The sequence below is a fragment of the Cyprinodon tularosa genome, unplaced genomic scaffold (assembly GCF_016077235.1).
Source record: "Cyprinodon tularosa strain WSP-4 unplaced genomic scaffold, ASM1607723v1 ctg743, whole genome shotgun sequence".
Classification (NCBI taxonomy): domain Eukaryota; kingdom Metazoa; phylum Chordata; class Actinopteri; order Cyprinodontiformes; family Cyprinodontidae; genus Cyprinodon; species Cyprinodon tularosa.
In genome coordinates this window covers 115743-185558 of record NW_024039500.1, presented here as the reverse complement: position 1 = coordinate 185558, position 69816 = coordinate 115743, and the positions used below count along the sequence as shown (strand labels likewise).

At 40.1% G+C, this 69816-nt stretch overlaps 2 protein-coding genes across 3 annotated transcripts; both read left to right on the top strand.

The window, feature by feature from the left end:
- Positions 1-35188: 35188 nt before the first annotated feature.
- Positions 35189-47067, top strand: vcpip1 (valosin containing protein (p97)/p47 complex interacting protein 1). Its single transcript, XM_038269924.1, has 3 exons — positions 35189-38004; positions 41484-41570; positions 42657-47067. The coding sequence occupies exons 1-3, from the start codon at positions 35355-35357 to the stop codon at positions 43427-43429; spliced, it is 3510 nt and encodes a 1169-aa protein (XP_038125852.1). The 5' UTR covers positions 35189-35354; the 3' UTR covers positions 43430-47067.
- Positions 47068-48923: 1856 nt separating this feature from the next.
- dusp28 (dual specificity phosphatase 28) lies at positions 48924-64758 on the top strand. Of its 2 annotated transcripts, none has more exons than XM_038269921.1 (3): positions 48924-49090; positions 51746-52147; positions 63723-64758. In XM_038269921.1, exons 1-3 carry the CDS (start codon positions 48944-48946, stop codon positions 63822-63824), a joined length of 651 nt encoding a protein of 216 aa, XP_038125849.1. In that variant the 5' UTR covers positions 48924-48943; the 3' UTR covers positions 63825-64758. The 2 variants fall into 2 exon arrangements, with proteins under 2 accessions (XP_038125849.1, XP_038125850.1); XM_038269922.1 differs by having other exon boundaries at positions 48960-49090; positions 51742-52147.
- Positions 64759-69816: the final 5058 nt, after the last annotated feature.

The following is a 69816-nucleotide window of genomic DNA, read 5'->3' as shown; positions in this document are numbered from 1 at the left end:
TGCATCCACTGGATGAGACGGGATCTGACAGAAGATGGGACATAAGTCCTGTTTGGAGGTCCATTTCCTGGGTCAGGTTCAGAGGGAAAAAACCTGGATTCAGAGGAAAACCTAGCCTCCGCCCATTCAAGAGCTCGACCAGTAATTTGAGAAAGGATGAAGGCTATCTTTCTTTTTTCATTGGAAAAACTGGCGGGTGAATGTTCAAAAATTAACCGGCACTGGAACAAAAATCCTTTACATTTGCTTTGCATACCTGAAAATCTTTCAGGAAGACACGGACGGAATTCAGGAAGTGACGTGACAGGTTCTGACCTTGGAGGCGGACGTGGCTCCGGAACCGGAAGTTCGGCAGGCGCTGCGTTAGCGTTTCTCACATAGCCTGCAAATTCCTGTAGAACTTGATTCTGATGTTCAACACGGGTGTTTAACTCACGGAGGGTTAATGCGTGTCCTTGGATTTGAGCAGCTTGCTCCTCAATCAACCTCCGGAGGTGGTCTGCTGAGGTTGTTTGTTGCCGGAGTGTTCTGTCATGATGGGTCTCTGTGATTAAACCCACATGCAGAACACCACAGGAGACTGAATAAGTTCAACAGTTTATTTTGATAAGCACACACAGAGTAAATATTTGCACTGGTTCTGGTACAGGTCCGGGACTGGATTCACAGAGTAATCTGCAGAGAGGGGTTGTTTGGTTAGCCAGGTAGCAATGATATCTTGACAGAGTTTGATTCTGAGTTGTACCTGGTGAGGTTCAGACTGATCGGTGGAGAGAGGGAACCCGTTGGGTCCAGAGACTGAGGATTCAGCAGAGAGTTTAGCAGCGGCAGAGCTTAGCTTCAGGCTAGCGAGGTTCAGACCTTGATTAGTTCACCAAGTTCTCTCCTGAGAACTAGCAGGGACATTCAGACTGAGGATCTTCAGGTTTGCCTTCTTAGGACAGGCAGGCAGGTTTCCAAACATGAGCTCCAGAGCTACAGACTTCGATCAGGTTTCCTATGAGGCAGAGAGACAGAGGCAGGTTAGAATCGGGGTTACTCTCCAGAGAAGACAGAGATTCTAAGTTCAGGCTGAGGCTCAGGTTCTGCTAACCAAAACTGGTCAACACTCCGGCGCTGAAGGGAAGTCAAGCCGCTGCTTAAGTCGCTGGTCTCCTGATGAGATGAATCAGCCTCAGGTGTGCAGGTGGCTTCAGCTCAGGAGACCCAGGGCGCTCTCTGCTAGCGAAAGGTGGCAGATCTCCAGATCCCAACACTCAAGAGATGACATGTTTCCTGATTGGGAAATATTAGATATTCTTGTGCTGGTCTTCCAAGTCAAAAAGACTCTCACAAAACAGTGATGTATATGTCTATGTTATTAAAGGGTAAGCTGTGGCACACTTTATTTCACAACAGCATTAAATTAGGCTATAGTGTGTCAGAAAACCTGCTGTAAATATTTAATACGTTATGTTTTCAGCAGGTGTTAACGTCCTCACTGTGAGCGAAAGTCTAGTGGACTTGAATTTGAGCCGTTTTTAGAATTATCTACAGTCTTTATGACAAAGGCAAAGGCAAATGTATTTGTATAGCACAATTCAGTACAAAGACAATGCAAAGTGCTTTACATGATTCAAATTCAGGAAGATAAAACAGAATCTAAGCAAGTAGGAAAAAAACATAAAATAAAACTAAATGCTGCTTCTCCATGTTTAGTTATGGTTCTAGGTATGCAGAGCAGGCTGGATCCAGAAGACCTGAGTAGTCTGGAGGGTTGATACACTGATAGCAAGTCTGTGATGTATTTAGGTGCTAAGCCATTCAGAGATGTATAAACTAACAAAAGTATTTTAAAGTCTATCTTAGTCTTAGTGAGAACACGGGCAGCAGTGTTCTGGATCAGCTGCAGCTGTCTGATCCACTTTTTAGGCAGACCTGTGAAAACACTGTTGCAGTAATCAATTCGACTAAAAATAAACGCATGGATTAGTTTTTCCAGATCGTGCTGAGACATTAGTCCTTTAATCCTGATAATGTTCTTCAGGTGATAGAAAGCCAACCTTGTAATTGTCTTTAAATGCTTTTAAAGGTTCAAGTCTGAATCCAGTACTATACCTTCGGGCCTGATCAGTGGTTACTAGCTGAAGTGACGGAAGCTGTGTGCTAACTTTAGATCTCTCCTCTATTGGTCCAAAGATTATTACTTCAGTTTTGTTTTTTTTTCAGTTGAAGAAAATGATGGCACATCCAGGCATTGATTTCTTCTAAGCATTTCCTCAGTGCTTGAATTGGTTCATAGTCACCTGGTGACATGTTGATGTAAAGCTGTGTGTCGTCAGCATAGTTATGGTAGCTAATGTTGTTTTTTTTATTAACTGAGCGAGAGGGAGCATGTAGATATTAAAAAGGAGGGGACCCAGGATGGACCCTTGGGGAACCCCACATGTGATTTTTGTCATCTCTGATGTAAAGTTGCCTACTGACACAAAAAAGTCCCTGTCCTTTAAGTAGGATTTAAACCAGTTGAGAGCTGTACCAGAGAGGTCGACCCAGTTTTCCAGGCGTTCTAACAGGATGGAGTGATCGACAGTATCGAATGCTGCTCTGAGGTCCAATAGTACCAGCACTGTGGTTCTTCCGCAAGTCTTTATTTATACAGATGTCATTAAACACCTTGATAAGGGCAGTCTCTTTACTGTGGTGAGCACGGAAACCTGACTGGAAAAAGTCAAAGCGGCTGGTCATACCTAAGAAAGTGTTTAATTGTTGAAACACTGCTTTTTCAATAATCTTATTGATAAAGGGGATGTTTGATATGGGCCTGTAGTTTTGGAGTAATAGTTTGTCTAAACTGTTCTTTTTCAGCAGTGGTTTGATATTTGCTGTTTTTAGGGACTGCGGGAAAACACCTGACAGAAGGGACATGTTTGTTATCTGAGTCAAATCAGACGCTATGACAGACAAAACTTTCTTAAAGAAAGCTGTGGGTAGAACATCAAGGCAGCAGGAGGAGGAACTTAGCTGCTGAATGATTTCCTCTAAGCTTTTGGATTTATGGATTGAAAAGTTTTATTTTAGTAACTTTACTCATTAAATGAAACACAATATATATTAATTCCACGCAAAGAGATGTTTTCAAACCTTTATTTCTGTTAATTATGACAATTTACTCCTTACAACTAATGAAAAAACACAACATTTGATATTGTAAAATTCTACAGCAAAATGTTGTTATTCAATGGTAACGACACTCATCAAAACCCATAATCAAAGTTAAAGACTATGACTCTAAATTTCAGTGGGAGATTAGTCATCAACACCAGTAAGAAAAACTTGTTTATCTTCTAAACTTAAAATGTTGTGGTTAATTAATGGCGGAGGTTAAACCACAAATCTTTGGTTGTGGTTTGCTGCTCTGACATGTGTTGATCTGCAGGTTTTTGTTTAGGCTTCTGGGATCAGTTCTCACTGTGGGAGGCCTTCCAGCAGACACAGAAATAGGTGCCTTCATGTTCCACTTTAACTTCCTTGATCACCAAAGTACAGCCATACTTTTCTTTTGTAGCTGTAAAATCATCTTTGTTAGGATGACTGTAACGATTATAAACATTTCCATCAGTCAAATCAATACGCAGAACAGCTCGAAATGGATCTTTCTCTGTCTTTTGGTACCAGTAAACCTGCTTCTTTTCACAGTTGTCTGTTCCTGAGCACTTCAAAGAGACCGTAGTTTTAGCTTTAGTAACAACCGATAACCTATCTTGGACCAGCTCTGTTGCCATGGCTACCAGCCCTGTAAAGACAAAGAGGCAGATTGTGGTTGATGGAATAACATTTGATCCAGGTGAATTTTGTTGGCTCCTGACTAACTGGAAACACTCACCTGAATACAGGCAGCACAGAGCAGCAGCTGGGAGGAAAAGCATTATGTTCATTGGTGTTTCCTCTGGTTAACCTGGAGAGAAGTGGCGCTCTGATGCAGCCGAGACCAAAAAAAGACAAGCTGCTAGATCAGACGAGGGTCACGTGTTTTTTAAGAGGTCCATCAAACCTCCCACAATCCCCTGCTGTGGACTTCTGTTGTAAAAAAGATCCGCAGATTCTTTCTTTACCTAAACTCTGACTACTTTTAGTTTGCATTTGTTCTCATCTTCTGTGACTATAAGCAATGGTGGAAAGAAACAAACTTGATTACTGTACTTAAGTAATTTTTGAGTATCTTTAATTGAGTAATGTTTTGGGGGGCTCATATAACTTTCCCTCCACTACATTTCAAAGTCAAATATTGTGCTTTCTACTCCACTCCATTTCGAGGAAGCTGATAGTGACTTGTTACTTGTGAAATGCAATTTCAAAATGGCAGATTCAAAATGGCAGATTAATGATGTTCCACAAATGTCAGAAACTCTGGGCAGATATTATTTGTAGTATATAAATTTTATTAAGGTTTTATTTGTTGTAACAGTTGTTCAGTAGGAGGAGTTCTCAAATCAGAGTTGTAGTTTATTTCTAGTAATAGATTCAACCTTAAACCTCTATTCCATAGTGAAAGCGTGAGGAGAATAAAGACCCTCCTGTTTTCTCTTTGGTTAGTTTTTATATACGAAATTATATTCAAAATAGGGCTCCTCCTTTTTTGTGGCATTTCTATGCTGAAGTTTTTTTACAGGTGGTGTAGCAGTTGTAGCAGAGTGGTTCTACGCATCAATACATCAAGGTGGTTTCTGAAAGTTACAATCTTCTTTAAAATTACTCTCATAATTATACAGAAATGTTAGCCTGGGTACCATTCCGAACTTAGTCCCGCCCACAACGTTTGAGGTCGGGAAGTTTGATCTGGCATTGCTTAATAGTAGTGCGAGTATGCTCGCACAATATCTGGTGGGCCAATCAAATTGTCAGGGCGGGCTTTATATGATGGACAGATGATCAACAGTAACGTAATCAACCACATCACCAAAGCACAACAACAATGGCTGCCGCTGGAGAGTTGAGGTGTGTAGATTCTGCTATTAGGTCTGTTCTAGAAGATATCGACAGCAAATTAATTTTAAAAGAGGAAAAGAGAAACGCGATCAAGGCTCATCTTCTTATTCTAGGCGTGCAACTGCACGCTTTGATTTTTGTTAACAACAACTATGCGTTACTTAACATACGTCACACACTCCGTTGCTCTTATTGGTTGTATGCAATGCATACAGCAACTTCTAAACAAAGCGTACAAGAGGAGAAATTGACCCATGCATGCTCTCACACATGTCTGATAGGCGTTCCGTCTCTGGAGTGGGTACAGTTTTGTCCATGTGCATTTTTATTTAAAGTGGAGAGGAAGGGTCTTTTCAAAAATTTGTGAAAAATCCTCCACTCTACCTTTATAGCAAATTACAAAGTTGTTGCCAATGTATCAATGCCCCAGAGCTCTCAGTTATTCTGATTCGGATCTACTCTGCATACACCAGGGCCGATTAGACCCTATCCTCCCAGAACCAAACATGGAGAATCAGCTTTTAGTTCTTATGCTGCATTAACCAGGAAAAAACTCCCAGAAAACAGTAAAGAGCTAAAACCCTAAAGCCCCGTTTACAATAGCTTTTTGAAACTGTGCCAAGAATGGTCCAAGCTCAGTAACCGAGATAGCTGTAGATGCGACGCAACTGAACTGGACCGTGCCAGACTCAACCAAACTGCGCTAAATCTTGCACTAGTTCAACAGCAGGGCTCGGCACGGTTCAGTTTTGGCTCAGTTCTTTGATAGCAAAAAAATGCATGAGAAGACTGCGTCATCTCCTTTATACAGTCAGCTGACTAATTTCATGGGTTTTCTGGCGTGTCCAGCTTTGCAACTCAAAGATTTCTTCACCTTTTCAAAACACAAACTTATTCTCAGCGTATTAACAATAAATTACATCAAAAGAGCGCGGTGCAGCCTGGGATGCTTCAGAGACCGAGGCTCTCATTGAAATTTGGGCTTAGAAGGCTATCCAGATACATTCGTTCCTGAATGTTATGGGCACCACCATTTTTGTTTGCCTAATTCCTGTCTTGAGAGGTGTAGTATCGTTAACCAACGATAGGCGACGAGGAATCGTGCTAGCGTGATGTGCAGATGGTCCTAAAGAACCAAGCCCGACACAGTTAACTGATCCACGCTCGGTCCGAACTCAGCACGGATCGGTTTGAGAGGGTTAGTGTAAATGGAGCAAAAGTCCCTTTAAATCAGAATTAAAAACATGTTTCTTTGGAGTGACTTTGACTGTGATATTAAAGTTTTAATGAATACGTTTACAGTCAAACTTTTCTTTCATTTTCTCAACAATAATTTTAACATTGATGTGTTTATAATTATATAATTTAGATTAGTCATTATTATTATCTTTCAGTTTTCATGTCAACCATTTAATTACATTAATTTCACTTCAATATACCTTTCCTAGTGTTAGCTTATTTTTTTATGTAGTGTTTTGTCTTGCTACTGAAATGTACTCTAGAAAATAACTTCCCTTGCCCTACATTCATTTATAGTGATTACAATTTAAATAATAAAGAAACCATAAATAACACGAAGCACAATTGTTTCTATTGTATTCATCTGTGATGTTTGCTGAACTGTCTCTGCCTCTTTTATAGATTTCAGGGCTGATTTGTCTCTGTGGGGAACAAACTTCTGACAGTAGTAGGTGGTAGAGGTGGGCGATACCGGGATTTTTTAATCGATCCGATACCAAGTAAATACTGGGTCAGTATCGCCGATATCGATACCGATACTTTTTACATTTAAGCTGCACTTGCCTGTTGCTTTTTTTCTATAAAGTTCTCAATCGTGGAATAAATAAGAGATTATCTAATGTTAGCTTATTTTAGCTAACAATTTTTAATGGGATAAATGTACTGGGTTTTTTCAAGGTCTTAACTACACTTTCTGAGTAATATATGATGTATAATGAAGTGCTGCAGACGATGACCACTGTTATCTACCTGGATATTCTCTGGAGGACTGAAACGCTTGGGTCAAAGATGTCTGTCTGAGGCTGGAGGCGGGTCTTTGGTCTCTCTCTCCATCCAAGTCTGAGTGAGCACTCACCCAGCAACCGGCAGCGCGGTTGTCTGTGTGACGTAGTGCTGAGTGGGCAGGCCAAGCTAAGCCTGCGCGCTGATTGGCTGGCGCCGCTGAGCCATGTGACTGTAGGAGAGGGGAGGGGGAGCAAAGTGCTGTTACACATATGGGGAAACTGGTGACTCCGCAGCAGTCAGCGCGCGCGAGAGAGGATAAAAAGTATCGATCTTGTTAAACGAATATTGTTCAATATAAATACCAGCGTTGGTATCGATAGTATCGATCCTGGGATCGATCCGCCCACCTCTAGTAGGTGGCTGAATGATCCTTGGTTGTACCTGTGATCATGGGCGTAGGTTTGCATAGGGACCATAGGGACATGTCCCTACCAACATTTTGAACCGACCTAATTGTCCCTACCAATAATTGGATGTGAGCAACATGTTTATAATTTCCAGCAGTAGTTATTGCAGCAGTGGCTTCTTTTCCTCTCGCAGCTCCTCTGCCTGGTCTCTCCTCTCCCTTTCATGCAGCAGCGCATGGAACTGTGCTGCGTTGTTTAACTCCACTCTCATTGGTTGTTCTGCCTTAGGTTCCGCCTTCTCTCTCTCTGATTGGCTGTTTTCTAGTCCGTCCGTGCTTGGAGCACAAAATTGAAAATTGATTCACACTAGAATGCTGCGGTTACTACAATAAATATTAGGCTACAAAACTAGTCCCAATTAAAAAAAAATGAATATCATGTACATTAAAAAACAAAAACCTTTTTTTTATTTTATAAAGCAAAATATTCTGAGTCAGCCAGGAGTTCTGAAGACACAAAATGGGCAAATAAAGGCTGTAAGCCATCAACATTTCTGATTCTTATCCACAGCCAACTAAAAAAGAAAAAGTGAGTGTTTCCTTTTTACCAATATTTAGTTGCTATTACTGTTTTCATTTTTTGATGACTCTTTAAGAGAGTTCAGGTATAATTATTAGCAGGTGTTATTTCTCTTATAGAGTACAACAACAAGAAATTGAGCCTAAACATCTGCTGTTTTTCGTTTAAAAAGCATAATTAGGGTTCCACATAATAATAGTTCTATTTTATTGACTATTTATACTTCTAGAAATAGGATAAAGACAAGAACAAACAAAGGAAGAATATAAACATTGATTTTATCTTACATAGATTTCCACACAGTCTATAAGTAAATTAGTACAAACATTAATGTCTGGTAAAAATGCTTGAATCTGGCTGTTTATTTTGGATAATGTTAAATTACAGATAAGATAGTGTTACATTGTCTTTTATAATTGTTAAAAATTATTTTATATTTGAATGCACTTAGGCTCATTCTTAGTGTTGTGTTTGTCGATGATGCCACTAAAAAAGAAAATACAGTAAGGAGCTATTTAAACAGTCAGACAGTAAGCAATATAGGACAATGATAAAAGGTTGTGTTACATTTAATCCTTTACTATTAAAAACACAGTTATACATTATATGATTATAGGAAACACAGATATCCAGTAATAATGATGCAGGGCAGCTTGTAGGTGAAGCAGCTGGCCCTTCAGTGCTTCAGGTGATGTCTAAATAAACCAGGTGAAACTAAAATATTTCCACATGGATGGAGAATATTGACAGACAAAACATTTTTTTTTAATCTTATATATTATATATATATATATATATATATATATATATATATATATATATATATATATATATATATATATATATATATATATATATATATATATATATATATATATATATATATATATATATATATATATATATATTGTATTTTACAATTTTGGTATAATTACTGATCTAAGTGGATTGCTCTGTAGGGGAAAGGGACATTTTACATTTATATTATGTTTTATAGTCTCCATTCTCCGGTTAATGATTATTCACATACTAAATCAGTTGCGATTATTGAAATAATCAATTAATACGATTAATTTTTTCAGCCCTAGATGAAATAGATGAAATGGGCTATACAGAGTAACTACAGCCCAGATGTTCAACTTTTATAGTGAAGTTAATATTTTAATGAATGTATTATTTTGCTTGATACAGAGAGAGCATAGTGGGTAAAATATAAGAGTGGGGTTTACCTCTGCACAATTCTATATCTTCAAAAGAAAATACTGTATTTACCTTCTCTATTAGTCATGCAAATGAAACCCTTTTCAAAGTGGAAAATAGTCCTAATTCCACATTGATCAGAGCCGGTGATACTTCAAACATTGATAAACAGCATCTAATGAGTGTAGTGCTTATAACATTTTTATTAATGTAGCAAAATGTTGCTTTTCTCTTTTAACAATGAATACGTCTTATCAGTACGGATGCTCACATCGAGCATAAAAAAGGGCACGCATATTGCAGCACCAATGACACCAGACCAATAGTGTCCCCACCAAAGTTCAAATCAAACCTACGCCCTTGCCTGTGATTAACAGACTTTGAGTATTCATTAGTTGAAATGTATCCTTTTGAGGGTAATTAAAGATTATTAGAGATCCTGTATTGCTTCGATTAACTTTAAGAATCGGTACAAAAGTTCCTGGGGTTTTTTTTTTTCTGGTACCATTATACAATATCTGTATCACATATTTCATAACCATTGCACTCAATAGTGACTGGTTGACTCTTCTTCCCAGTCAGTGTCAGATCTTTCTGAATGAGCTGTGCTGCCATGGGAGTCTGTAGAGACACAGGCAGATGAAGGTTAGTCGGACAGATTTTGTTCCAGGTGAAATTTGTTGACTGTTGATCAACCTGAACACAGGCAGCACAGAGCAGCAGGTGGGAATAAAAACATTCTGTTCAGTGGTGTTTCCTCTGGTGAACCTGGAGAGAAGTGGCGCTCTGATTCAGCCGAGACCAAACAAAGACGAGCTGCTAGATCAGACGAGGGCCACGTGGTTTTTAAACAGGCCCCTCAAAGCTCCTGTCATCCCCTGGCTTTGGACACAAATGTCGGTTATTAAAAAAAATATCAAGTCCAAAGTTTTGTAAAATCTGTTTATATACAGTGTTACTTATTATCTATTTTTAGTGAACATGTAAGACGTGTTAACTCGGTGCATGCCTGGTACCACCTTTGATACTTTCGCTTTCTTTCGCATTGTAATATTTATTTTTCCTGCTCTTATTGCCTGTATGTTTTATAACTTAATACAACAGAAAAATAATGTTTAGTATTTTAGTTGTTTTGTTGCACTGTGTGGTTAACAGAGCAGAAGAAGAGGCAGTAGCAAGCTGAAGCATATGTCATGCTAATTTCCTCTTTTGAGGAGAAAAAAAAACAAGTTATATGGTGTGATTATTTCCAGCAATGGCTGATGGACGATAGTACAATAATATGTTACCTGCAGTTACACCAGTTTCTTGCTTTGATTTTATTCAGTTGATTTTTGAAAAGACCCCAATCGATGTTAGATATTGGCGGTGTTGGAACATCTGCCCTAACCCCTAAAACCCTCAATCACTATATAGAGCAGGGTCTATATAGTGGACTTTATAGTGAAATCAGTTAACTGACTGTTCGGACAGATGATCAGTACTTTTTGCTCCCCAGTTTTAAGCAACTCTGCCTCCCTGCAAGGTGCTTGCACCATCTTTGTTACCGTATTTTCACGACTATAAGGCGCACATAAACGTCTTTTTTTCCCCTTAAAATGTGCGATGCGCCCTATGGTGCGGTGCGCCCTATGTGTGTTGCAACTGCGACTTTTGAGACCACCTCATTGAGGAGATGATAAAAGAGTGGCTGAATGTAAGGAGACCAGGTGTTTTTTTTTTCCACTCATCACCACACCATCGCTGTTAATCTGACTCCATGCGTGCCCATCTCACAGCTGATGTGAAAAACATGGTGAAACAAATTAATGCTGTGCTCGCTGTGAACCGGACGCAGCAGGTGCAGCAGAAGCAGCGAGTTTACATGCAAAGTCAACGGTTGACGAGCGTATAGACGCAGCAAAAGGTCCCGCAGCTGCTGCTCGAGATGGAAAAAATTGAAGTTTTGCTGCTGGAAGCGCCGCATCAACGAATCAGAGAAGCTGATTGGGGAGCTGACAGCGAGACAGACACATCGCTCTGATGACATATGATTTTAAAGCAAATGAAAGGGCTGGATGGATGAGGAGATGATGAAAGCGTGGCTGAGGGAGGTGTAGGCTATGTGAGGAGACCAGGTGGTTTTTTTTCCACGCATCACCATCGCTTTTAATATGTGACTCCATGCTTGCCCATCTCACAGCTGATGTGAAAAACATGGTGAAAAAAAATAAACGCTGTGCTCGCCGTTATCTCGGGGGTCTGACAAAGGAACTTCCACCGCTCGACATCGGTGTGAAGCGGCCGTTCAAAGTAAGGCTGCGAGCGGCGTGGGAGCGATGGATGACAGACGGAGACCACAGTTTCAGGATAAGTGGAAGGCAGCGCCGGGCAAGTTACGCCACCGTTTGCGGATGGATTGTAGATGCTTGGACTAACGTGTCTGCTGGCTCTGTTGTTCAAGCTTTCGCAAAAGCCGGCATTATTTCTGAGGAGCTGCCCGGCACGGAAAGTGACTGACAGCGAAGAAGGGGAAACTGGCATGTCTGATTTAGTGCAGCTGTTTAATTCAGAAACAGAGGATGATGACTTTGATGGGTTTGATTAATACTTTGTAATAAATACATTAATAAAGCACAAACATACTCAGTTTTGCTCCCGCTCTATTTTTCTACCTGAAAACTTAATTCAACAGCAGCCTCTGGGCGGGTCTCCTCCTCTTCACCGCGGTGGCTGGCAGGTGTTTTTTCATCTAAATAATCTAAATCTTGCAGCTATATTTGCTGTGATCAGTGGGAATAAAGTAGTTTTAATATGTTTTTAAGTGAGAAAATACACCTGAAAACTTCATAATTGCAGTCAGTTCATCCAGATTATCTATTTCTGTCGGAGGCGCTCAGACCCCCACATACCAGCGGTGCACCGACAGCAGAAATCCATTTATCAGCAGCCTCTAGGCTGGGCAGCCTCCAGGTTCACCGGCGGCTGCTGGCAGGTGTTTTTCATCTAAATAATTTTAGCTGCAGGCACCACGATACCGGTAATAAAAGCGAACAAATTCCGTCGGCAGGTTTCAGGATTTTAAGTTAATTTAGGAGTGATCACAGCGCACTGTCATCTGCGATGTGTCTGTCTCATGGCCAGCACCCAGGTTTGATTAATAGTTTGTAATAAATACATGAATAAAGCACAGTCATACTCAGTTTTGCCCCCGCTGTATTTTTAAATACGCAGTAGAGGTATTTAAAGGTAGTAGAGGACATGTACCGGTATATAAAAAACGCGCCCTATAGTCCGGTGCGCCTTATGTGTGTGTTAAATACAGAAATGGGACACATAACTGAGAGTGCACCTTTTAGTACGGTGCGCCTTATGGTCGTGAAAATACGGTATTTGTCACTGCTACAGCAAATCCCATGACACTTTGCAAGGAGAGCTCTCGAAAAGCAATCTGGGATATATCTGCTCATCTAGTGACCATGTATGATCACTACTTTTTAAGGTGCATTGTGGGAAATTTTGAGTCCACTACTTTTTCATCCACTAAACATTCAGACACTGTGGTTAGGGTGGACATTTTTCTGTTGTAATTAACTTCCTTTGTCCTAAATTAATATGTTTTAATTACATCAAGTTTAAGATTGATTAATATGATAGCGAAACTATGAAAAACAAGAAACAGATTTGTTTCAGTTGTATTGGTTCGAGATGTTTCCTGAATTGTCTCTGCCTCATTTATCACCTGCTGTGATCCGGTGGTTTTTGTTCAGGTTTCAGGGCTGATTTCTCTCTGTGGGAAACAGACTTCTGACAGACACAGTAGTAGGTGGCTGAATGAGCTGTGATCGTATCAGTGATCATCAGATTGCCACTTCTCTGTACTTTAAACGTATCTTTTAGAGGGTGAATAAAGGTTGGAGGGGTTTTTTCACCGGATCGATCAGCTCGGGCAATCACTACAAAAGCTTCTTTATCCTTTTTCTGGTACCAGTACACATAGTTTGTATCACATACTTCAAAACCATTGCACTCAATAGTGACTGGTTCACTCTCTTTCCTAGTCAATGTCACATCTTTCTGAATCAGTTCTGCTGCCATGGCGGCCAACGCTGTAAACAAACAGACAGATGAAGATTTTTTTTTTTTTTTTGTTCCAGGTAAACCTTGGTTGCTCCTGACTTACTGGAAACACTCACCTGAACACAGGCAGCACAGAGCAGCAGCTGGGAGGAAAAGCATTCTGTTCTGTTTCCTCTGGTGAACCTGGAGAGAAGTGGCGCTCTGATGCAGCCAAGACCAAACAAAGGCGAGCTGCTAGATCAGATGAGGGTCACATGTTTTATTTTTTTAGGAGGCCCCTGAAACCTCCCACAAACTCCTAGTAACTAAAGTTGGTTACTTGTTTTGAAGTAACTCTCCCAACACTGCTGTTGTGCCTTGACTTTGATAACATAGTGTTGATTTATGTTGATTTAGTGCAGGTTTTTATTATCAAATGTTTAAAATGACTTTGTAGAGTTAATTTTTTAGATTTAAACTCATTTAGTGTTTTTAATTTCTATCTGTCTTGCTGATATTGATATTTCCCTCTTGGCTGGATCAAAGTTTTACCAAAAATGTATTTTCTTGTTCTTTTTTTTCTATTTTGTTTTTATCCTTTGGATGAATCCTCGCCTGCAATGCTTTAAAAATGTAATAAAACATTTCATTACCTCGTATACTGTATATATTCATATAAAAGGGGATTTACACCGAATCTTATCAGTGCTAAATACTGGATAATATCCGACAATGTTAAATAATTCATGTAGTTAGGTGAATTTGTGCAAGTGTCTTTTACACCCTAAAACGTTGTTAATCTAGTTTAAGTATATTTTAGCCTGCCACGGTCAGCTTAAATCATATCGAACATAATTTTCTAACAACAAAATTGTGGCTAGTGAAAACACTGAGTGGCTTGTAACTTTGGAAAACCACTAACCACAGAGAACAGTCAACAAAAAAGTTAATGTCAAGCCCTGGTTAGAGGTGTTTAGAACTGTTTTTCCTTAATCCAAGACTCTACATTTCCCTCTAAGTTCTGTAACTGTAAGCAGTGGTGTCAAAAGTACACACATTTGTTACTTAAGTAGAAGTATAGATACTGCATTTTTAAACCACTCTGGTAAAAGTTGAAGTATCAACTTGACCTTTTTACTCAAGTAAAAGTGAAAAAGTGTTTGTTCCAAAAACTACTTCAAGTATAAAAGTATAAAGTAACCTTTTAAAAAAAAACAGCCAGATGCCACTATATGAATTGAAAGCTCAATTTTTTTTAACTATTTCGAAATTCTAAAAATTCTTTGAGATGAGGATGAGGGAGGTCTTGTTGGTCTCCGTCTCCATCTCTCGATATTCTCTCACTTGTGTCGGACCTTTCAGACATTTCAACATCTTTTTCTGAATCTGATATTGTAGCATGGCATAGACAATTCACGTTTGCAGTTTGAAAAACACCTGCTGGCTTCTGATGATTTCCTTTAGCTAACCAATGAGTGATTGCGTTATATGACTCATCCAATTACACTAGTTTTCACTTGATGTGGATGGTGCCAATGATCTGCATTTGATGGCACACATCACATGAAATAAAAAGTTATAAACATTAAACTAGGGGTAACCAATTAAAAATCAGCGGGGTCCGAATAAAGAAAATCCTCAACCAGTAAAGGTCCGGAGACATTTCTAATGATGATGACTTTAAACAGAATTTAACATTGATATAAAATTAGGTTTTTATGCATCCGATTTATACGTTGAATGAAAAAAAAGAAAAAAAAATTGCCAAAAAAATCTCAGAGGAGTTGACACTTTTATGACTGTATTTCTGTATATCCATTAATAGTTAAAAGACAAGGGTCAGCAAATGCAAATTCTGCCCTGTAAAACAAGGATAGCACAATTGTTGCTGTATGATCTGAAGCCTCGTTTGGAGCTTTTAAAAAGGCTTTTGAAAAACTTTGAGAATTTGCTGTTGTAATATTATAGATTTTTACAATAAAAAGCTAGCAGATGTGAATAATAACAAAATAACAGAAATACAATTAGAGAGCATTCAGTATTATAAGAAAGTTAGGTTCTTTTCCGTTCATGTCTCTTTCCCTGTAACTGTGAAATGACCCATGCTCCTGAATGCACCATAGCTATCTGACGCTCGTGAATGCATCACACTTGTCTGTGAACGCGAGAAGCATCCCGCTGCAGCCTGCGGGAAGGCAACAGGGGAGGGAAGCACATAGACATATATGAAGATATATATAAAGATATAGGTAAAGATATGTTTTCATCTTAATTGTGAAAAGTTATCCCTCGAGCCCTGACGTCAATAGTCCGTCAATTTAAACAAAAATACTCCACACAGTGCTGAGGCATCATTAGTGTGTTCAGCTTGAATCAGCATGTTTGAGTAGTAGACCGACCGCCGTAATTCTTGCGCCGCGACAGTTTTCGGAATACCACTTGTTAGGAGTTCAAAAGTCTTTTAGTTTGTAATTTTTTTAAACATTTTTTTTTATATTTCTCTTATTATTCACAATGTGAATAAGTAAGCCAGAGCGTCAGATAGCTATGGTGCATTCAGGAGCATGGGTCATTTCACAGTTACAGGGAAAGAGACATGAACGGAACAGAACCTAACTTTCTTATAATACTGAATGCTCTCTAATTGTATTTCTGTTATTTTGTTATTATTCACATCTGCTAGCTTTTTATTGTAAAAATCTATAATATTACAGCAGCAAATTCTCAAAGTTTTTCACAATGTGAATAATAAGAAAAATATTGGCAAATAAAGAGAACAAAAGTGCACTGTGAATGGCCATAATAAGTTGTCCAAAATTGTTGTCTAAATGTCTTGCCGACCAAACCTTTTTTCTATCTAGTCCTTATAAAATAAGGCGAAGGCTATTATATTTTGGATTTTAACTAATTTATTTTAAAGAGTACCATTCACAACATCAAAATCTGTTATTTGAACTTCAGCACCATCAAGTATTATTATTATATCGGTTTTCTTAATCAACGCTGGAGATAGGCAGTGACCCCATGAGGGATTAAGCGGGTCAGAAATTTGATGGATAGATTTTTTCTTAATCTGCGATGGACTGGGAATCTGTCCAGATTCCACTGCACCAGCCCTAACGACATCACTATAGGGATAAGTGTGCATGTATGATAATTATTGGATGGATAAATGTGTCCTCAATGTAATGTATATTTGTCTCTAAACTACCAATTTAATTTACGTTTTATGACATTTGTTTGTGATAGGGTTTGAGGATAGATAAATACATCTTCATAATAATTCCTTATTGTTGTTTATTTTAGACTGTTACTAATGTTATTTTAACATCTGAAAATAAGATTGAATAAAGATTTAAAAATAAAATGGACATACCACGTGACAGACATACCATGTGACATAACACCTTTTTTTGGCCATTTCTCTCGCCAGCGCCTATAGGCAAGAGTGGTCAGCATTTCCAATATGGCTGTGCTTGATGTGGGCTTGACATCAAGACCCGCCTTCCCACAGGCTGCAGCAGGATGTAGTTGGTGAACGCTGTGCTGTGTAGATACGCGTTTGATTTTCCGCTTAAGACAAAGCTTTGCAGTTTTTAAATTCACGCCGGCTATCACTGCCAAATAAATACAATTTTTTTTCCCACAAGAGGAATATTTAAACCTTTTTATACCATTAATAGAACAACAAGTAGCTCTTTTGGTCACATTTTAATCCGTTTTCCTCATCAATAGTCGCAGTTGTACCGAGCGAGGCGCACTCCCGCGACTTGGGATGCATATCTCGGCAGGCATTCACTTTTCGGCATGACACAGGACCGCGATTTGTATAAAAAATGTAAGGAATAGAAAGTACAGATGCTTGTCTGAAAATATAATGAGTAGAAGTAAGAAGTAGGAAGAAAAATAACTAATGGAGTAAAGTATAGAACTGTGTACTTAAGTACAGTAACAAAGTATTATTACTTGACACCTCTGACTATAAGAGAATAATTTCCTTTCTCTTCTTCATCATCATCATCATTACTAATCCCAGAACACCTCTTGTTCTGTGTCTATCAACACTCAAGGAACATTTCCTCACATGTACACTCAGAATAGTCACTTTAAAGTTCCTCCATTTTTTATTGATTTGATGACCAGTCAGACCTGCTTGTGTGTGGCTACTGCCTAATAAACTAAAGATAATAAATTGTAAAGATCACATTAATCATAACAGACTGCCACTTTCTCTCTAGGATTACTAGAGCATTTTTCATTTAGTATTGCACAATGTAGAAGCAATTCAATTATTCTTATGCATAGGCAGGTGACCCACCTGATGTTCACTTGGGATTTTGGAGTCTATTGTTTTGTATGGGTTGTGTTTGTGAAAGATGAGTAGATCTCTGTTTTCAACCTGACTTGGAAGTGGCTCAGGATGATGGGCCCCCGGGTGCTTCAAACATCAATGATTGATCTTCAGGTTGTTGTAATGCGAGTCAAAACACATTATAGATGAATTCCACACAAACAGATGTTCTCAAACCTTTATTTCTGTTAATTATAATAATTTTGTCATGATCCTCCCCATTTTTAACTCTGAGTTTTTAGTTTTTTGTTATCAGTTGTTCTGTTTTGTTTTTTGGCTTATTTTCCATTATATTCAAGCAGTCTTTAGTTACTCTCTGTTGCCCCCTTGTGCTTGTTTCCTTTTCCCTTGAATTCCTTCTTGTCAGTTCCACACACCTTTACCCTGTTCGAAAACCTAGGATGCGTCCTTAGAAGGCCAGATTCGAAGGATGATTACGTCATAGCGCGGCGCCAAGGTCTGGTCGGATTCCAAGAGTCCTCGTTATGCAACCTTAAAATACGTCCTTCTTAAATGCCCGATATGAAGGACGGGTCCGAGGTATCCTCGGTATACTTGGTTTACCCAGGATTCATTGCAAGACCAAGCAAGCCGTGATTTTCTCCGTGATCAGAGGAAAGGTTACTTGGCGCTGAACAGTGGTGAAAATTGGAAGTTCAGTTTAATATGATACAAGTATGTGAATAGTTCCGTCTGAAATGAATGAAAATAGATTTTTTTTTTGTAATTTAAGGACAGATTCTAATAGATTTGCAGAGTGGGACTATAAATCTGATAGGAGTTAAATGTTTTATTGCTGTTTTGCACAATATGCTTAACTAAGTATTTTTTGTTGTTGAATATTAGAGATTTTGCAGATATATTTTTATACATACATTGTTTAGATTTACTTATATCTTTCTACCCCTTTTACAGAATAGAAAATCCCAATGGGCAAATTTACAGCAGCAGAAAGATTATTGAAAATGGTCACACAAATGTGGACCTTATGCTGCGTTCACACTGGACGCAGCTGGCGCGACAGAAGCAGCGAGTTTACATGCAAAGTCAATGGTTGACGCGCGTCAAGGCGTAGCAAAAGGCCCCGCGGCGCGTTTTGAGCAGCAGGCGCAGCGCGTCTGAGCAGCTGAAGCAGCGCGTCGGGCGCGTTTAAGCATCTGACGCGCGTGACGCGCTGCAAACGCGTTGCTGCTCGAGATGGAAAAATTTAATTTTTGCTGCTCGACGCGCCGCGTCAACCAATCAGATAAGCTGATCTGGGAGCTGGCTGGGAGAGAGACACAGCGCTGATGACACAGACCACTCTGATCACTCCTCTGAAACAGTTTATTAACGCATAATTAACTTAAAATGCATACATCTGCTGGCAGAATATGTTCGCTTTTATTATTCTGGTGCCTGCAGATCTGAGTATTTAGATGAAAAACACCTACCAGCCGCCGCGGTGAACCGCGAGGAGGCGACCCGGCCAGAGGCTGCTGTTGAAGGGATTCCTACTGTAGGCGCACCGCCGGTATGTGGGGGTCTGAGTGGCTCCGACAGAAATAACATTGGGAGGCAGGATTGTAATCTGGATGAACTGACTGCACTGAGGAAGTTTTCAGGTGTATTTTCTCACTTAAAAACATATTAAAACTACTTTATTCCCACTGATCACAGCAAATAGCTGCAAGGCAGAGAAAGGATAGAGTAGCTCCGCCCAATGCGTGTCACAGCCACTTTTGCACCGCGCAGGCAGAGCAGCAAAGCTGCTTCAGCCGCGCGTCAGAACTAACTGGTACAAGCAGCAAAAAGGAAGCAGCAGACGCGATTTTGCTGCGTCCGGTCTGAACGTAGCATAAGAAAAATGTATAAGAATAACATAATAGGGAAGAGTTAAAATACAATTCTGTAAAGTGTTTTAACAATATAAAACTGGAGAATAAATAACCAATATGCAGCTATGGACATTTTTACAGTAATGATATTTTAAAACAGCAGCAACATCAGAGATGTGCAGAATGACAGCAGCAGGTTATTTAACTGACTAAGGTTTCTATCATTACATTTGATTTTATTTGTTCCTGCTCCCGGTGGCTGGCTCCTTTATTCCACTCTGGATTCTTGTGAGTGTAATATTTGTTCACCTTATAATAAAAAAAATAAATAAACAAACAGTTTTGAAAACTTCAGTATTCATTCTTTTCCTGCTTTGTGTTTCAACTTTCACGGTTGCTAAGCAACAGAGCATACGCCGGTAAAACCCGCCGAAGGGTAGACCTGTTCGAATTAACAGCCAAAACACTTCCGGTCTCCTTATTTTCAAGGACTTCGAAGGATCCAGTCTAGGTAGACCGCGTCCTTGGAGGATGCAGCCCAGGATTTCGAATAGAGCCCTTCTCCTTATTCAGCTCATTAGTCCATCCTTTGTTCTGTTCCCCTTATATACTCCACCTCTGTAGTCACTCACTGCTGGTTCTGTGTTGTTGTTGATTGTTGTTTTCTCTTCTCTGTCTCCCCAAGTAAGTTTTATCTTGAAGGTTTTTGGTCCCTTATATTTAGTATTTCTTGCATTTTGGATGTCTGCTTCAGTTACCAATTAAATCAATCAGAACTCATCTTTGTTTCACTCGTCTCTGCATTTGAGTCCTCAAGCAACCTGACCACCCACTGTTTACAAGTTATGACAATGAACACCTTACAAATACTGAAAAAACACAACATTTCATATTAGAAATTTAAGCAAGACTAATAAATATAATAATCTACGGCAAACATTGGTACCAATTCTAAGAAACCTGATAAAATGGAGCCTAGACGGAAGTTCAACTGAAGAAACTCATTGCTTTCCTACATCCACCTGCGACACAGCCAATCAGCTTTGAACCAGACCTCCACGAAAGCCAATCAGCATCCAAAGTTAATCTTAAAAGGCCTTCGATACACACTTGTCTGCTCCTGTGCACAGGCGGTGGAAGCTCTGTGTGACTTCATTCAGATGACACCGATTCAACCCACCTCTAGCCCCTCCTCCACCATCGTAACTTAAGCTTCATTAGAGCTCCATTCCTCCTGGACTCTTACTGCGTTCCCTTTCTTATCTTAACTGGTCCGGCAGAAGACCGCCATGTTGAGCCTGGTTCTGCCAGAGGTTTATTCCCAATCGGGAGTGTCTCCTCTATTCTCTTCTTGTGAGTTTTTAAGATTGAAATTTTGTTATTCAACATATATATCTTATACTGCTGTATAAGAGGACCCTTTGTAAAGCAAGAGCAGCATACTTCTCCTCATTAATAGAGGAGAATAAGAATAATCCTAGATTTCTTTTTAATACAGTTGCCAAACTCACCCAGAGCCATAGCTCTGTTGAACCGTCCATTCCACCTGCTCTTAGCAGCAATGATTTTATGGGATTCTTTATAAATAAGATTGATCTTATTAAAAATAAGATCATAAGCACTCCTCTATCCGCGATTGTACCTGAGGTAGTCATGGAATCTGAACCGGGTTTAGACTGCTTTGATCCAGTTGAACTCTCTGAATTAGCAAAATTATTGTCTTCATCTAAGCCTTCAACTTGTATGTTAGATCCAGTTCCAACCAGGTTATTTAAGAAGGTATTCCCTTTGATCTCCTCCTCCATTTTAGATGTGATTAATCTATCTCTGTTACAGGGATATGTACCTAAAGCTTTTAAGATTGCTGTAATTAAACCTCTGCTTAAGAAACCGTCTCTTGACCCAGATGACTTGGTCAATTATAGACCTATATCCAATCTTCCTTTCTTATCCAAAATTCTTGAGAAAGTAGTTGCCAAACAAGTTTGCGATCACTTCCACCATAATGAACTTTTTGAAGAGTTTCAGTCTGGCTTTAGAGCTCATCATAGCACTGAAACAGCTCTGGTGAAAGTCACTAATGATATTCTCATGGCCTCAGATAATGGACTTGTATCTGTGCTCGTCCTGTTGGATCTTAGTGCTGCATTTGATACAGTTGACCATAATATTCTTTTAGAAAGACTTGAATATTTTGTTGGAATTAAAGGAACAGCACTAGACTGGTTTAAATCTTATCTATCTGATCGAATTCAGTTTGTTCATGTTAATGATAGATCTTCAACACGCTCAAAGGTTACCTGTGGAGTACCACAGGGATCAGTGCTAGGACCAATTCTCTTTACTTTATACATGCTCCCAATTGGTAGAATTATTAGACAGCATGGGATTAATTTCCACTGTCATGCTGATGATACCCAGCTATATCTGTCTATAAATCCAGATGAAGCTAACCCATTACATAGATTACAGGCATGTCTTGAAGACATAAAAACCTGGATGACTCTTAATTTTCTGCTTCTGAATGCAGACAAAACAGAAGTTATAGTCTTTGGACCAGAGTCTCTGAAAAAGAAACTGATTAGCCAGTCACTTCATTTGGATGGGATTAAACTGGTTTCAGATAATAAAGTAAAAAATCTTGGTGTTATTTTTGATCAGGACCTGTCATTTAAATCCCAGATCAAAGAGGTTTCTAGAATTTCCTTCTTTCATCTGAGGAACATTGCAAAAATTAGAAATATCCTGTCCAGGGGTGATGCTGAGAAACTAGTCCATGCATTTGTTACTTCAAGGCTGGACTATTGTAATTCTTTACTATCAGGAAGTCCACAAACTGTAGTTAAAAGCCTTCAGCTGATCCAAAATGCTGCAGCCAGAGTTCTAATGAAAATTAAAAAGAGAGATCATATCTCTCCTATCCTGGCTTCTCTTCATTGGCTTCCTGTTAAATCAAGAATAGAATTTAAAATCCTCCTTCTCACATATAAAGCCTTAAATGGCCAAGCTCCATCTTATATCAGAGATCTGATTGTTCCTTATGTTCCTAACAGAGCACTTCGCTCTCAATCTGCAGGTTTACTAGTGGTTCCTAGAATTTCTAAAAGTAGAATGGGAGGCAGATCTTTTAGTTATCAGGCTCCTCTCCTGTGGAACCAACTACCAGTTTTAGTCCGTGAGGCAGACACCCTGTCTACTTTTAAGGCTAGGCTTAAAACTTTCATTTTTGATAAAGCTTATAGTTAGGGTGGCTCAGGTTATCCTGAGCTATCTCTATAGTTATGCTGCTATAGGCTTAGACTTTTGGAGGACATAGGGACCCCCATTTCATCATTCTGCTTCATTCTCTCTCTGTTCTCCTATTCTGCAGAATCTGTTAGTTCAATCTCTAACCTTCTGCTCTCTCTGCTTTTCCTCAGAGTAGCTTTGCCTCGTCTGTTCCTGTTTGGCTGTGACGTCATCCTGGAAAAAAACATCAGCTGTGCTGCTTCTATCAACACCCTTGTTAATAGATGTTGGAGATCGGCCTGTTTTCCAGTGTGGTCCTGTTTCTCTGACCGTGACTGAGTGGATGTGCTCTCTTCGTCCTCTGGCATGGGAGCTGCCTTGGAGCTCGTCTGCCTGGCTGTGTGTTTCCTGGACGGGGCCGCCTTTTACAGCTGCTTTTTGTATCTCTGCTTCTGTCTCCTTGAACCCCAGTCGGCCTCGGCAGATGGCCGCTCACACTGAGCCTGGTTCTGCTGGAGGTTTCTTCCTGTTAAAAGGGAGTTTTTCCTCTCCACTGTCGCTACAAGCATGCTTAGTGTGGGGGATTGTATTTGAGTCAATGAGTCAATGCAATCAACTGGTTTTCCTTAGATAGAAAACTTTGTATCAATTTGACTGTATGATCTGGTTGAACTGTAAAGTGCCTTGAGATGACATGTGTTGTGAATTTGGCGCTATATAAATAAACTGAATTGAATTGAATTGAATTCAATGATGACGAGCCTCATCAAAACCCATACTCAAATTTAAAGACTATGACCCTAAATTTCAGTGGGAGATTAGTCATCAACACAAATAAGAATAACTGGTATAGTTTCTAAACTTAAAATGTGGTTATTAAATGGTGGAGGTTAAACCACAAATCTTTGGTTGTGGTTTGCTGCTCTGACATGTGTTGATCTGCAGATTTTTGTTTAGGCTTCTGGGATCATTTCTCACTGTGGGAGGCCTTCCAGCAGACACAGAAATAGGTGCCTTCATGTTCCTCTTTAACTTCTTTGATCACCAAATTAAAGCCATACTCTTCTTTCATAGATGTATAATCAATAAAGTTAGAATGACCAAAACTATTATAAACATTTCCATCAGTCAAATTCATATGCAAAACACCTAGAAATGTATCTTTCTCTGTCTTTTTGTACCAGTAAACCTGCTTCTTTTCACAGTTGTCTGTTCCTGAGCACTTTAAAGAGACCATTGTTTTAGCTTTAGCAACAACCGATAACCTATCTTGGACCAGCTCTGTTGCCATGGCTACCAGCCCTGTAAAGACAGAGAGGCAGATGGTGGTTGATGGAATAACATTTGTTCCAGGTGAATTTTGTTGGTTGCTGATTGGCTGGAAACACTCACCTGAACACAGGCAGCACAGAGCAGCAGCTGGGAGGAAAAGCATTATGTTCAGTGGTGTTTCCTCTGGTTAACCTGGAGAGAAGTGGCGCTCTGATGCAGCCGAAACCAAAGAAAGACGAGCTGCTAGATCAGACGAGGGTCACGTGTTTTTTTTTTTAAGAGGCCCATAAAAACTCCCACAATCCCCTAGTAACTAAAGCTGGTTACTTTTTGTTAAAGTAACTCCTCCAACACTGCTGGTGTGCCTTGAGTTTGATAACATAGTGCTGATTTATGTCAGTTATTAACAAACTTGATTACTGTACTTAAGTAATATTTAAGTATCTTTACTTGATTAATGTTTTGGGAGGCTTTCCCTCCACTACATTTCAAAGTCAAATATTGTGCTTTCTACTTCACTCCATTTCGAGGAAGCTGCTATTGACTTGTTAATTGTAAAATGCAATTTCAAAATGGTAGATAGCAGCCTTTAGGACTGAATTTTAACACCACTCTTTAAGACATTTAATGATGGTCCAAAATCTGAGAAACTCAGGGCAGATATTATTTTTAGTATATAAATTTTATTAAGGTTTTATTTGTTGTCACAGTTGTTCAGTAGGAGGAGTTCTCAAATTAGAGTTGTAGTTTCTTTATAGTAATAGATTCAACCTTAAACCTCTATTCCACGGTGAAAGAGTGAGGAGAATAAAGACCCTCCTGTTTTCTCTTTGGTTAGTTTTTAAATATGAAATTATAATCAAAATAGGGCTCCTTATTTTTTGTGGCATTTCTATGCAACAGTTGTAGCAGTTTCTGAAAGTTACAATCTTCTCTAAAATTACTCTCATAATTATACAAAAAATGTACTGATATTAGAAAAATTTCTACGCATTTCTGAATACTTAAGTACTTCTAAATGCATGAACTTTTGAATACTTAAGTATTTTCAAAAGTTAGTACTTCAATACTTTAACTTGATCAGACGTCAATACTTTAACTTTTACTTGTAGATGAGTAAGATTTGTCTATGAGTAAAGATACTTTCACTCAAGTTCTATAGTTGAATACTTCATCCACCACTGGCTATAAGTTTGAATAACAATAAATAGATTAGTTTCCATAATGTGTAAAAACTTTCAACTTTCCTCCAAGTCACCCACTAAAGCATAAAATACAGACAAGGAAATGAGATGTAAAATACCACAACTGTGAAAGGAAAGCAACCTGTATCTTTAATGCACTCCTGAAACTTTGAAGCATTTCCCACAATAAAAGTACAGTGAAATCTGTTTACATACAGTTTGTGAATAAAATCTTCCTGGAGGAGTTATACTACACCGTACTTACTTCTAAATACTATAATCTTTAAGTAACACTGCTTTTACTTTTGTACAATTTCTGTCTACTCTATATCCACTTAGTTATTACACTGAATTAGGAAAACATGTTTTATTCTATTGTTGACATGAATTGGAACTGTTTGTCTTATAAAGTGCCTTTAAATGTAGTTTATTACTAAATGATGCAATGGAAAATAATCCAATTGAGATATTGGAATTCTAATTTACAGACTGAAACAATCAACTGAAGGCTTGACTATCTTTCATGGTGGCCCTTTAATGCCAGGACAGGTAATTCAATTATTGACATTAATATTCTGCATGGGGATCCATTTGCATCTTATTAATTTTTATTATTTATGCCTGGAAAATGATTTTCAGACATGCTAAAAAAAAAGAAACAGAACACAAAACACATGTTACATTAAAAATGTGGAAGTAGAACAGTACAAGAAAGTTCAAACTGCTGCTGTCGTTTTACTGATTTATTTACTTTTAGGCATGCAAATTGATAAATTATTATTATAAGCCTATATATATATATATATATATATATATATATATATATATATATATATATATATTGACTGTGTTTCTTTCAGAAAAATTTTAATGTTGGAATTCAAAAAGGATATCAGGATATCAATAAGGAAATCAGTGGCAGTTCTAGATGAAGTTTATCAGGGGGGCCAGGGGACACAGAACAAGAATAATAATTATGGAAATATGGTTTTATCTTAATATGGCTCAAGTTTTATTGTGACTAGATTTTTTTAAAATAAATTGTAAAGATGAATGAACAAATTGGTACAAGTCAATAATCATCAGTTACATTTTGCAAAAATTGTCCATCTAATCAGGGTCTCATATCGAGATAGATACACTAAGCAAGATAAGATTGCTTTTGAGAGGAATCTACTTAAACTAAGTGCAATAGCCTGTCGTGCCAGTGAGCCAAATGCTCTTTGCAAGACTTCTTGAAGTCATGATAGTCTCATAACAAAAAAATATATGAATCCCAAAACAAGATCTAAGATTTGAGTGCAGTCAATTGTGTCAATGGATATAATCATATGACTTATTTTGTTTGACACAGCAAAAAGTGATCTAAAATGTAAAAACTTCTTAAAATGAGCAGGTAATTAATATTATTGGCAACATTTTTTTTTATTTTTCCCCGCAAAATAAGATAATTAACAGTGGTGTCAAAGGTACACACATTTGTTGATTAAGTAGAAGTATACAGTAGATACTGCAGTTTAAAAACACACTAGCAGCTGATTGAAGTATTAACTTGACCTCTTTACTCAGGTAAAAGTGAAAAAGTATGTGCTCCAAAACTACTTAAAGTATAAAAGTATAAAGTAACCTTTAACAAAAACAGCCAGATGCCACTTTATGAATAGAAAGCTCAATTTTTCCGACTATTTCGAAAAATTATTTGAGATAGGGCAAGGATGAGGGAGGTCTTGTACGTCACCGTCTCAATCTCCTGATAAGCTCTCGCCTGTTTCCAACCTTTCAGACATTAAAACATCTTTTTCTGAGCATAGTTAATTCACGTTTGTAGTTTGAAGAACATTGATTTGCTTCTGATGATTTCCTTTAGCTAACCAATGAGTGTTTGTGTTATATGACTCATCCAATTACACTAGTTTTCACTAGATGTGGCTGGCGCCAATGATCTGCATTGGATGGCGCAGATCACATGAAATAAATATTTATAAACATTAAACTGAAGCAAAGAGTAACGAGTAACGTTTGTTTTAAAAATGTAAGGAATAGAAAGTACAGATACTTGTGTGAAAATAGTAGAAGTCAGAAGTAGGAAGTAGGAAGAAAAATAAGCAATGGATTAAAGTATAGACACCTAAAAAGTGTACTTAAGTACAAAGTATTTCTACTTTGTTACTTGACACCTCTGATAATTACATATAAACTACTTGAAATAAGATGGGCCTTTTTTTTTTTTTTTTTTTTTTTTTTTACTGAAATCATCTTATTACATTAGGTAATTGCCTTACCTACCTTCTCAACCTGAAGCAAAATAACACCCTTTTCAAGAAAATTGACTTGAGTCAATTTTTTGTCGGGTAAGTTTTCAGTTCAGTCCTCCAGGGCCTAGAACCTTCCTATGCAGACAATAAAACTATATAAAATCGCAAGCGGTGTTGGACGCCGCAAATAGCAATGCAGGCACATCTATGGTGATCAGATTTGGGTTTCGGAGGACACTTTTTTGGGGGGAGGGGGCTACTGGGCCGCTGACTGGACCCCGGTCCGGGGGACGGAGCGACCGAACTCGACCTGGTGACCGTATGCTTCCCCCCACCTGCCTTCTTGGGCTGTAAACCACTGGGCTGGTCTGTATGTCAATTTCGGGGCATGAGAAAAGTACAGCCCAGAACCAAATAAGGCAACATCCCCGAATTTATGTCAATTCGGGACTTTGTTTGAATTCGTCCGTTTTAGTTTAGAATTTAGAGATTTGCAGAGAAAGGAGGTGATGGGGTTTGAACTTCTCTGTACGTCCATTTCACCCACTGAACTATCGTTATTCATCTATGACAATGTAAACTCGGTTTTGCATTCAATGACCCTTTAATTAAAACACTCTGTGCCTTAAACATGTTCTGACCTTTGACACTGACTGCTGTCACCGTGACTAACATTAATAATGTACTTCTTATAAACTCTGGAGCTAAAATATGAAGGAGTAAAGCTGACCCCTGGTGGCCAATTGGAAGCAGTAATGAATCATGTTAGTTAAATGGAATACAAATCTGTTTCATGTTTGTCATTATTGCATTTATATAAGTGATGAAAAACTAAAGTTTAATAAAAATCAATAAAATATTTTATAGGATAGTGACTACATTAAATGTGATACTTTATTCTGAGAACCGAATAGTTTCAGGTTTCTGCTGAATCACCTTCAGGATTACAGCAGAGAGCAGAGGACTCCTCAACGTCATTGTTACATCAGATGTTAAAGCGCTGTTTACAAATAGAACTTCCGGAAATATTAAATCCCAAAAGACTCCCCCAACCCCAACCCCCCGGATCTGTTTAACGTTTTTCTTTTTTCTTTGCTTTTGTCCAAATAAAAGCAAAGAAGAAAATGTTTTAAAGGTATGGATAAAAACATGATTTCAGTTAGTAAAATTTCCTGACTTTTAGAATATGATCAAAATAACTTAATCTTGCAGGATAAGATGTAATCCAAATATAAATCCAAATATTTTTGTGTGAGTTTTAGTGCTGTCTAAATTAAATTATCGCCACGCAAACAATAACATTCAAAGATATTAAAAGGAAGTTCAGCAGAATAACGATAAAGCTAACCAAGAAACTGTTATTTTCTATAATAAACTTTGAGAGAGGTAAAAAAAATACACATGAGAGCTACAGTAGCTAGTGTAAATATGTCGCATTTCTAAAAGGTGGTAATAATATTGTTATTAAGGGTAAATTGCAAGTACATCCCGCTGCAGCCTGCGGGAAGGCGGGCCCACATCAAGGACAGCCATATTGGAAATGCTGACGTAACAGGGCAGGGAATATATAAAGATATATGTAAAGATATGTTTTCATCTTAATTGTGAAAAGTTATCCCTCGAGCCCTGACGTAAATAGTCTGTAAATTTAAACAAAAATACAGTGCTGAGGCATCATTAGTGTGTTCAGCTTGAATCAGCATGTTTGAGTAGCAGGTCGACCGCCCCAATATGGCGGCCGTAATTCCTGCGCCGCGACAGCCAATGCGGGGTCTACTGATTTTTTTTTATTTTTTATTTTTTTATTTCACTTAAAGTCACACAACAATATATAAACAAACAAACAAACAAACAAATAAATATGCCAGGGGGTATGTCACAATAAACAAGTACAGTTAGGAGAAAAAAACAAGCAATTATACAAACCTATGCGCTGGGGAGTGTCATATATATATGTGTATGTATTATACAAATAAATATATCTTTTACAACATTAAGTTGTCTAGAATTTCTAGTTGGGAACAGATTGTTATGGTTTTTTGAGCTTTCTGATGAGAAGAAAGATGAATTGTATGAAAATATTGTTTGACTTCTATTAAATAAGCTTTAAAGTCCGTTTTTTTTTTTTTTAGAAATTTAAATTTATGCAAGTGAAATTTGGCCAACAAAAATAGAAGATTAATAAGGAAAGGTTTGGGAAACATTTTACTTTGCAGTTGAAAGCCAAATAAAATGTTTTTCCAATGAAGCTGAAAATTTTTCATAACATTTGAATTCACATAGTTGCAAAAGTGTAACCAAAACGTCTTAGAGTATGGACACAACCAAAACAAATGTGTTACAGTTTCTGGGAGAAGATCACAAAAAGTGCAGTTCACAGGAATATCAGGTTTAAACTTTTTTAGGTAGTCTTTTACAGGATAAATCCTGTTGGGGTTTATTGTTTATTGTTTATTTATTTGGATCCCCATTAGCTGTCAGTAATTTGACAGCTACTCTTCCTGGGGTCCCTTTAAAATTATACAGATACACATAACATTTCAAATGATCACATCATAAGAACCACGATACATTTCAAATTATATCACATTACAGTACAATATGTTACACAAATATTCATATATTAAGGCTATCAACAGTGTTTTTTTAAAAGTGATTTAAATGCACCTTTCGTAGTAGCAGTCGAGATGTTATGAGGCAGTTTGTTCCACAGAGTCACAGCTCTGAACAACACAGACCTGCACACTGCTTCTGTTCTCGGAATGGGTCGAGTCAAATGACCAGAAGCTGCCTGCCTGGTTGAATAATTGTGCTCATTTCTCACATAATGTAACAAACTGAACAAAAGAGAAGGTTTTCCACAAACAATAATATTTCTCAGGAAACACAAAACATTACATTTTAGTCTCTCCTCTACTCTGAGCCACGACAGACGCATATGCAGCTCAGCAGAGCTCTGAGTCCACACACAGCGCAGTCCCAGTGCCAGCCTGGCCGCTCTGTTCTGTGCGGTTTGTAATTTAGCCAGATGTTTCTGAGCTGCACCTGACCACACCACAGAGCAGTAGTCCAGGTGAGACAGCACTAACGATTTAACCACCAAAATTCTAGAGGCTGAGGTCATGAAAGATCTAAATCTTTTAATACAAGACATATTTCTTCCCATATTTTTCACCACCATATCTATATGTTTTTCCCAGGATAGCTGCTCATCAAATGTTACTCCAAGTAGTTTCACCTCTTGAACCTGTTCTATGTCCATATCCTTTAGCACAATATCAAGTTTATCATCACATTTTTTATGCCTAGCTTTAAATAACATACACTTTGTCTTTGAAACATTCAAGGTTAGTCTGTTCTTATTAATCCAGGCAAGAAGCACCTGCAAATCCAACTGCAGTGTTTCTTTTAACTCTGATATCTTTGTTGCTGCAAAGTAAAGTGTAGAATCATCTGCATAAAGAGTTATGTTGCACCTTTTTAGGACAAATGGCATGTCATTAATAAAAATTGAGAAAAGCAATGGTCCTAGGCAACTGCCCTGTGGTACACCACACTGCATTTGTTGAGGTGATGAGAAGCTTCCATTAAAAAACACACATTGTGATCTAGATGTTAAATAGTTTTGTATCCATTTCAGAGGTGTGGCACCAAATCTGTATGCCGATAACTTTTCAAGTAACATTTGATGATGCACTAAATCAAATGCAGCACTAAAATCCAAAAACACTGCACCAACTATCAGTTTTTTGTCTATGCTAGACAACCAATTCTCCGTCATTTCTGTAAGGGCTGTACATGTCGAGTGATTTTCCCTATATGCATGCTGTGATTCAAAAATCAATTTGTTACAGTTTAAATATGTTGAAATCTGTCCAAAAACAACCTTTTCCAGCAATTTACTAAGTATAGGCAGAATACTAATGGGCCTACTATTGACTGCAGAGAGGCTAACATTGGTAGTTTTTGAAAGAGGAAGTATTTTAGCAGATTTCCACATTTGAGGGAAGACCCCTTCTGTCAAGTTTAGATTAAACAAATGGCAGACTGGTGAAGCTATCACACTTGCAGCCATTTTCAGTAATCTGCCATCAATCTCATCCATTCCTGATGGTTTGTTTTCATGTAAACTTAGAAGCAAACTTTTAACTTTATCTGTGCTTAACAATTTAAATGTGAAATGACAGTTTTTGTTCTTGACAATCAAATCATTGATTATTTGAGATGAAGTGCCCAGATTGCTGTAACACTTTGTGTCATTCATTAACTTATATATTTTATCATAATAATATTTACCAAAATGGTCTCTAATATCTTTACCTTTTGTTAAAAAAAGTCCATTCACTTCTAAAAATGCTGGTGTCTTAATTTTGCTTCTGCCCATTAACTCATTCAAGGTATTCCACAGTTGTTTACCATCATTTTTCTTTTGATCTATCGACTTTCTATAATCCCTTTTTTTCTTTCTATTGAGCATAGTCACTTTATTTCTCTCTTTACAATAAGCTTTCCATTTCACAGGAAATGCCACTTTGCCTAAAACACAGGCTTCTTTTTTCAGGGAGTCTCTATGTGCCATGCTCTGTCTAAGCTCATCATCAATCCATGGGGCTTTGTTTGCTCTTACTGTAAACTTTTTAAGTGGTGCATGCATGGTCTACTGATAATTTGAACTTCCGCACCAGCAAGTATTTGGTTATATTGCTTTTCTTAATCAACGCTGGAGATAGGCACGAGCAACCCCCGCGACCCCATGAGGGATTAAGCGGGTCAGAAATTTGATGGATAAATTTTTTCTTAATCTGCGATGGACTAGGAATCTGTCCAGAATCCACTGCACCAGCCCTAACGACACCACTCTAGGGATAAGTGTGCGTGTATGATAATTATTGGATAGATAAATGTGTACTCAATGTAATGTACATTTGTCTCTAAACTACTAATTTAATTTACATTTTATGACATTTGTTTTTCATAGGGTTTGAGGATAGATAATTACATCTTCATAATAATTCCTTATTGCTGTTTATTTTAGACTGTTTGTTACTAATGTTATTTTAACATCTGAAAATTTAATAAAGATTTAAAAATAAAAAGGACATACCATGTGACAGACATACCATGTGACATAACACATTTTTTTGGCCATTTCTCTTGCCAGCGCCTAAAGGCAAGAGCGGTCAGCATTTCCAATATGGGATGGCAGTTAAGCTTACAGTGGGTAGAGGAGGTTCGACCAGACAGGGTGGTGATATGTACAGACTCTAAAGCAGTGTTAGAAAGTATCCAGGGAGAAGGAAATAATAGGAAAGAGTTAGTATTAGAAATTATGCATAGTTTATTTAGATTATATAGAGGTGGCATTAATGTCTGGTTCTGCTGGGTTCCAGCTCACGAAGGGGTTAAAGGAAATGAAAAAGCTGATAAATTAGCAAAAAGGGCTTTAGAAATGACAATGAAGATGATAATTCCTTTCGGGAAAGGGGAAGGGAAATCATGTATTAAAATGAAAGAAATAAAAGAATGGCAAAAAAGGTGGAAAGAAGATAAGAAAGGGAGAAAATTACATAAAGTGCAAAAGTCAGTACTAATTAGAAATATTGACGAGAGAAACAGAAGGGAAGAAATAATTATGACTAGATTAAGAGTAGGACACACCTATTTAAATGACACTTTACATTTAATAGGGAAGAAAAGTAATGATAGCTAAATGTGAAGGATGTGGAGAGAAAGAAAATGTAGAACATGTATTAATGAACTGTAGAACATATGAATCTGAAAGAGAAAATCTGAAAAGAATTGTTGGAAGGACAGGAAAAGAAGTGAGTCTTAAAGGAATATTAGGAAATGAAGGAAACATAGATTAATAAATAGAATTTAATAAATGTAGAGAAAATGTTGCTACACACTCGTGTACAGTAGGAGGCGGTATACACCTAAAAGTTACTTGCAATCCGCCATTAATGAAAAGAAGAAGAAGAAGAATTTCCAATATGGCTGTCCTTGATGTGGGCGGGGCTTGATGTCAAGCCCTGCCTTCCCGCAGGCTGCAGCAGGATGCTTCTCGTAGTTTCCTGCATCTAGTTTGATTTAGTTTGACCTTCTATTTTGATCGATGATTTTCAGCCCTTTTGGCATGTGGATGGTCGTTTGGTGCATGGCGCGTGTTTTGAAGCTGCTTATGGAGAAATGTCTTGGGCCGTGAGTAGTGAGGAAACAGGAAGCGATTCTTGTGGGATGGAAGAGGGAAATAGTGACAATGAAGGTTGGAAGATAGCAACATCAAAAAATGAGAAAAAGCGGAAAAAACAGAGATCAGTTCAAGGGGAATCTAGTTCAGAACAATCCAGTGATGATCATTCCATACATTCCACAGCACAACAAAATGAATTCAAAGTCATATTCAAAGTCGTTAATCAGGCAGACTCTTTTACAAATTGGAATCCGGTTCACTTAACAAAAACCATCAATAAACTTGTCGGAGAAGTCAGAGGTGCCAGAATTCTGTACAGTGGAGACCTGCTAATTAACTGCAGAGACAGCGCCCAGCAAGGCAAAGCAATACGGATCAACAAAATTGACGGGATAAGAGTTCAGTGCAGCCTAATGGAGAACAAAAAGATCAGCAGGGGAGTCATTGGAGGAGTTCCTCTAAAAATTTCTGAAAAAGAGATTCTGGAAAACATAAGCGGTGCAAAAGTAAAAGAAGTAAAACGGTTAAAAACAACAAGAAACGGAGAAAGATCTGACAGTTTATCAGTGCTAATTAAATTTGAGGAAGAGCAATTACCAAGCAAAGTATTCATCGGTTACATAAGCTATAATGTCAAAATCTACAATCCTCCACCATTGAGATGTTTCAAATGCCAAAAATTCGGTCACATTGCAGCAGTTTGTAAAGGGAAACAGAGGTGTGGAAGGTGTGCAGGAGAACATGAGTACGGAAAATGTGGAAAAGAAGCTAAAATAAAATGCTGTAATTGTGGTGGAGAACATACTGCTGCCTATCGCGGCTGTGAAGCAAGCAAAAGGTCTGAGGAAATTAAAAAAATGAAATTTGAGCTCGGAATAACCTACGCTGAAGCTGCAAAAAGGATCCCATCTCAGTCAGAAAAACCCAAACCTACAGTTCAACACACGGCAAATTCCAAACCTCTAGAGAATCAAAAAATTGATGAAGACTCACTTATTGTTAAAAAGACAAATTTTGTTCTTTTCATGGTAGAAGTAATTAATTGTACTGCACAGACAACAAAAAAAACGGAAAAAATCAAAATAATAGTGAAGGCTGCAGAAAAATATCTGGACATTAAAGATTTGAACTGGGAGATGGTTGGAAGTATGATGGGAGGACCGATGGGACCATCAGAAACTGGCAGAGTTAAGATGACCTAGAGTAAATTAAAAATTATATGGGCAAATGTGATTTAGTATTATGTTGGTTTAAGTTACACAGGTTTTTTTTTTTTTTTTTTTTTTTTTTTTTTTTTTTTTTTTTTTTGGGGGGGGGGGGGGGGGGGTGAATCGTTTTCTGTTTTCTTGCTTTACTCCATATCAGTTGGTGGCGGTAATGCACAATTCACAAGTCTGCCAACCGCCATAAAACCCCATAAGAAGAAGAAGATGCTTCTCGTAAATTGCAAGTAGTCTGCCTAAATCCACTTCCTTATACAACCAAACGACAACAGACCTCGGTGCATTCTGGGAAATTGTTTCAACCCAAAAAAACTATTTGGAAATGTTTACTGTGTATTCTGATTATATTTTAATTAAAGGTGTAATTGTCTTGCTTCATTCAATATTGTACTGTTTCAAAACAAAATTGGTTTATTAAAAGATAAAACGGCTGTTTGAATTTCGGTGAGTGTTGTTCATTAGGACTACAAGTCCCAGAATCTCTACGTGCTTACGTATGGACGTTTAGCAACGGCCAGTTGCTAAAGGAAAAAGCCAACCGCTTCCGTGTTGTTCTTGTGTTATTCTGGCAAAACAGTTCTTATAGCGGCCGGAGCTGATCTGACAGCCTACCGTAGGGCCTTTTATCATGGTTATGTGAAGCTTGGAGATATTTTTAGCTCACTTTTTCCAAAATGTCGTTGCTGCAGGGCTCCAAGAAGAAAGACAAGCGCATTCTGTGCGGTACCTGCCCGGATCCAAAATGCCAGGCGCGGCTCTTCTTCCCCGCTCATGGCTCCATCAGCATCGAGTGTACGGAATGCGGCCAGCGGCACGATCAGAGCGGCCTGCTGAACGTGGAGGAGGTCACCGACCCGGACGTGGTGCTCCACAACCTGCTCAGAAACGCCCTGCTCGGCGTCACCGGGGCCCCGAAGAAGGGAACCGAGCTGGTGAAGGTGATGGGCCTCTCCAACTACCACTGCAAGCTGCTGTCCCCGGTGCTGACCCGCTACGGCATGGACAAACAGACCGGTAAGGCCAAACTGCTGAATGACATGAACCAAGGGGAGATCTTTGACTGCTCCCTGCTGGGGGACCGTGCCTTCCTGATAGAGCCGGACCATGTAGGCACCATGGGTTATGGCAAAGACCGCTCAGGGAGCCTGATCTACCTCCATGACACCCTGGAGGAGATCAAGAAGGCCAATGGAAACAGAGAGTGTCTTATTCCGGTTCACGTGGACGGAGATGGACACTGTCTGGTCCACGCCGTTTCCAGAGCACTGGTGGGAAGGGAGCTTTTCTGGCATGCGCTGAGAGAAAACCTTAAGCAGAACTTCAAGCAGAACCTGGACCGCTACAAGAACCTTTTCCAGGACTTCATCGATGCTGCAGAGTGGGAGGACATCATCAACGAGTGCGACCCCCTGTTCATCCCTCCTGAAGGAGTCCCCCTGGGACTGCGAAACATCCACATATTTGGCCTGGCCAACGTCCTCCACCGGCCGATCGTCCTGCTGGATTCCATGAGCGGGATGAGGAGCTCTGGAGACTATTCAGCCACCTTCTTACCTGGGCTTGTACCCGAGGAGCAGTGCAAAGGGAAAGACGGGAAGCTAAACAAACCCATCTGCATCGCCTGGAGCAGCTCAGGCAGAAACCACTATGTTCCTCTGGTGGGAATCAAGAACACCGTCCTCCCCAAGCTGCCACCTCGCATGCTGCCCAAAGCCTGGGGCGTCCCTCAGGAGCTCATCAGGAAGTACATCAAGCTGGAGCCGGACGGGAGCTGTGTGATCGGGGGCGACCGCAGCCTGCAGGATAAATACCTGCTGAGGCTGGTGAACGCCATGGAGGAGGTGTTCATGGAGAAGCACAGCATCCACCCTTCATTAGTTGCTGACGTACACCAGTACGTATACAGGCGCACTGGAGTGATCGGCGTCCAACCCGAGGAGGTGACGGAAGCGGCCAAGAAATCTGTGATGGAGAACCGTCTGCACCGCTGTCTGATCTGTGGCGCTCTCTCTGAGCTCCACGTCCCGTCTGAGTGGCTGCTTCCTGGAGGGAAGCTCTACAACTTGGCTAAATCCACACATGGACAGCTGCGGCCGGACAAGAACTACAGCTTCCCCCTCAGCAACGTGGTCTGCTCCTACGACCCCCAGAGGGACGTCCTGGTCCCCGACTACAAACTGAGTTCCCTGAACACTTGCAACTGGTGTCACGGGACATCGGTGCGGCACATCCGCGGCAATGGGTCGGTGGTATACCTGGACGGGGACAGAACCAACACCCGGTCCCAGGGTGGGAAGTGTGGCTGTGGCTTTAAGCATTACTGGGAGGGGAAGGAATACGACAACCTGCCTGAAGCGTTCCCCATCACTTTGGAGTGGGGGGGTCGGGTGGTGCGTGAGACGGTGTACTGGTTCCAGTATGAGATGGACCCGACACTAAACAGTAACGTCTACGACGTCGCCATGAAGCTGGTCACCAAGCACTTTCCGGGAGAGTTCGGCAGCGAGATCCTAGTGCAGAAGGTGGTCAACACCATCCTGCACCACACGGCCAAGAAGAACCCTGACGAGTACAACCCGGTTTCTATCGACGGGGCCCACGCCCAGCGTCTTGACGACGTGGAGACTCAGCCTGCGGCGGACCCGCAGCTGCCCACAAAGATCATCCTGACTGGTCAGAAAGCCAAGACGCTCCACAAGGAGGAGCTAACAATGAGCCGGGCAGAGCGCAACATCCAGCAGAGCATCAGTGAGCAGGCCTTCGTCACTCAGAAGAGACGGACTGACAAACTGAAAAACGAGCAGAAAGGACAAGGCCGGTCAACTTCCCCCGGCGGCTCTCCAGAAACCTCCTCCTCCTCAGCTCCCGCCACCCCCACTAAAACCTCCTCCCCTTCCTCCTCCTCCAACAAGGAGAAGAAGATCCGAGTGACCACCAGCGACGGCAGGCAGGCTATGCTCACCCTGCCGGCCCACACCACCTTCTCAGACCTGCAGAGGAGCATCTCCAACCAGCTGGACGTTCCGCCAGTGCAGCAGTGCATTCGCTATGGCTTTCCCCCCAAAGAGCTGCTTCCACCAAAGGATGGCGATGAGAATGAGCCGGTGTCCCTGCAGCATGGGGACCGGGTCACGGTGGAAATACTGAGGGCCCCCGACGACAGGGGCCAGGGGGCCTCCATAACCAGGGCGTCCAGCTCACACTCCGGCCTGCACTCGGTGAAAACCAACGACGCTGTGACGTCCAGCAGGATGAGCAACCGGGAAATCCAGGAGAGCATAGACCTGGAGATGTCCTCCCTCTGTCTCCTAGCAACCTTGATGAGTAAGTTTAGAAATGTGACACGTTGGTTGCTTTAAACTGAAATATCCTTCATCCGATTGGATGTTTCACCGTGTCACAGAATCTTAGCTGGTTGGGATTTTAACATTGCAACCTTCATTTTTAGCCAAAGATTATATTCTTTCTTAAATCATCTCATCATAAGCAAAGCCTTGCTTTAATACTGGCCTATATGAAGTGTGACTTTTTAAAAAATGTTTACTGAAATGACGTAGGCCATTATTTTAGGAGCGTGAGAATATTCTACTTCCTGCAAGACAGAAATAGTTTTGGTTTATAGCTGCGGTTGGCAAACTTTTAAGATCATTTATAGAAATCATCATACAGCTTCAATAAAGGGAGCTGTATGAGGTAGGTACAAATACATTGCTCAATTTTAGTGGAAATTTACTTTCCTAAACAGTTTTTAAGACTGATTTATAAGATTTTTTATTTTATAAGGTAGAAGGATACAAGAAGTCTGGAAAACTACAGAAGTAAAGAAAGGAAAGGAAAAATGTCCTCAATCCTGATAGATCATTCATAGAAGAAGAAATGTTCAGCCAGCTGATCGGCAGTGTGAAGTGGGGGAGAGGGGGGCTGTAGTACACATCTGAAAATGATCAATATTATTGTTATTGTATTATTATTCCGTCTCACATCTAAAAGTTTTTATTATTATAATTATAGTAATAATTATTATTCTGTCACATCTAAAAAAAAAAGTGTTATTATTAAGCCCGTTTAGACCTGGTCGAAGTCCTAAAACCGGCCTAAATGTTGGGGTTTATGTTATATTTCTACTCTGTTTCTCAGATGTTAACCTTTTATCAAATTAACACTAAAATATCAGAAATTCAGTCTTTTCTGGTTGCAGACTCTTCCTCTTTACGCCTGTTTCTCTCCATCGTTCAGTCATGCCACATGTAACAGTAGATGAACTTAAGCTGCAGTGTTCATCCTTTGAGATCAGCTGCGTACTTTGCTCTGTAGTACAGATGTGCAGCTACACACAAACACACACACACACACACACACACTGGCTTCTGCTTGGTTGCCCCCTGCACACAGGTTTCCATCAAACTAGCAGCTGACTTAGCTGTCAGACTCCCAATCCACTGAATGGAACCAGAAGCACCACATGGTTTGGTGAATGTGCTGACTCAGCCATCTTGTCCCCTCGCTCTGTTACCTGCCCAAAAGGTCCAAGGGCACCGGGGCTGTCCGATTAAAAACAGGACAGTTGATTTTCAGGAAGGTTATAATCTCTGAGCTCTGCGCAGCGCCTGATGCTGCACTTCCTGTCAATAATCCTTCTGCCTCTGTCTGACGAGGGAACGCCTTAAAACTGCTGATTGTCGGCACATCCACTAAACCTCAGCTATTACACCTCCAATGTAATCGTTACCCAGTTCAAGTCCAGACCGGGAGGTTAAAAAGGTCCTGCTGATTGTCCTGACTCTGCTCACACCTGCAACAAATGAGTAAAACATGGCTGGATCACATCTGCTCCTCTGATTAGTTAAATGTTTTAGATAAATTAGTCAATACTCATTTGGTACATGGTACAAACATCTGCCATGCTGGAATTCCAAAAACTAGATTTCAGCTGATTAAGTCAGTTGTTTGGCATCTTAAAATTCCAGAGGACTGGTTGATTCGAAAGGAAACAAAATGTTCATAAGTTCACATTTAGTCAGACTTTTTGAAGAAGCGTCTCTGCAGAAGATTCCCTCTCCCAGCTCAAATGTCCTTCACATAGCCTACATATAAATGACCGGATGTTTGTCAAAAGAAGCAGCATCAGGACAGCAGCTTTAAACCAGCCCAGGCACTCAGCTGCTGAAATCAACTGAATTAAATACAATTAGTCATGAACTTGATTTGTTTGGTTTTGGCTTTAATTGTCACATTTATATTCATAATTCCAAATTTACAAAAAAAAAAAACATCTTCTTAAGGCACTAATTGAATGTATAGATTCAATCCATTTCTACTTTCATGATATCCAATTAATTTTATACAAATCATACTTTCAGATTTAGAAACAATTCAGGTTGTTGAATAATAATTATAAGGAACATATATATAGATAAAATTGCATATATTTGAATAGTAGAGATGGGCAATAAATCAATATCTATAGAAAAAATTTAAAATAATGTCCAGAACTCTGATCCAGAACCACATTGCATTCTGGGGCATGTAGGCAGGGGAAAGTGTCCCCTGCATGCTGTCTGATTTCTAGAGGTTAAATGTTTAAACATGATTATACGGTAGCTTAAACCCAGGGTTTTTCCCCTGGCACTTATTCAATTCCATTATCTTTATTAATATAGTACCAATTTACTACACATGTCATCTCAAGACACTTTACAGTTCACCAGATCGTCCAGTCAAATTGATTTAAAGTTTTTAGTCACGCAACATACCCTGGAAATCTTAAGCTGCAGTAACACGTTTTGCTATCTTGGGACGAACATTCTTTAAAGTGAGAAAAAGTTTGTCAAGCTTTTTCAAGTTTTTGAAGTAAACATGCATCTTTATGCACTCATACAGAGGGTTCTGCTCTGTCATGTGACATTTCAAGGATTTGCTATTCCATTCAATTCAATTCGGTTTATTTATATAGGGCCATAACTATAGAGATAGCTCAACACTTCTCATAAATAGATAAACAAAACCCTTATCAAACATTTTTGATATCGACTGCTTATACATTTTCATACCCTAATGCATATTTTAGCCATATTTCACAGCCCCAATTTGTAGCGTTTTGTAAAAACGAAAGGAAGATTTAAAACCATGTAAAAATAGGCTAATCATCAAAAGTGCAGTACTGGACTGGTACACTGTAAATGAAATGGGATGCATGGAAAAAAACTGAATTAAATTTGGGATTAGGTGTTCACACCCCCATCAGATTAGGATTTAACGTTATTTTCCTTTTAAATAACAAATGTATTTCTCTGAATGATTCTAGGAAAATATTTCTAGTAAAATTTAAAGATGGCTTTAAATCTTAGTTCTGCCAGGGATGTGAATACTTATGGCTGAACTGTACGGTGACACAAAATGGTCCAATTTCACCCCGTTAGATTTAGTCATATAAACTTCACATAATTCCCGCTGTTCACCGTACAGTAAAGCCTTTTTGAAATAAATGGTCACGTGTGGCTTCAAGGTTCTGCTTGAACTCACTTTTTTCTAAGCAGGCTGTGTTCTCAGACTCACAGAGGTTTATCCAGACTTCACTGGCTGTGCAGCAGGTATTAGTCCTCAGCAAGCAAGTCGGGAGGGGTCCCAGTCATTCAGCTTGAAGAAACCTCCAATAGAAACAGAACCAGGCTCAGTTTGAGCTTCAATTAAAATAATCCTAGTTAAAGTGTCCCCAGAAGACGTGTCTAAACGTTTGGGTTGGGTTTCAGGTCTCAGTGTGTCTTTAAGCTCCACGCTAACTGTTGTACTCTTCCTTCTTCCAGGTGAGGACGTTTGGTCGTATGCAAAGAAGCTCCCACACCTATTCCAGCAGGGCGGCGTCTTCTACAATATTGTCAAGAAAGACATGGGTAAGTTCGTTTTCTGCTTGAATTTGTTTGAATTCTGCTTCAGTTGTTTTGCTTCAGATGTTGCCGAACCCCCCAAAATGAAAACCTGTTTGTTCATTATACTTGACGAATGTTTTAGTCTGATTCTGGTGAAGATTTTCAGTCCTCCAGGTCATAGTCATTCCAAAAAAAAAAAGTTAAAAAACAATTCACTGGACTTTGTTTCCAAGTTTGAAGATGTTTCTCTTCCTATCCAGGAAGCTTTTTCAATTCAAAGTTTCAGAAGTAGCATTGAGTTTGAGGCTTTATAGAGTGGACCAATAAAAAGCTTTGTTTTGGCTTAGAAAACAGGCAAATTGAACCAGACGAATGAGCCCACCTGTCTATGTCTCTGAAAGGGGGTAATTAAAAAGGTTTTAGTCAGATCTATCAGGGGGCTTTAAACAAATAAGATGAAAAAAGGGTTCAAGCATTAGAACCAAGTTCTTATACTGAGCATGCTCACAGCCTCCATCTGTCATTATGACAGGGGATGTGTTATGTTGATGCTTTTGATGAAAATGTTCAAACGTTTGTATTAAGTTAAGCAAGTGGAAAATATTGCAAACAAGAAACTTTGTCAACAGGAGGTTTGTCACATTCACACAGCAACGATCTTGGAAGGAGAAAACCTGCTTTAGTGGGAGGGGGAGTCAAAAACAAGTTTTCAGAGTTTCAGAGTATCAGTTAAGAGCAAGAAAGCAAGGACAGCAAGTGAGCTCCAGAACGATCTAGATGTTATATGCAAAATAAGAGAACCATGAATGCCATTGCTTCATTTTAAGGCTTGGTTACATTCATGGAGGATTCTGTTGTTGTGATGACTGTAAAGTTAGCATAGACGATCTAAACATCTAAGATTTGGCATAAGAAAACAGCCCTGAAGGACCTTTAGAGCAGAATCGTAAAGTCATATTAGATGTTAGAAACTGCTTTGAATTCTTAAGTGCATTAAAAATTAAACATTTAATCCGTTATATGAATAAAATAAAATAAAAAAATAATAATTTTGAAAAATGATTATGGTCTCTGTTGCTCCTGAGCAGTTTGGATGTGCGTCTGTTTCAGGGTTGATGGACGGGAAGCACTGCACGTTGCCTCACCTGACGGGGAAAACATTTGTTTTTAACGCCGCAGAGGAGCGTCTGGAGCTCTGCGTGGATGCCGCTGGTCACTTTCCTGTCGGCCCCGATGTGGAGGAGCTCGTGAGGGAGGCCGTGGCGCAGCTGCGCTCCGAGGCGGTCTCTAGAGGCAGCAGAGAGGGGAGTCCGTCCCACAGTATCCTGCGGCTGGGGAGCGGAGGAGTCGTACGGAAGAAGGAACAGCTTCAGAGCGTCACCGCCTTCCAGGGTAAAGGTCACTCTCTGGGGAGCGCCGGGGGCTCCTCCCCTCCAGAGCATCGGCCAATCACACGGCAGCACAGTAGTGGCGTAGACCTGAGTGCCAGTGTTTCCAGAGGACCCCCGGACCTGTCGGACATTCCTGAGGACGCCACCAGAGAGCTGGTGCGCATGGCCCCTGGCTTCGTCACCACCAAGGACGGCCGCGCCCTTGACCCCAGCCTGATGGAGCAGCAGCGCCGGAAGCTGCAGGAAATGGTCTCCTCAATCCAGGCCTCAATGGAGCGCCATCTGAAGGAGCAGCAAAGTGCCGCTGTGGGCGGAGCCAGTCAGGAGCGAACTGGTGGGACCAACAGTGGCGCTGGTCAGCTGCCCTCCACTGCGGCTCACCAACCCACCGCTGCAGCGGGCAAACTGGAAGACAAGGTGGGGGAACCAGAGGAGATGGAGAGCCAGGACGCTGGACAGAGCACTTCCAGCGAACCCATGGACCACTCCTGATTGGCCCTGAGCTGCAGCACCGCTTCCACCCCGCCTGACCGCCATCTGTGGGTCTTAGTGCCTCAGGTCGGACCCCAAAGCTTAGGTCTTCATAACGTTGCATTGTCTTTACTGCATGACTGAAGAGCGAGCTGAGCACCCTGCTGCCGGGGCAACAGTGGAGGCAGTGATATATCGGGACGATCCCTCTGCGATACATCGTGATTCTGTCGCAGCCCTAATTGTATGTTCCCTCTGGTGACGTTCATCTCAGATGCAGGAAATAAATCCATAATTAAAAGGGATTTATTTGCTCCTTCAGCGAGAGTTTTCCCCTTCAGTTGATGATGTATCGTAGAAGACAGGCTTGCAGTATATCCAAGTCCGGCGGCAGGATTGTATATTCAGCCTTCTTAGCCTCACGTGCAGACTCCGAATCTTCCTGCTTTAAACGTGCACAGATAATAGAGGAGAGAGATAGGTCAGATCATAGAGCAGGTCACTTCCTGTTTATACAGGAAGGATTAATCTCTGCAGACCTGCACCAAATGTATGCCCTGCATATTCGCTTCCATTCATGTTCATTATCTGACAAATGCACCTGCCTCTATACACATCTACAGCCTTCACTGAAATTTTCTCCCCACCCCACCATCTGTCTGGAAAATTAATACTTGGTCTGTTTTAATCATTTAAGGAGTTGTGTTTCTGCCATGTAAAACCATCAAGCTGTGCCGCCTACAGGCAGGGCGCAGTAACTACAGAGGTTTAGTGAGCTCGGACCTCAAAGTGAGCTTTAGATTTCTGCTGAACCTGACATCAGCTCTGAGCAGATAGTCAGAGATGCAGGCGAGTGACTAATTATAGTAAACCAGGAAATTGAAGTCTGATCCAGAATGTTTCTGTAAAACTGCTCCACATTTGATTTATCTGTGCTGCAGTTAGCAATACAAAGCGATAACAATATGGTTCTCTACATTTTTATGCTCTCAAACACTAAAGGCACATGTTCACATACAGATATTATACAGTGCCACATATTTTATATCAGAAAAATAAATCGATAAAAGAAGAAGCTAAGAAGCCATATTGGATACTGACTGTCAGGGTAATCTGTCAAGCTCTGACTTTTCAAAGTGAAATTCTATTATTTAGTGACATTGTTGTAATTTTCCTCCCTAGAAACTTGAAAAATCCAACTTTTCTTAGCACTAACACTCAGTTCTGACTTGAGGTCTGCACTATGCTTAACAGAAAGTTTTGGGCCAACAAAACTAAATCTTAAAAGGAAATGTTTCTGTGTGGAGAAGCAGACTTTATTCCATCCACATTTCCACGTTTTTTTCCGCGGTGAACTGAGAGTGATGAACGTTATCAGTCTTAAACTATAAGTTAAGAGGTGGATCCACGTCTGAGCATGCCTGCAGGATGCAGAGGATGTTTTTTATGCCTTTCCTTTAATTCATCACTTGTCTGTTGAATGTTTTATAAAACTAAAACATCCTAACAGTGAGTTACCAAAGATTGCAGTGAGTAACATTTTCTGAACGGCCTCAAACAGACGAGGTGGGCTCAGTTTGTCTGATGAAGGTGATGCGGATCAGGAAGCAGACTGTAGTTCTTAGGACAGTGATGGCACCTCTTGACCTGAAGATGTGTCTGTTTACACTAATATGAAGCTGCAGCTTGCAACCTGACAGTTTTTTTTCTAAATTCCTAAAAGCCCATAAAACAGATTTTAGTATTTTGTAATTAATCCTTTACATCTAAAATGACTCTATTGTTTGAGGGCCACACCCCCAGTTGCCAAAATAAGAAATCTGCCAAACAGAAATTTGTTTACCATTTAAGATGAGGGGCAGCTAAGCTCTGGGAAAATAAATACCCCCCCCTTGTGGATAAAATACCTAAATGCAACTTTTTATTACTGGAAGATATTTTATAAATTAAATTTATGTCAAATGAATTAAATCTTAGGTACAAGCAAGATGTTAAATAGACGCTTCTTAATAGGACATGATTTTTGGTTACTTTTGTGGATTTTTGTAAAAGTTTTATAGTTTTTTTGCTTTGTCTCATTTTTAATACTCTTGTTAAATATGAACATAAGTTTGTTTTCTGGGCTCTTAAAGCTGCTGCTGCAGGTCGTGAGTAGAGCTGCATCTCACATCCTATCTTGACATTCATGTAAAGTTCTGCTTCACTTCCAGTTTAAACAGCAGCCAAAGAAAGAAATTAGATTAAAGCTTTTCAGATTTATGCTATAATTTACCATCATTTTAACCTAATTACCAAAAAATAAAAAATAAAAATACAAAGCTGAATTTTACTGTCAGATTAATGGGTAAACCAATCAGTATGTTGCATGGAGGCACATTAACAAAATTTCAGTGATATTTTTGGGAACCTTTAATCTGTTTTGTTTTCTATGTGAAACTGAGTTTTTGTTCTCACATTTAATGGTTCAGATCAGTGTTTTGGTCTGAACATCTTGGTCACTTTAAGAACTGGTTTGGTAACAGAGTCGAACAAGCCAGAACCGATCAGAATAAACCTTTTCTCAGGCGCAACCTGAGCTCTGGGTTTTCAACCTGCTGGAGCTGCTTTAGCATCAGAACACCTTAAGGTCCAAAGGATCACAGCTGGAAGAACTCCTAGAATCTGTCTCATAGAGAAAACTATCAATTTCAGTGAAATCTCACAAATTTTCTTCTCGTTTCTGCTTTACAGAAACTCATAAAATGCCTAAAGTTCAGTATAGTTTTTGTTTGTTAAGCACAGAGTGATTTTGAGCTCTTCAGCCCTTATAAATATTCAGCAGACTTTTTTCACATTGATTTTACTGCTTACATAAAACTAGAATGCATCTTATTTTCATCAAGCTGGTATAACATTGTGTTCCTGTTTTATTTGCCATGTTTTCCTCCATATTTTAACCTCTCCGATGCTCAGGTTTGATTTGTGTGGATGTTGATTTTATTTTTTTGTATGTTTTCTTTACCCAGAAGAAAACTCCAGCATAAAAAAATGTTATAACACTATGATTGTTCACCTGTAAATGAGAAACAATGGAAGTTTCAAATTCCCTCTTTAACAGGGAACATTAGTCTTTAGCTGCCAATGAACAGCATCTTCCATGTCTCCCATCTTCAGACAAAAAATCAGTGGGTTTAGGTAAAGATCGGTTGGTTAAGCTAGCTTTGGAGCACAGTGGTGCACTTCTTCCAGGTTTGGAAATCAGATGTAAAATTTTATTCTTTGGGCTTATGGTAGGGAATTTGAGAACAGGCTTCACCATTCAGCTCACTGCTCTCCTGTTTGAAGTGAAGAAATGTAAAACTTGGCATTTGGCAACTTTGATGTTAAAGAGGGAAGGTCGGTGCAGCATGAGCTGAATCCAGTGCAGGAAATGACTCTGGATCAGAACTGTTCGCTGTAACCGACTCATGGCTCCTCTTGTGACTGCTGTCATCCTGCTGTATTATAATACATAGTGTAGAATATTTGGACTTGTACAGAAACAGCTCAGTTTGTCCTTCAGTTCGTCCTTTTGAAACTTTTCTCTGATTGCTAATAAAATGCTGACAACACTCTGCTTGGACTTCGCTGTTTGCATGTGTGACAACCTCTCAGCACCACCAATAAAATCACTTCCTCCATTTGTTTGTGAGTTGTGTCCTATCTGACGATATTCCTGTTTATAACTGTTTGTGTTCCACAACCGCTGTTCTGTCAGATGAGCACCCCCTGTCAGACCAGCATACCCATAGTCAATACCCATTTACCCCTTTAGTTTATTCCCATTTATTACTTTAGTAAGGAGGTCTACAACAAGGGGTCTGCGACCCCTAGGGGGTCCATGGAGGTACTGCATGGGGGTCGCAAAAGTTTTGGTTGATTAGACTTTTCTATATTCCCCGCTGCAATTTTTTTCCACTAATCGAAAAGTCTTTATATACACATTAACATGAATTTAACACACTGTAGAAATGAATGCACACATTCAGTGACACACAGGAGCTCTTTCAAGCTGGGCACCGTTTCATTCACAACAACTGTCCCATCAACCCGGAATCAGAATAAGAATGCCAGGGAGAAATAACTTTCGTTACATGACTCCATATGTAATAGAGTGACTATAGGACCAGTTTGATATAATGCAGTTTAATACAATATATTATTAGGGAGTCTCCTCTCCATCTCGCCATCAGTTTGGGGGTCCTTGGCCTGGAAAACGTTAAAGAGCCCTGCTTTAGTTTATTCCCATTTATCACTCTAGTTTATCACTTTATTTTTGTACAAAAAATAAACTTTAAACTACCTCAACACAAGCGATCCTTTAGTCATGTACAAAAAAACTATTTAAATATTCACTTTATTATGTTTTTTTGAAGCATATGGTGATCTGACTTTACATTTACTTTTTTTTGTACATGACAAAAGGGATACATGCCCGTTGAAGTAGTTTAAAGTCTATTTTTCGTACAAATCTAAAGGGATAAACGCAAATCTGACCTCTTACACATGCGTATTGACTATGGGTATGCTGACGAGGTATGCTAATCTGACAGAATGCCGCCCTCTTTGCTGTCGGGTAAAACAACGCAGCAGGATTCAGTTCCACTCTAAACATGTTTCCTTTTTCTGTCAACCTTTCAGATAGTTTAGAATGAGTTTGGCCTTAATGTGTTGATGGCCATCACTAAAAGGACTGGAAGGTTTTGTGAAAATGGATTTGTATTGAAAGAACTATAAATCTTTGTTCCCAATGGGCAATTTGTTGTGCGGCCAGAAAAAAATCAAGTAGCCTCAGCGTTCTGGATGGAAACAGGCTACTATAATTTCTGTCTGGGCCTCTCAGGTCACTAATAGGATAAAATGATCAAATGAATCTTAAAAAACAAAAAACAAAAAAAAAACACTTAACCTTTAAATAACCTGTAAATACAGAGAAGATGTCAGGTGAGAAAGGTAATGTTTGTTCTCTGATATTTTACTACAAATTTTATATACATTTAGAAAAAGTGGTAGCAGAGGGGCTTCAGTCATTCACACGCTGACAGGGGCACGCTGACTGAAGCAGGGCTGCTCTATGCAGACCCCACTTGGCCCTCTGACCTCCATCCTCCAACCTGAGAGGTCCTGGTATAACCTTGGAATCTGCCTGGTCATTGGAATCCCTTTCTAATAGATTTATCACAAACAAATTGTTTTTGCTTTTGATTTGTCAGCAAAGGTTGTTTGATTTGTTGGCTTTAAACTCTGGCGTCAGAAACTAAATTGCAGATTGTTTTTCATGCTTTTATCTTTTATAATAATTTTAATTACAACTTTCTTTCAACTTTTGTTTTTCTTTTTTACCTTTGAAATATGTGCTTTCTTTAATATCCATAAAAATCTGAAAAACCTAAGTCCAGACAGAAAAGATTGCTCACCAGTGTTTTTATTTCAGCCACGAATGTGAGCAGCATTAGGACCCTGAGTGCAGCAGCTGTCAGCAGCAGTAAATATAGCAGCAGGGACAGTGTGTGTGTCATGTTGATCCGACCAGTTGGGGGTCATGAGGAGCTGAACACATCGATCAGTCAAAGCGTTTGGTCTGTTGGAGCAAAGAGGGAAAAGCTTCCTGTGATAAAAAGCAACCACAGATTCAATCAGGAGGATCCTGCAGACCAGCTGCAGGTCAGTCAGAGAGCTGTTCTAACAGTGTGTGTGTGTTGGGTGTTTAGTCAATGTAAAAATATGTCCTTTCAAAATCAGAAAATACATCTACACACATAGCTAATGATTATGATATTATCCATTATCTACTGTATCAAAATGTCGTTGATTTAAATCAAAATCCATGAATGTTAAACATAAACAGAAACATAATTGAAGGGACAATAACCTTCACTGTTGTAACAATGAAAAGAAACAAAGGTTTGGATGTTTAGCAGCTGTAACTGTACGTGTTTTGGTTGAATAAATTGATTTCCTGCAGGTGTTTTGCATCTTAATTATCCAATAACTAATGCTGGAAACAAGAGGAGAATCTTAAAAGGACAAGATTAAGATGTATTTTTTTAGGAGATCTCCAGAGTTTGTAGCAGCTGACAAGCAAAACAGTAGACTGTTTAAGTTTAAAGGTGCAATAAAGTAATTCTACTCCTGCAAAAAAAAAGGTAAAATCTACATCATTGAAGTTTTTCTTTAAATGTGCAATTAAAAAAACTAACACAGCTGATTGTATAAGTTTTATTTGAAATTATACAATATATATATATATATATATATATATATATATATATATATATATATATATATATATATATATATATATATATATATATATATATATATATATACACAAGGTGCTCATTTCGAGTAGCAGTGAGTAGCACTGCTGCCTTGCAATAAGAAGGTTCCAGGTTCGATTCCCGGCCTGGGGTCTTTCTGCATGGAGTTTGCATATTCTCCTTGTGCATGCGTCGGTTCTCTCCAGATTCTCTGGCTTCCTCCCACAGTCCAAAAACATGACTCTTAGGTTAATTGGCTTCTCTAAATTGTACTTGGGAATGTGTGAATGGTTGTTTGTCCTGTTTGTTTCTGTGTTGTGCTGCAAAGGTGGTGACCTGTGGACCGAGCCTCTTGTCAGTAGACAGCTGGAGATAGGCACCAGAAGTCTCTCAGGACTTCCTGATGCTTGATCAAATTAATATTTTCTGAATACAGACATAACACTGAGCCAGAAGTTTCCAGGTTTGTTTTAAAGAAAAAGTCGGGTCACATTCAGAATACAAACTTCTAAAGGCACTTTAAATATTAATTATTACATACTGTTCAATTTGAATGTGCTTTACAAGAATACTACTGCCTCCTACTGGTTTGTGACGTCATGGTGCGATATCGGCTTTTGATCAAGTCCCAGTGCTGTATCTGGTGTGTGTCACAACGCGCTATTATCCAAGTCATCTTGAAAACATTCTTCTTCCAAATATTGGCTACATGTTACATGTTTTTTCTCTGGACAGAAGTTTGATGGCAAATCCTCCCTTTTCAAGTTGGTAATCCAACAAAAAACCCGTCCATAGAGGATCATGAATAGGAAAAGTGAAAAAACTACATTTTTTTCACTTTTACCCGATGTATTCCAACATCCAACTGCCATGCATGTGGGCATTGTCAGTTTAACTATAGCGCTGGTGAATTTCAATGGTGAAGTCCTCTGGAAATTTTAAATAATTGTTGTTGATTGCAGATGTTTCTAGTAGTTCCCAATGATTTTGCTTGTAAAGCAGTGAGTGGGGCGTTACTATATTTGGGCAAAAAAGGCCGGTCCCAGACTAATGTAATGGCGATTAAAAAGATTATTTTTATTTTTTTTACTGATTAACGCTAAATTCATTAAATCCTGCGAACATATTCGTTTTAGGTATAGATAATGATCCATTGATTATTCCTTGTTGACCGGACTTTTCCTTTAAAGCTTCACAGAACAGAAACCAAAAACATTTTACCTCACTGACATAGTTGGGGCCAAATTTTAATTGTATTGCTGTGCCTTGGGGTCATTGAGTTGGGTCATTCTTTAACCAATCTCTATTTTACTGTGGAGAGTGGAGTTTTTTTTTGTTTCTTTTTCTTGCTGCCTCAGGAAGAAGGTGTCATTCATTGCTAGTGTCCCCCTTAACCACCAGGTAGTATAAAAAAAACAACTGTTTCTTTACTTGAAACTTAAAGGGAAACGCCGTTTTTTTTTACATTGATGTCATCCACGTGCTGGGCTGGAGTTGTGACAGGCAGCCACAGGCGGCTACTCTCTACCCCTTCTATTTGTTCGGCTAGCTAATCTGAATCGGTCAATTCCATTTCGAGAGCAAGATCATTTGTGGTTGTAGCACTAGACATCTTCCAGGCATGTGAGTAAAACTAGCAGCAGTTCAACTAACAGGAAAAATGAATGGTAACCGGTAGCCTTTAGGAGCAGAAAGAACCTTTGGTTCTGTCTCTATCCTTTATCCTCTTTCAAAGGCAATTACCTTTTTCCGAATTTGGTCAATAATTTGGGATCCGAGGTGTTGTGTATTCTAGGGCAGAATTCAGATCAAATCATAGTTTATTTGACTCCTCTTCAGTTAAGTGTTAAACATAAAAAATAAAAATCCTTAATGACCTTAATTTGCAGTGCTGAATAGTTTTATTTAAGGATAAGATGAAGTTTTTTTGAACCCCCAAAAACTTGACGAAACCAGTTGTTTTGTTTCAGACACAAAATGTCATACTAAAAAGCTTGCGGTGACAGGAGACATAAACAAACATCATGTAACACTCATGCCTCCCATTCTGACCAGGTAGCTGATAGCTGCGGATCTGACATTAATCAAGGAGCCCTGTGAGGGTCTGACCAGGATGCTGCAGCTGTGCAAAGTCACCAGCGCCCTCTTCATCAGTAACGCCCGCTCAGCCTGCAGCGACGAGCTCCTCCAGCAGGAGGCGGTGACACTCTGCATCAATGTGTCCAAGCAGCAGCCGTTCCCATTCAACAGCGGCATCACCAAGCTGCGGATCCCTGTCTATGATGACCCCAACGAGGACCTCTACAGCCACTTTGACCGCTGCGCCGATGCCATCCAGAAGGAGGCCAACCGTGGAGGGCACAGTGTCGTCTACTGCAAGAACGGGCGCAGCCGCTCTGCGACCATCTGTATTGCCTACCTGATGAAGCACCGCAAACAGACACTGACAGAGGCATTACAGGTGAGGGTGCTTCTCACCAGAACCACATCTAACTTTCCTCCATCTATATACCTAGGGTGACCAAACGTCCGTATTTCCCGGGATATATCCGTATTTCACGTCCTGTCCCGGGCGTCCCGGGTTTTTTTTAGAAAGTGAGGAAATGTCCTGATTTCAGTGCGCACGACGCTCCGTGTGACGTAATCCCTGAGCCGCGTCAGTGCGGGCAGCCCTGTTCTTATCAGAGGCTCTGTTCGAAATCCTGGGCTGCATCCTCCAAGGACGCGGTCTACCTAGACTGGATCCTTCGAAGTCCTTGAAAATAGGGAGGCTGGAAGAGTTTAGGCTGTAAATTCGAACAGGTCCTCCCTTCGGCGGGTTTTACCGCCGTATGCTCTGTTGCTTAGCAACCGTGAAAGTTGACACACAAAGCAGGAAAATAATGAATACCGAGGTATTCAAAACTGTTTGTTTATTTATTTATTTTTTAAAAAGTTAAAGTGAACAAAGACTACACTCACAAGAATCCAGAGTGGAATAAAGGTTCCAACCACCGGGAGCAGGAACAAATAAAATCAAATGTAATGATAGAAACCTTAGTCAGTTAAATAACCTGCTGCTGTCATTCTGCACATCTCTGATGTGGCTGCTATTTTCAAATATCCATTACTGTAAAAATGTCCATAGCTGCATATTGGTTATTAATTCTCCGGTTTTATATTGTTAAAACACTTTACAGAATTTTATTTTTTATATTTTAACTCTTCCCTATTATGTTATTCTTATACATTTTTCTAAGGTCCTCATTTGTGTGACCATTTTCAATAATCTTTCTGCTGCTGTAAATTTGGGGGATTTTCTATTCTATTCTAAAAAAGGGGTAGAAATATATAAGTAAATCTAAACAATGTATAAAAAAATATCAGCAAAATCTCTAATATTCAACAACAAAAAATACTTAGTTAAGCATATTGTGCAAAACAACAGTAAAAAAATTAAACTCCTATCAGATTTATAGTTCCCACCCTGCAGATATATTAGCATCTGTCCTTAAATTACAGCCAAACTCAACATTACCGCCAAATATCTGACTCAATAACCATTAAAACAACTATTTTCATTCATTTCAGACGGAACTATTCACAGAGTTGTATTATATTAAACTGAACTTCCAATTTTCACCACTGTTCTGCGCCAAGTAACATTTCACGGAGCAAATCCCGATGATGAGACATTTGTTCTTTCAATCAACACCACCCACCCCCCCCCCCCCCCCCCCCCCCCCTCCCCACCCACCCACCCCTGCTCCAAGGTGTCCTGGTTTTCCCAAATGAAAATATGGTCACCCTAATATACCTGAGTCATGCATGGACAGGACTAGATTTACTACGGGCAGGGGCGTGCATACATAGACACTAGGTGGTGCTAAAGCACTAGGAAGTTTGCCCTTTATCAAGAAAATGCCCTTTTAAACCCCTTTTTTTAAATTCTTATTAATATTATTAAGATTTTACTGAGGTCGGTTTTGAAATGATCTTTTGAAAACCTGAGCCATTAAAAACGACTGAAGCAATGCTCCGAAATGAGCCACCTCCTTGCGCACACCAGACCAGCCTATCTCTCTTCCTTTGTCACGTGAACTTGCGCGGTCGCCCGCAGGGCATGCCAAATGTGCAGCATCATAGCAGTTCAGTAAGCGTCTTCAGATAGCAGGAACGGTCGCTGACAGGCTGCTTCTCCCGTGCCTCATTAGCCAGGTAATATACAGATCAAGCTAAATCATTTTGTTGTGCATTAAAATGTCTCATTCAGCAGCACCAAACAAGCATTTTTGCCGACTGGTCACCTGATAAACTAGTTAGGCTAGATAAAGTTTTACACTGTAGCCCAAGTCAATGACAGATAACGTGAGGACGACCACATAGGCTACAAATAATTTAGGGAAAGTTTGCAATTGCAAATCTATTTGTTAAGACAAATGTTTTCTGTTGTATAGGTTTTGTTAGGCAACATAAATTAACACATTTTGGTCTCTTTATTGTCTTAATTGTATATTGATTTAGTAATTGCAGCACAATGCCAAGAAAGGAGGGTTAATCGTATTGAAAAATCTTAAAAGCTGTTCACATTTTATTTTTAAGTGGTTTGTACAAAATCAGCAGGTATTAAAATAGCTATTATTTTGTAGGCTACCATAAGTCATATCCACATGACAAGACTTCCAGTCATGTTGCCGTAATAGCCCATTATTTAAACTAATGTGGCATATTTGTTAAAGCTATTATTATTATTATTATTATTATTATTATTATTATTATTATTATTATTATTATTATTATTATTATTATTATTATTATTATTATTATTATTATTATTATTATTATTATTATTATTATTATTATCATCATGATGGTTATTATTATTATATTGTAGCCAGTCACAGCAGGGAAGCTCTATACCATCAACATCTACCAGGACAGGAGATGAGGAAGAGTTCAGGGAAGACACAGAAACAGAAAAAGACCAGGATGAGGGAGAACAGATGGATGAGGGAGAACAGATGGATGAGGGAGAACAGATGGATGAGGGAGATCAGATGGGTGAGGGAAAACAGGAAGATGAGCCAGATGAAAGAAGAAGAAAGATGAGCAAGCGTACTACTTTAAAGTAGTACGCTTTAGTCTGTTCTGTTGGTGTGACTTTTTTCCATTGAAAACTCACGTTTAGAGAATGTTACAAATAAAAGTCAAATTTCATTCAACATGCGTGTATTTTTTTTTATAATTAAGTGTTCCACGTGTGCTAAAAAAGGCACACCCCCCTCCTGAGCACCTGCCCCCCAAAATGACTGTGCACGCCTCTGACTACGGGGGACAGAGTGCTTTCATTGGGGTTGTTATAAACAGTGAAGTAAAAGTTGTTATACAGTGTGTGGTGTTCACAACAATCCACAAGACATTTCGCTTTCCATACAAAAATGTCAGAAGTAGCGCTGAGTTTGAGGTCTTTATACAGTAGCCCAACTAAGCCTTTTTTTTGTTTTGAAAACATGCAAATTGAAACGGACGAAGGGGTCCACCCCTTTGGAATGGGGGTCGTTTGGCTTCTTTTGTTAGCCTGCAATGCCCCATACCCGTCCGCAGGTCATCTGTGTGTGTCGCACTGATTGCAAATGTGCCTCCGCCCCTTCTGCAGACACTCTGCTGCTCCTCTTCAGAATTGTAGGTGACGCAGACAGTGCCGCAGACACGAGGCCTCTGATTGGTCAAATCTACATCTGCAGAACCTTAGCGGCTTGTCTTGTTTGAATGACCGCCATTGTGGAAAACGACTCGTGAAGATGGACCAGCTAGAAGAGCAAATTGCGTTAGAACGCTGGGACCTTTTTTCTACCTGGATCCCCGCTCTTTTTCACCATCAATTGTCAGACAAACTTGCCCCCAATTCCTCACCAGACGCAATGCTACTTCGTAATTGTCCCTCTTGCGTTGTGGAGTGGAATAACATAGCGCAGACCACACTTCAATATTAGGCATAAATCAAAAATATATACATCAAGACCACTGCGACACACTACCACGGGAGTGTAACCAGTTCTTTAGTGTCTAAAAGGGGGGTCGTGTCTGAATAGGCGAGGTCCTCTGCTCTCCTGTACAGGGGCTAGGGCTGAGATGATAGGTCAATTTGAATGTTTTCACAACAAAAACAAGGCTTTGTTGGGCAACTGTATAAGAGCCTCGAACGCAATGCTATTCCTGACATTTTGAATTGAAAAAGCTTCTTGGATGGCAAGCAAAACATCTTCAATCTTGGAAACAAAGTCCAGTGGACTGTTTTTAATTTTCTTTATTTGGAATGACTATGACCGTGGTGAATGAGAATCTTCACCAGCAATTAAATAGAATAGAATAGAAAATCCCTTTATTATCCCACGATGGGAAAATTCTGGTGTTTACAGCAGCAAAAAGATTATAGAAAAAAAATGGTCACCCAAATATTGACCTTAGAAAACAGCATGGTATTTAACTGACTAAGGTAGAAGCTGTGCAAAATAAGCCTTAATGTAACAACCTGTTGAGGTTGTTGGGAACAGTACATCTATCTATCTATCTATCTATCTATCTATCTATCTATCTATCTATCTATCTATCTATCTATCTATCTATCTATCTATCTATCTATCTATCTATCTATCTATCTATCTATCTATCTATCTATCTATCTATCTATCTATCTATCTATCTATCTATCTATCTATCTCTCTCTCTCTCTCTCTCTCTCTGAGTGCATGCTGGGAGTTTGGTGGTGGAGAGTGTGGCTGAGAGCTTGTGAGTAATCTCAAACTTTTCTTTTTTTTTTTTTCTTTCTAACTGTTTACTGTGTGATTGTTTGTTAATTGTTTATTCTTGTATCACCCCAAGTTACCGTGTGTTTGGGTGCTTTGGGGGGCGGTAGGCCGTGTTTCTTGACAGGGATGGCGTCCTCGGTGGCGCCGTCCCTGTCTCTGAAGCATGGGGTGAGGATTGTGCCGCAGCCCAGCACTACGGTGGAGCAGGTGCTGCTGGCAGTAGGAGAACAGGTGGGACATGGAAACATCTCATATGCCTCACGCATGAATAAGGCAGTGGTTGTGTTTCTAAAAAATCTGGAACATGTAAGTCAGCTCATAGAAACCGGACTGGTCCTGGATGATGAGTTTTTTCAGGTTTCCCCGTTGGCAGTGCCTTCGGTCCGGATCACCGTATCTGGTGTCCCCCCGTTTATTTCCAATGAGGCTCTGGAGACAGAGCTGAAGCGTTTTGGAAGATTTGCGAGCGGTTTCCGGGTGGTGAATCTGGGCTGTAAGGATGCCAAACTGAAACATGTTCAATCTCTGCGGAGACAAGTGTTTATGTTCCTAGATTCTCCAACCCAAACGCTGGACGTTTCGTTCCGTGTCAAACATGAGCAGGGATACTACATGGTGTACGCCAGTTCTGGAAACATGAAGTGTTTTGAGTGTGGAGATGTGGGCCACAAGCGGGTGGCATGTCCCCACAGACAGAGTGTGGTGGGGCCCGCGGCGTGCGCTGCGGCGAGTCCCGCGGCGTGCGCTGCGGCGGGTCCCGCGGCGGGTCCCGCGGCGTGCGCTGCGGCGGGTCCCGCGGCGGGCGCTGCGGCGGGTCCCGAGGCGTGCGCTGCGGCGAGTCCCGCGGCGGGTCCCGCGGCGTGCGCTGCGGCGGGTCCCGCGGCGGGCGCTGCGGCGGGTCCCGAGGCGTGCGCTGCGGCGGGTCCCGCGGCGGGTCCCGCGGCGGGTCCCGCGGCGTGCGCTGCGGCGGGTCCCGCGGCGGGCGCTGCGGCGGGTCCCGAGGCGGGCGCTGCGGGAGAGGATAGCGGGGAGGGGAGCAGTGGACAGCGGGCGCTGCCCGAGGCTACTCCTCGTAATAATACTGAGGGAGACTGCTCCGTGGTAGGAACTGACAGTGGCTCAGTGGTTGGGACTGAGGGTGATGGTTCCCTCCAGTTGACAGACAGTGCTGTAGGTGAGGAAGAAGCTGTGGACAGGACAGGGCAGAGAGCGGATGACCTGGGGAGGTCAGAAAAGGATGCAGAGTGCAGTCCTGTGCAGGATGCAGAGCTTCTGCAGGTGAACCCTGATAGTGAGGCAGATGATCAGATGGAATCCACTCATGGCCATAATGATTCTGATAGTTTCTCTATCGCAGACAGCTACTTTCAGAGTGTTGATTTGTATTCTCTGGAGGAAATCAATGGTTTTCTAGATGACACCTTTGGAAAAAAAGTCAATGTAAAAGATTATTTTCCTGATGTGGATAAAATTATTGAATCGGTCACTACTTTGCAGAGAGTTGTTGGTTATGATTTACTGGACAGCAAGAAACGTTTTCGTCTTAAGAAGCACGTCACAGGTCTAAGGAAAACTCTTAAAACAACAAAGGGTAAAATGTCAAAGAAAATGAAACTTTAACAAACAGTAACATGATTGTACAACACTGGGTGTTTCAATTCTGTTGGTTTTCCCTACTGGTCTGTCTCTATTCTCCTTACATGCAGGGTCTAAGAGTGGCCTCTTTAAACATAAATGGGGGTAGAGATGGAAAAAAAGGGCTATATTAACAGATGTTATCACACAGAAAAGACTGGATGTAATTTTCCTACAAGAAACACACACTGATAGCACGAATGAAATAGATTGGGGCTTATGGTGGGGAGGGCAGCATGTCCTTAGCCATGGGACAAATCTAAGTGCTGGAGTTGCCATTCTGTTTTCTTCCAAGTTAAATGTAACTGTTATTTCCAGCACAGAGGTGGTGAAGGGCAGAATGCTTATGGTGAGAGCTGAAGTAGAGGGTTTCAGCTTCATTTTCATTAATTTATATGCACCAAACCAAGGCTCTGAGCGGGAAAAATTTTTTAAAATACTGAAGGAAGAACTAAATAATATTGGTACAGGAGAGTTTATTGTATTGGGTGGTGACTGGAACTGCTGCACTGATTTTACATTAGATAGGACCGGAGAGGAGCCACATGTTCAGTCCTCCTTATTTCTGTCTCAAGTATTAACAAAAACCGATTTGGTTGATGTGTGGAGGATGAAACACCCTTCTGATAGGCAGTACACTTGGGTCAAAATATCAGATGGGAGAGTAAGTGCAGCTAGACTGGACAGGTTTTATCTACCTGCTTCTTTCACTACTAGAGTTCTTAGCTGTAGAATATTCCCAGTAGTTTTTACTGACCACCATCTAGTCTTAATGGAGCTGTTTCTCTCTCCCACTAGAAAACAAACATCTTTTTGGCGTTTTAATATTAAATTATTAAAGGATCTTACTTTTTGTGAAAATTTTAAATTGTTTTGGGCCTACTGGAGATCCCAGAAAGTTGATTTTCTTTCCCTGGCTCAGTGGTGGGAGGTAGGAAAAGCTCAGGTTAAAGTTTTTTGTCAGGAATATACAGTTGGTGTCACTACAAAAACCAAGAGGGTTGTGCAGGAGTTAGAGGACCAGATAAGGAACTTGGAAAATGCCCTTAAAGAGAATCAGCAAAATGATCTTTTACGATCAAAAAAGGGGGAGCTCAACTCTTTCCTGCAGGAGAGAGCAAAAGGAGCTTTAGTCCGAGCACACTTCACCAGACTACAGGACATTGATGCACCAACCACCTTCTTTTTTAACCTGGAGAAGTCAACTACTTCAAAAAAACAGATGGTGTGTCTCCGTCTCCCGGATGGGAAGGTGACCACAGACCCAACGGAGATGAGGAGGCATGCCGTGGATTTTTACACTGACTTGTTCAGGGCGGATGGCTGTGATGTGGATGCTGCTGCGGAGCTTCTTCAAGGACTTCCTCAGTTGGATCCAGGAGATCGGGAGGCTCTGGGTTTGGAAATAACTCTGGATGAACTGACTGCTGCTGTGTCTCAGATGACATCTGGAAAGGCTCCGGGAATAGATGGTCTGCCTTCAGACTTTTTTAAACATTTCTGGACCATCATGGGACAGGACCTTTTGGATGTTTTTAATGAGTGTCTTATGAAAAAGACACTTCCAGGTTCTTGTAGGCGTGCAGTTCTTTCTTTGCTCCCTAAGAAGGGAGATTTAGCCCTTTTAAAGAACTGGAGACCAGTAGCTCTTTTATGTACGGACTACAAGATTCTTTCAAAAGTATTATCAAACAGACTGAAAACTGTTATTGATTTTCTAATTGGTGCAGATCAATCATATTGTGTACCTGATAGGTCTATGTTTGATAATTTGTTTTTAATGAGAGATGTTTTTGATATTTGTAAAATTTATGACATTAATGTTGGTATCATATCCATAGACCAGGAGAAGGCCTTTGACCGAGTGGATCATGATTTTCTTTTTACTACCTTACAGGCTTTTGGTGTTGGGGAGGGTTTTCTGTCTTGGGTAAAGCTGTTGTATCGAGATGCCTGTTGTGTGGTGAAGGTGGGAGGTGGGTTGAGTGTTCCAGTGCCAGTTAGGAGAGGGATCAGACAAGGCTGCCCCATTTCAGGCCAGCTTTACAGTATTGCCATTGAGCCTCTCCTCTGTCGGTTGAGGAGTAGACTGCGAGGTCTCTCCCTGCCAGAGTTGGCTAACATGCCCCCTGTTATTGTATCAGCATATGCTGATGATGTAAACATATTTATTTGCAATAAGGGAGACGTTCAAGAGTTACAAGAAAGTTTGTCCTTGTATGGAAAAGCTTCCTCTGCTAAGGTGAACTGGGGAAAAAGTGAGGCTTGTTTAGTGGGGGAGTGGGCTGTGGGGAGCATTCCTTGTCTTCCTGGTAACCTTAAGTGGGGAAAAAGGGGTATAAAAAGTCTTGGAGTTTTTATTGGGAATGAGGATTTTCAGAGACAGAACTGGGAGGGAGTGCTGGAAAAGGTAGAAGCCAGGTTGTCTAAATGGAAATGGTTGCTACCTCACCTGTCCTATAGGGGAAGAGCTCTGATAGTGAATAACCTGGTTGCATCATCTCTGTGGCACAAGCTCATCGTGTTGGTGCCACCATCAGGCCTACTGAAAGAAGTGCAGCGGCTCCTGGTTGACTTTTTCTGGTCTGGTCAACACTGGCTGAGGGCATCGGTCTTGTATCTCCCTGTGGCAGAAGGAGGACAAGGACTTGTAGACATTCTTTCCAGAACCGCGGCTTTCAGACTGCAGACGGCACAGAGGCTGTTGTATGGTTGCAGTCGCTGCTGGTTATCCCCTGCTCGATTGCTACTTAGGTATGCTGGACGGCTTGGACTGGATAAGCAGTTATTTCTGCTAAGACCATCTGAAGTTGACCTGACAGGACTCACACCTTTCTACACGTCGGTGATTAATGCCTGGCAGACACTGAAGGTCACAAGGAATCAGGACTCTGGGCCAGGGATGTGGATCTATGAGGAACCACTGTTTCACAACAACTTCTTTAGAAACGCTACTTTTTCTTCTGCTACATTAAGAACAAAATTTGTTGAGGCCGGCATTACTAAACTGGGCCACCTCACCAAAACATCCCTGGAGACGCTCAGTGACATTACAAGCATCCAGTCTTACAGAGTGCTGAATAGGATTATGGAGGAAGTCTGGCAGTCCCTGTCTGAACCAATGAGAAGCTTTGCTAAGAATCACGCTGGCCAGTGGAGGGATGATGGTGTGTATATTTTTCCCTCTCTGAGTGTCTGTCCAGCTACTGAGGAGCAACAGGAGAAGAGTTGTTTTCTTCTCAGCATGAAAACACCAGAGCTGGGAATTTTCAGCTCCTGTGGGAGGAAGCAGCTGTACTACAAATGTGTGAAAGTGCTGAATTTTCACTCTCTGGCTGGAGTGAAGGAGTCAAAATGGTGTGAGATATTTGCCTCAGACGTTACCCCTAAAGGCAGGTGGAGGGTCCTGTATAAACCCCCTGTTGAGAAAAGGATGGCGGACCTTCAGTGGAGGATTATACATGGAGCAATAGCCACAAACAGACACAGAGCTCACCTGGATCCAGGCACTGGGGAGGGCTGTCCATTCTGCACTCACAGGGAAACATTAGATCACTTAGTGGTGGGTTGTCCTCGGCTAGTTGATCTTTTTAAAGTTTTGAAAGGATGGGTGGAAGCTTTGGGGGAGGTTTTCTCTCTTCCTCTGTTTGTTTTTGGACCCAGATACACAGTGAGGAGAAAACTGAAATTAGTTTTAATAAATTTTTTGTTTGGGGTGGCTAAACTAGCCATTTGGAGAACCAGGAAGAATCAGATGCTGGGTCAGGGTTGGACAGATGTGGTGCAGAGCCTGAAAGGTCTGGTTGCAGCTCGTCTGAGAGTGGAGCATGCTTTCTACAAACTGACTAATAATGTGGAGGCTTTTAGCGCTCTGTGGGGGACTAGACATGTTTTATGTTCAGTAGAGGAAGATGGCTCCCTGGTTCTTAATATTTAACGTTTGGGGTTTTTTTTGTGTGATAATGGTTGTTTTTTTATTGTGATGATGGAAACAGACTATGTTTTCCTGATGTAAAGTAAATAAACAACGTCAAACCTCTATCTATCTCTCTCTCTCTCTCTCTCTCTCTCTCTCTCTCTCTCTCTCTCTCTCTCTCTGTTTCTATATATATATATCAAGAGATAAGAAACACATTAAGTGGAGGGTTGCCCAGTGAAGGCCTAGGTATCATATGCACCACGCTCCCCTGCATGGTAAACAGGTATAACTTCTTTTAATCATAGTATTTAATTCAACTAAGCTTGCATGACAACACTTTGGTAGGTTCTGTAAATATGGTTCTGATTCCAGATTTGACCTTTCATTATAGCAGATAAAGGATGTGATAGTTGGTCCAAGCAGAAGCAAACTAGGTGAACAAAGTGATGCTTGCTCTTCTTTTGGAGTAAAAGGCACATTAGAGCCACTCTAATAAATTTTTTCTACCTGTTCTCATCCCCAGAATGAATTAAAAAGACTCACAGCATCTCTTAAAAAGGCAAATTATCAAACGTATACATTTCCAAAGTTTCTAGAGTAAATTTGAGAATATAAGCAAAATATAAACACCAATAAGTAAGCTATATTTACCAATGTGTGCATGCAGACATTATATCCTTTGCAATATTTATTGTGCATTAAAGTTAATCAGAGCAATCTTGTCTCACTTTTGTATTTATATATAAATTAGGTGTGTGCTCCTGAAGTTTGCATTTTCACTGTGAACTCTTTGTCAGGATCAGCAGGTGTGATGAACAATCACTGCAACCTTAGTAAATGTAATCTAATATTTAAAAATCTGTGGATTAGCAAAACGAATGGTTTCCTGTTTGCCTGAGCGGTTCTGTCAGCCGGCATCAACAGAACTCTGAAGCTCCATCTGCCAGGCCCTGAAATTGTTTCAGCACAACACTTTGTTTTCAAACACCAAGGGTTTAAATATCCAAGGTGTCCTCAAAAAGGACAGGGACACAACAAGCTACTGCTGACAGGAATTATTTAAGGTCATTCAGTCCCTGCTTTTATTTAGCTCAGAAAAATATGTAGAAAATGTTCACACTCCTGGCAGGTAAAGTAATCTTTCTTATTTGACCAAAAGTAAAATGAATCTAATCCATAAAGAGAGCTGACGATTAGGGTTTTGGTACGGAGGTCTTCCAACCACAGCTTTCAAACAGAAATCAACACAACATAAGAGGAAACAGGTAAAAAACAGCTCAGTGTTTGACAGAACCTTCAGCCCATTTGATCAACGTGAAACCACATTCAGACATCAGCAGATGTCTTAGATGGACGACCTTCAACTTTACTAAGAAGGTGTAAAAATACTGCAGTTAAAATGGAAGCAATGACCATATTAATTCAGTTGGGAAAATAACTGCGAAAATAGAAATTTATACTACAGTGTATTTACTTCTGATAAACCTAAATGATGCCATTATCAGGAAATAAGGAACGCTTATTATTAATGTGCATGCATAGGTTTTAAAGGTAGTTAAAAGTAGCTTGTATTTATCGTAACAAACAACAGATGGCAGCAGCTATCCTGCACACTCAGCAAGCTGTTAGAAACTGGATCCAGCTGGAGGACAGATGGTTAACAAGGCTTGCTGATGTTTCATATCTTCTCTCAGAGGGTGAAGACAGCTCGTCACATCGTGGATCCTAATCCCGGCTTCATGTCTCAGCTGCAGAGATACGAGGAGGAGCTGAAGAGGAGGAGAAGAGCGTCCTGATGCTGAAGTGTCCTCTTGTCTGCTCTGCTTCACACTCATCACTGGCTGTGCTTCAATCTAAGAAACTCAAACTTCACATTAGTTTAAGGTGCTCATATTGATGCAAACAGGAGAATCTTTCTAGAAAAAGTCTAAAAATAAAAGACCAACTTAGTCTGGGTAAGTCCGAGGATAAATACAGGAATTACCATAAACCACAAAGAAAGATACATTAAGCAGCAGCTTAAACAAAATAATAATAACAATAACACAAACACATAAAAAACATTATTTATATTGAATAATGGTCATATGCTGACATGTGAAGAACATGATTAGAAGTAGGTTTTTAAATTGTTTGTAGTTAATCTCTTAAAACACTAGGAAATAAATCAATTAGCAGGTAAAACTGTGTAGAGAACATACAAGTAAAACAAAGTCAGTTTGAAAGGGTTTAATAATTTATTAATTTAATCAGAAAAGACATAAATAAACCAGTCAGAGGATAAAAAACCCTCCTCTAAAGAACCAGTTACCTCAAATATATAACAAATTGTTCTTATGGTGCTTGTATTTCATAGAAATATAGTTTTTAGAACCAATGTTTTCTATTTATTTTAGTAATACTGTGTTGTTAAGTATTCTAGTATTTTTTACTGTATTCTAGTATTTTTTAATGTTGAATTATAATTGCATTTATTTTTCTCACTACTCACGAACACAAGGAATAAGAATATAACAGAAAATTAAACAAAATAACCCACTGATTGAATTTTGAGAAGAAAATCATGAATAATGAACAAAATTTCATTCCAAAGTATTTTATGTGGGCTTTATGGTAAACACACAAAAGAAACTTGCTCTTTCTTTAGATATGTGTAAAACTGAAAGTCATATATATATACATTACATATATATGTTTTAATAACAAAATGCTCATAATATCATCATCAATACTGCTTTTACAATTATTATTGTAATATAAATATATATACATATATATATATATATATATATATATATATATATATAAATATATATATATATATATATATATATATATATATATATACATATATATATATATATATACATATATATATACATATATATATATATATATATATATATATATATATATATATAATTATGTATTTCAGATGGATTGTGTATGATTGTGAAGAAGTTCTAGTATTCAAGAAGTTCTACCTGTGAGTCGATCAGCTTTAATTTAATACATTTTTAAAAATCATCTAAAATTGATGCCATGTGATAAACGCACAGATGGCCTCCATTTTTTAACATGTTTTCAATCTTCGTTTTATTTTCTGTCAAATTCCCCAAACATCAGTGAAATATTTCCTACTTTGTATCTTATAAGAAGCTGCTAATTTTTCCAGGTAATATCATTTCAAATAACAAAACAAACAAACAAAAAAAAAAAAACGAACCAGAACTTTAATTTGTACTGTGTAAATTATTACAACACAATTCTATTTCTATTAATTTTCTTTTTTTTTATTCCTTCCCTAAACGTTTATTGGAATAATGTGGAAGGAAATGCTGAGTTGCAGTTTCTATGTCAACAGTAGATGTGTAAACCTTCCAGTTTGTGTAAAAATGATGGTGAATAGGCCTTGGGATCCGCGTTGCATTGTGGGACATGGCAGCCATGTTGATGGCTACACGAACGTAAACGTAGCTCTGATACAACATTGTTGTTCAACAAAGAGACGTAGAAGTAGAGAGATTTACCGGGACACATTAAATAGAGAATTATTAATTATTCCGTAAAAATTCAAAAAATATCTAGTGGACTTGGTTTCCAAGATTTGAAGACGTTTCGCCGCCTCTCCAGGAAGCTTTCTCAATTCAAATGTCTGGATCCGCAGTGAGTTTGAATCTTGTATAGACAAAGCCTTGTATCGCTTGGAAACATGCAAATGGTAACCGATGAATGGGTCATTTGGTTCCATCGTTAGCCAGTGATAGGGCAGAAGGGAAGAAGAGATTCTTAGGAATTCAATTCAATTCAATTCAGTTTATTTATATAGCGCCAAATTCACAACACATGTCATCTCAAGGCACTTTACAGTTCAACCAGATCATACAGTCAAATTGATACAAAGTTTTCTATCTAAGGAAAACCAGTTGATTGCATTGACTCATTGACTCAAATACAATCCCCCACACTAAGCATGCTTGTAGCGACAGTGGAGAGGAAAAACTCCCTTTTAACAGGAAGAAACCTCCAGCAGAACCAGGCTCAGTGTGAGCGGCCATCTGCCGAGGCCGACTGGGGTTCAAGGAGACAGAAGCAGAGATACAAAAAGCAGCTGTAAAAGGCGGCCCAGTCCAGGAAACACACAGCCAGGCAGACGAGCTCCAAGGCAGCTCCCATGCCAGAGGACGAAGAGAGCACATCCACTCAGTCACGGTCAGAGAAACAGGACCACACTGGAAAACAGGCCGATCTCCAACATCTATTAACAAGGGTGTTGATAGAAGCAGCACAGCTGATGTTTTTTTCCAGGATGACGTCACAGCCAAACAGGAACAGACGAGGCAAAGCTACTCTGAGGAAAAGCAGAGAGAGCAGAAGGTTAGAGATTGAACTAACAGATTCTGTAGAATAGGAGAACAGAGAGAGAATGAAGCAGAATGATGAAATGGGGGTCCCTATGTCCTCCAAAAGTCTAAGCCTATAGCAGCATAACTATAGAGATAGCTCAGGATAACCTGAGCCACCCTAACTATAAGCTTTATGAAAAATGAAAGTTTTAAGCCTAGCCTTAAAAGTAGACAGGGTGTCTGCCTCACGGACTAAAACTGGTAGTTGGTTCCACAGGAGAGGAGCCTGATAACTAAAAGATCTGCCTCCCATTCTACTTTTAGAAATTCTAGGAACCACTAGTAAACCTGCAGATTGAGAGCGAAGTGCTCTGTTAGGAACATAAGGAACAATCAGATCTCTGATATAAGATGGAGCTTGGCCATTTAAGGCTTTATATGTGAGAAGGAGGATTTTAAATTCTATTCTTGATTTAACAGGAAGCCAATGAAGAGAAGCCAGGATAGGAGAGATATGATCTCTCTTTTTCATTTTCATTAGAACTCTGGCTGCAGCATTTTGGATCAGCTGAAGGCTTTTAACTACAGTTTGTGGACTTCCTGATAGTAAAGAATTACAATAGTCCAGCCTTGAAGTAACAAATGCATGGACTAGTTTCTCAGCATCACCCCTGGACAGGATATTTCTAATTTTTGCAATGTTCCTCAGATGAAAGAAGGAAATTCTAGAAACCTCTTTGATATGGGATTTAAATGACAGGTCCTGATCAAAAATAACACCAAGATTTTTTACTTTATTATCTGAAATCAGTTTAATCCCATCCAAATGAAGTGACTGGCTAATCAGTTTCTTTTTCAGAGACTCTGGTCCAAAGACTATAACTTCTGTTTTGTCTGCATTCAGAAGCAGAAAGTTAAGAGTCATCCAGGTTTTTATGTCTTCAAGACATGCCTGTAATCTATGTAATGGGTTAGCTTCATCTGGATTTATAGACAGATATAGCTGGGTATCATCAGCATAACAGTGGAAATTAATCCCATGCTGTCTAATAATTCTACCAATTGGGAGCATGTATAAAGTAAAGAGAATTGGTCCTAGCACTGATCCCTGTGGTACTCCACAGGTAACCTTTGAGCGTGTTGAAGATCTATCATTAACATGAACAAACTGAATTCGATCAGATAGATAAGATTTAAACCAGTCTAGTGCTGTTCCTTTAATTCCAACAAAATATTCAAGTCTTTCTAAAAGAATATTATGGTCAACTGTATCAAATGCAGCACTAAGATCCAACAGGACGAGCACAGATACAAGTCCATTATCTGAGGCCATGAGAATATCATTAGTGACTTTCACCAGAGCTGTTTCAGTGCTATGATGAGCTCTAAAGCCAGACTGAAACTCTTCAAAAAGTTCATTATGGTGGAAGTGATCGCAAACTTGTTTGGCAACTACTTTCTCAAGAATTTTGGATAAGAAAGGAAGATTGGATATAGGTCTATAATTGAATGCGCACAAAAAGCTGCTTAGTGAGAGGATTAGACAGACTCACTTCACAATTGAAGCTCTCTCGCGCAAAATAGATCAGACAAGGCAGAAGCTATCCAAACTTCTCCCCAAAACCTTGTTTAAAGAAGTTGCCATGTTTGTCAATAAAGTCAAGCTTTCACAACATCAAAAAACAAAAGAAAGACAAAAAGCCAAATTCAAAAGATTACAACAGAAAGCAGCATTTAAACAAGAGAGCAACATGACTCAGGAGGAAAACATCAACATCAAGCTTGAAGACAAGTGGGTCAAAAATCTATCTAGCAGACCAATGACAAAACCAGAGATGGATGTACTGAGTAAAGGCCTGAATTTTGCCATTTCTCCACAAGAAGTACCCATTGTGGAACTGATCATATAAGCATGGAATTTCCTCCCCTGGATATAATCTGAGATAGAGTGTGCTGTTAATTACCTTGTCGTTTGAAATAGTCTATTATTTTCTTTTTTTTGTAGCCGCTGGTTGGATCTCTTTTCAAGGATTCATACGTATTAGTGTCGTTTAGTAGAGGGATAATTTTGTCCTGGTAGTCTGTGGTGTTGAGGACTACGGTGCGTCTTCCTTTGTCTGCTGGTAATATGGTGATGCTTTGGTCCTGGCTCAGGGATGTTATGGCTTTCATTTCCTGGGGTGTGAGGTTGGAAGGAGGTGGTTTGGCGCTGGACAGGGTAGCTGTTACCTTCATTCTGAGTTGCTCTGCCTCCGTTTCAGCCAGGTTGTTGTTCCTGATGGCCGATTCAGTGGCAGTGATCAGTTCCACAATGGGTCCTTCCCAGGGCCGTCCTGGCCCGGTTCCAGAAGGTCCGGCAGCGGCGGATGTGCTGTTGTACGGAGGGAACAGCGATGTCTGCCTCTTCTGAGGGAAACAGGGGTGGCTGGTATACAAGGGAGATCTCGAAGGAAGATAGACCTGTAGCTGCAGAGACATTAGAATTATGGGCGTATTCCACCCAGCTCAAAAGTTGACTCCAGTTCAAAGGCTCTGATTCAGAAAGACATCTGAGGGTGGTTTCTAGCTCCTGATTCAGTCTTTCCACCTGTCCATTGGATTGAACCGAAAGTGAGAGAAACCTTGGACCCAAGCACAGAGCAAAATCCCCTCCACACCTGGGAGATGAACTGCGGGCCGCGGTCAGACAGAATGTCCTGAGGAATCCCATGAAGGCTGAAGACATGTTCTACAAGAAGCTATGCAGTCTGCATGGCAGTTGGTAGTTTTCTCAATGGCACGAGATGACAGGCCTTGGAGAAACGATCTATAATTGTGAGGATGGTATTCATACCCTTGGATGTGGGGAGTCCAGTTACAAAATCGATAGCGATGTGAGACCAGGGTAGCTTGGGGATTGGTAACGGTTGAAGTAGACCAGAAGGTGGTTGATGAGAGGGCTTGTTGCATGCACAGGTGGGACAGGCTAGAACGAACTCCTTGACATCCTTCAACAAGGAGGGCTACCAAAAATGACGACTTATTTGGGCAACCGTTCTGCTAATCCCTGGATGAGCAGAGAACTTGGAAGAATGCATACAGTTAATAACTCAGGCTTGTAAGGAGGTAGGTACATACACACGGTTGGGTGGCCCAGTGTCAGGATCTGGTTCAGTTTGTTGGGCCTGTTTGATAAAATCCTCAATCTCCCAGGTTACCGCAGCGACACAGTAGCTAGGAGGCAGGATGGGAGCAGCCGACTCTTCAGATTCGTCCTGGGGAAAACTGCCTAGAAAGGGCCTCCGGTTTGACGTTCCGAGAGCCAGGGCGAAAAGAGATTGAGAGGTTGAACCGGGAGAAGAATAAAGACCAACGAGACTGACAGGGGTTGAGTCTTTTAGCAGATTGTATGTAGGAGAGATTTTTGTGGTCCGTCAAAACCTAAACTGGATGTGCAGCTCCC

What these genes read in the sequence shown, in the direction of transcription:
- vcpip1 (XM_038269924.1), top strand. Translation starts at nt 35,355, where the DNA reads ATGTCGTTGCTGCAGGGCTCCAAGAAGAAAGACAAGCGCATTCTGTGC. An exon ending in TCTCCTAGCAACCTTGATGA is followed by an intron (nt 38,005 to 41,483) that starts GTAAGTTTAGAA and finishes TCCTTCTTCCAG; the next exon opens with GTGAGGACGTTTGGTCGTAT. An exon ending in TATTGTCAAGAAAGACATGG is followed by an intron (nt 41,571 to 42,656) that starts GTAAGTTCGTTT and finishes CGTCTGTTTCAG; the next exon opens with GGTTGATGGACGGGAAGCAC.
- dusp28 (XM_038269921.1), top strand. Translation starts at nt 48,944, where the DNA reads ATGTTGATCCGACCAGTTGGGGGTCATGAGGAGCTGAACACATCGATC. An exon ending in ATCCTGCAGACCAGCTGCAG is followed by an intron (nt 49,091 to 51,745) that starts GTCAGTCAGAGA and finishes CTGACCAGGTAG; the next exon opens with CTGATAGCTGCGGATCTGAC. An exon ending in CACTGACAGAGGCATTACAG is followed by an intron (nt 52,148 to 63,722) that starts GTGAGGGTGCTT and finishes ATCTTCTCTCAG; the next exon opens with AGGGTGAAGACAGCTCGTCA.